Source organism: Lutjanus erythropterus, chromosome 11, assembly GCF_056507025.1.
Source record: "Lutjanus erythropterus isolate fLutEry1 chromosome 11, fLutEry1.hap2, whole genome shotgun sequence".
Taxonomy (NCBI): Eukaryota; Metazoa; Chordata; class Actinopteri; order Lutjaniformes; family Lutjanidae; genus Lutjanus; species Lutjanus erythropterus.
The window spans coordinates 13,386,608-13,458,696 of NC_139327.1; the positions used below are offsets into that span (position 1 = coordinate 13,386,608).

At 38.9% G+C, this 72,089-nt stretch overlaps 2 protein-coding genes across 2 annotated transcripts; both read right to left on the reverse strand.

Annotated features, from left to right (window-relative positions):
• Positions 1-5,897: 5,897 nt before the first annotated feature.
• LOC146318746 (uncharacterized) lies at positions 5,898-19,653 on the reverse strand. The gene is made up of 4 exons (XM_084730865.1): positions 19,207-19,653; positions 13,396-16,647; positions 10,704-10,778; positions 5,898-6,611 (listed from the first exon to the last, which is right to left on the reverse strand). The coding sequence occupies exons 2-4, from the start codon at positions 16,575-16,577 to the stop codon at positions 6,392-6,394; spliced, it is 3,477 nt and encodes a 1,158-aa protein (XP_084586991.1). The 5' UTR covers positions 16,578-16,647; positions 19,207-19,653; the 3' UTR covers positions 5,898-6,391.
• Positions 19,654-29,250: 9,597 nt separating this feature from the next.
• On the reverse strand, positions 29,251-58,114 carry LOC146318747 (protocadherin alpha-C2-like). The gene is made up of 4 exons (XM_084730866.1): positions 55,328-58,114; positions 50,211-50,269; positions 43,533-43,618; positions 29,251-33,812 (listed from the first exon to the last, which is right to left on the reverse strand). Exons 1-4 carry the CDS (start codon positions 57,866-57,868, stop codon positions 33,499-33,501), a joined length of 3,000 nt encoding a protein of 999 aa, XP_084586992.1. The 5' UTR covers positions 57,869-58,114; the 3' UTR covers positions 29,251-33,498.
• Positions 58,115-72,089: the final 13,975 nt, after the last annotated feature.

Below are 72,089 nucleotides of genomic sequence, written 5' to 3' on the forward strand. Positions count from 1 at the left end.
GTTGGCAATGTGGGTCTGCTGGCCAGTCCACCACTTTGGTCCAGACTGAAATATCTGAACAACAGACATGTCATGAAAAGCTCTGTGTGCCCCAGCTCTCATCTCTCCAGATCCTGCCTCAGCTCTCTTGTCTGTTGAGGCAGCAGTTTGAGCCTGAAGTAGGCTGATGTGCAAAGATTCCTCCACTTACATCTCAACATCATCTGGATTATAAGGTACTTTGGTCATCCCTTGACTTTTCCACCTTATGAGATTGATATTTCTGTTTTTGAATGAAAAGTCTCAACAAATATACAGATTTTCATGAAATTTGGTCCACACATTCATGTGCCCAAACATCAGCATGTTAGCATAGTCACAGTGAGCATGTTAGCTAAACATCAGCATGACACAATGAGCATGTTAGCTAAACATCAGCATGTTAGCATTGTTACAGTCAGCATGTTAGCTAAACATCAGCAAGTTAGCATTGTTACAATGAGCATGTTAGCTAAACATCAGCATGTTAGCATTGTCACAGTGAACATGTTAGCTAAACATCAGCATGTTAGCATAGTCACAGTCAGCATGTTAGCTAAACATCAGCATGTCACAGTCAGCATGTTAGCTAAACATCAGCATGTTAGCATTGTCACAGTGAGCATGTTAGCTAAACATCAGCAAGTTAGCATTGTTACAGTCAGCATGTTAGCTAAACATCAGCATGTCACAGTGAGCATGTTAGCTAAACATCAGCATGTTAGCATTGTCACAGTGAGCATGTTAGCTAAACGTCAGCATGTCACAGTGAGCATGTTAACTAAACATCAGCATGTTAGCATTGTCACAGTGAGCATGTTAGCTAAACATCAGCATGTTACAGTGAGCATGTTAGCTAAACATAAGCATGTTAGCATTGTCACAGTGAGCATGTTAGCTAAACATCAGCATGTTAGCATTGTTACAGTCAGCATGTTAGCTAAACATCAGCATGTTAGCATTGTTACAGTCAGCATGTTAGCTAAACATTAGCATGTCACAGTGAGCATATTAGTATGTTAACATTATAATGTTTTTTTTTAATTCAAAATAACATTTAGTCATGTGACCTTCATCTTGCACATGGTAGTGGTCTCTCACAAGTTTCCCCTGACCTTCTGCATTAACTTCTTGTGTCCTTATTGCAGTATGTAAGAGTTAGTGTACGTAGGAGAAACTGTGGTTTGTGGTTTGTCCCCTCTGGACTGCAGTAGAAAGGTGATGGTCTCTGTAGAAGAGAACCTGCTCCCTCTGTAGATATAAACAACTCATTTTCAGGCTATTTTCAGGTGAAAATGAAAATGAAAACATCCTGTTAATATTATTTACCATTCCTGCCATATTCTTCTAGTAAATCCCCATAAACTGTACACACCGGAGCTTTAAAGATGAGTCTCTTTGGCTTTCTATATGTTCAGAATTCTGCTTCTCATTTACCTCAGCATTCTGCCATTTTCTGTGCACAGGTAGTGTACAGCTTGTTTGAGCTTGTGAGCTGGCAGCAGCCCATGGCTTTTTATGCAGGGGCTGGTGAGAGCCATTGGACCTCAACCAGACGGACCAGTGAACCAAAATAATGAGCTGAAAGTGGCTGAGGGCTGCATAGAGCTGCAGACCAGGGTGTTAGTTTGCAGTAGTGTGTTGCTGGCAGTGATGGTAATCCTTTCACCTTACGGGGAGTCATTTGATTAAAAGTTAATATCAGCACTGTCACTTAATGGAGATTGAAGTTCTTTTGTTGTTGTTTGTTTGTTTTTGTTTTGTCTTAAACGTTTTGTCATGGAACAGCCATGAGGGACAGTCTTTGATTTGTCATTGTGCAGCAAATGGAAATAGTTTTACAAGACAAAAAGATATGAATGTGCTTTTTTATATGGTTATGCATACATGCATATTACATAGTGTCATTTATGACCAGAGGCACATTGGATACATATTTATAGAACTTTAAAATGCTGTTTTACTTACATACTGTCTGCCATCTTTACCACGTACGTGTGCGAGGAAAAGGCTACATTTCACACACGGCCAGAATATGGAGCTAGACTTTAAAGTCATCTGCAGAGCACACAAACAACATGGCAACATTGATCTTGTACACACTTTTGTTGAAGCCTTAGCACAAGCTATATTCACAGAGCCCTCATTTTGCTAAACAGCCTCGTCCTTCATAAACAAGTATGCAATTAAAGCAGCCAAAGAGCTGATAGAACAATGGCCTTTGAAGTACAGTGTATTAAAAAAATATATAAAAATGCATAATCCAGACAGAGAATTCAACAAAATGTTCCCACAAATATCAGGAAAACTGATCTGCTTATCATTATCATTCTGTACTGTTATTGTTATGCACTGAGTATAACTTTCAAAGCAGAACTTTCAAGCAGATTGGATCATATACACTGAAGTTACACAACATCCTATTTTGTGGCGCCATGACCACAGCATTCTGAACTTTTGATCGTGAAGTGGTCTAGATGGCACACTGATTTTGGCAAAGGCCCCCGAACCGATTAAATTTTCATAGTCAAAAGTCAAACTCACTGTGAGCCAGGGACGCAGCTCCGAGGCGGGCCCCTGCCATGGCTGCTACCTGTAGAAGACTTCTTCTTCTTCTTCTTCTTCTTCTTCTTCTTATATTCATTTACTTTGTAATGACCAACATTTTAACACCAGAAATAAACTGTAATTTATTTTTTTCACACTAATTGTAATGGATTACAATAAAAAGTATTTTGTTCTTCAATTACATGTAACTAGTCAAATGTAAGTAGTTACTCTCCAGGACTTACAGTATTATATTAAGCACTAGTGTGAAATTTTTATCATAATTAGCATATGAATTCATGAGTTTGAGGTCGCAGTGACCTTTGACTTTTATCCACCATCATTTATATTTATCCACCATCAGTTCATCCTCAAGTCTAAGTGGTCGTTTGAGGAATTTCCTTCTGTGTGTTCATAAGAATGGGATGACCTGGAAACATAATGCTTGTGGTCATGACTGTCACCAGCATGGAACCATAAAAGTTTTTGTCAGGGTTTTTCAAGAATTCTGAATCACAGATGTCCTTCAGCATACAGTCATCAATGTGCACAAAACATTAGGCTGACTGGTCGAGTAGTATTTGAGATTAGCTGTGGACAAGCCTCAGGTCTGTTGGTCACTCATGCCAGCATGCTCACAAATGATCGTTTATGGCTGGCGGAGGTAATTACGATCTCCTACAAAGATTCAGATATTTTCAGTTTAGTTTTTCCCCCATGGAGTAAATCACCTTCCCAACAAAGTTAATTGGACGTCTCTGGCCAGGTTTCAGTTGTTTTTCCACGCAGAGTCACAGATGGCCACATATACATCAAAAAGTTTCAGGTTGGGGCGCCCTGGTAGTTCAGTTGGCAGAGTGTGTGCCTCATGTTCTGAGGCTGTGAGTCCTCAGCAGCAGCCATAGGTTCAAGTTACAAATTACAAATACTTGCTCATCAAAATACAGACATGGGAAATGTCTGTACTTAAAATGCAAGTAATTTGTAATTTGAAAAATACATAAATACAATCGACATGTTCATTATTCATCATCTGACCTTATATTTTTCTGACTACACTTGAATTCTCTTTACATCTCCAATACTCTTTTTTTGTACATCTGGGCATGAAACATGTTCCCACCACTTTTCAGGCATGTAGGTTAAACCTACTGTGGAGGCTGCTGTTTAAGAGGTGAGGCAAAGCCATTTAACCACACCCATCACAAAAACCTATACCAGTTTCATTCTGCTCCAAGCATGTTTAGTCCCTCAAAAATGCAGTTCATTTCAGGAAAAAAAATCCTTCAGTTTCAATAGGGTCTTCACATCGAGATCGGTGCTTGGTCCCCAACTCTCTCCAGAATCAGTTACAGCACTGTGAGGGGCCACTGACCTGGATGCCCTCATAGCCCATCAGGCACATTCAGAGGCCACACTGCAGACTTTGTGAGAAAGCAAGTGAGGACAAATGCAGGTTAGAATAGATCGAACGTGTGGGTAAAGACAAACAACACTTAGAGGGAAAACGCTACTTAAAAAAACACTTAAGGTGTTTCTTTGTGCACATCTTATTTGCACCAACACAGCAATTCATGCCTGACTGGTGCTGAATCATCTCCTGAGGCACAACAGACAGTTTAGTATTGATTAGGTAATTTCCCCAATATCTGCCTCGGGTTACCACACTTCACAAGAAGCAATGCAATCATATTGTTGCTGTGATTACATAACTGAGACGCACTAAATTGTTCTGCTGTGCCACAATGTGGATTACACGGATACTTTTACAGCTATAAAGAGGGTTTGAACTGATATTGTAGAACCACTTGTCTTCGAAATTTAACACGTTAATGTTCACACAGCTGACAAGTTGTTTCATTCACTGTAAAAGATATTCTCTGATATGGAACATAATTGCAATATGTTGTCTGGCCTGTTTATGTTTTGTTTTATAGACCCATTTGTCTTTGGCTCTAGGACTTGGGGCATTGCTGGTGCTGCAATATTGTTTAGCAGCACCACTTTTCAAAATTGGCAAGTCCATTTGCAGAGAGCTGCACAACCTCAGCAGGACTCTTAAGTCAACAATTTAGAGCTCTCTGCATAAGCAAGCATGGCTGCAGCTTATCCTATTTTCTAAATTTCTCTGCTGTCTTCTCTGTGTTCTTTTCTGTAGCCTGTTTTTGTTCTGTTCAGTATTTTTCATGAAAATGTCCTTTTAAAAGTAATGATGCTGACTATGATATGATTTATATAAAATAGAACCTAGGAATCACAAATTAGGTCAGATTTTATATGACTTTTAAGTGGCTAAAATACCTATTCATCGCTGTCAAATACAAACCTCATATCTCCATATTTTGACATTTTTATGTTTTCTTCATAAATCAATGCTATTGGTCACCCTTTATGTCTGTCTATGAGTTTTACAAATATCTAACCAGTGAAAAGAAAAACAGGTACTAACTGTGACTAAGGAGCATTCAATTAGTTTAAGAATTCTGCCCATCAGTGATGCTTTGTTGCTCACTCCGTCCACGGCAGTTCATCACTCAGCTTCTGTTCTAGCGCTCCTCTCTGCTTCTTCTAACCGTGGGCGAGCTGACCAGCATCTACTGGAGGTAACACTGGTGCCTCATACAACCACACGTCAAATAATCCAAACTATCCCTTCAAATGTACCTTGATGGCAGACACGTGCTGCCTGATTGAGGCTGTAGGGCTGCTACAGTTGTTATGGATCCACATTTCCCTCTGGTACCATTGTTGCAAGAGTTTCATTTTCAGGTGGTATTATTTCTTCTTAGAGGCCCTTTAATTAAAGGATCTAAGTATCTCCTGCTCAAAAGGCAATATCACAGTTTTTGCTTGGCTCACTGCTCAAATACACTTTTTATAAGTTCTTTGCTGCTAAGCTTTTATCCAGAAATTCTCCAAATCTCACGCTCCCCTTGCATTGATAATTTATGAAACCATCCACAAGGTTTTGTTTCATGTTGCCGCATCCATGAGTGTGCTCATCATGGGTTTGTGCATGTGCACATGAACATTTTTAATGTGACTCACGCTTCATTGCAGCCTTTCGTCATGTCATTGTTTTACTCAGAAACCTTTTATGAAGTTCAGATTGTTTGGGGATTTGGAGACCATCAGCGCAATTGGCAAAGGCATAATGAATGTTTCTCTATTTTCCCCCACTCTCATAGCTACGTTAGGTTGCAGAAGTGAAAAGGTTTAGATGCACTGAAGCTGTACGTTTTAGCTGAAAAATGTTCTTCATGTCCTTCATGAAGTGTACAAAGGGAGGTTTAGCATTCAGATTTAACAGACACATTAACAGAAACAGTCAGTAAAGTCTGATTTATTTTTGCATTTCAAAATGATTCCATTCAAAAACTTTATATGCTGCACATTTAGTCTGAGGAGAAGCAGGTGAGGGGACACTTGAGGGAGAAATGTAACATCAACCAGAACTCAATAGTGCATTAATCATAATAGTGCAAACAGAGCAGAATGTTATATGAAATTCAATTTTAAAAAATCTGTTTTTTAAGCAAGCATGTCGACAGCAAAATAGCATTAACTTTCAAAAGTGAAATTAAGAATCCCTCATGGGTGATACTAGCTGAAGGTCACAGAGATCAGGGGCAAATTTGAGTACAAAATCCTGCCTATATGCTTTGACAATGTGCAGGAGAGTGGAACTCTACTGGGTAAAACTCTAATTCAAAGTAATCTCACTCTGGGAAGGAAGGGAATAAAGAGTCCTCTGCAAAGGCTTCTGCTGGTCACTTGTAACACAGGCTTATGGCTATTAGACAGCACACAGGTATTGTTGAGAGGTCTACACTTGCTGGATTTTCCTGGGCAGCCATTTGAACAGGGTCTTGCACAGCTTTTTGCTTTTCACCTTTGACTTTGTTAAATTTTTAATGATGACATTTCTGAGCAGGCTAAAGTTCAGGGGCTGGGACAGGTGCACGGAGAAAGCGTTAGTTCCTCTCGTTGAGTGATTCAGAACTTCCAGGAAGCGTCTTTCCTGCTGCCTGAAGTCGTACTCCACACTGGACGGACAGACAGACAGACAGGCAGCACAAAATTACAAAACGCCAAAAAGAAAATAAGAAAAAACATTCCCATGGTATTCATAAGTATAAGATAAAAAGTCATATTTTTATCTCACAATTTTATGATTATCATTATTATTTTTATCGCATAATTTAGATTTTATATGGCATAATTTAGATTTTTCCCCTCATAATTTAGATTTTTTTTAATCACATAAGTATCACTTTCTATCTCATAATTCTGACTTTTAATCTCATAATTCAAACTTTACATCTTAGAATGCTGACTCTTTTTTCAAACTCATAATGACTTTTATCCCATAATTATTACTTTTATCTCATAATTTAGACTTCTTATCTCATAAATTAACTTTTTGTCTCATAATTCAGACTTCTTTTTAATCTTATAATTTGTACTTTTTATTGTCATTATTATCACTTTTTATCACTATTATTACTTTTTATAATAATTTTAATAATAATTTTGACTGTTTAAAAACCTCATTATGAGTTTTTATCTCATACGTATAACTTTTTCAGTACAATTGTTTTATGCCATCATTATGATGTTTTTTCTCATTTGACTTTTTATTTTATCATGATTATCTGTGTTTTCTTTTGTTTTTTTCTTTTGCAGAAATAGACTTCCAGAGATGTGACACAACACACAATGTATCACATTCAGCTGTTGCCAGAGAATACAAATGAATGTTCAGGTGTTTCAGATCTGCATTTCAGCTGATTTTTCTATTATGCATCAAGCTTTTAGCTTCCGTTCACTTTGCTTTGTGTGATGCTCCTCATGTGGGAAGCTCTGTGCTTGTCAGATTTCAAAGTGGTTGATTGGTTTCGGCAGGAAGACATTCCCCCAGCAGGGTATCTTTTTTTTTTTTTGTCTGAAGGTGTCTTGTTTGAATATCCTTATCTTCCACTTGGCCTTTAAGGACCAGATGCCAACGCACACACTAGTCAGCAAATCAACTTACGCAACGTCTTTTTGTCATGCAAAGGGGTTTTGAAAATAAGCAGATCAAGAGGAATGTTTTGAATATTTCAAGATAAAGACCGTTTTAGGTTCTGCTTTGTAGAGCATGAGGCTTTTTTTTTTCCCAAAAGATGATGAGAAGAGTTTTAGATTTCTTAGCCTCGCTTAGCCTCGTTTTTCCATACAGGATTCTGGGACAGTTGTTTTTAAATCTTATTTTTTTCTGTTGCCTCCACCTGACGCAACATTTCGGCTAATGGGTGCAAAAAGTTGGAACATTGAGCGAACCACTATTGCATGATAAGTCTTCATACAGTACAGTACATCCTTACTAAAACAAAACTGGCAAGCTAAATGTATTAAAAGCTTTTCTCAGATCAAAGTCAAATAATATCTGTCATTATCTTCCTTTAATTAAATGCAAATTACACTTTCACTTTTGTGATAATGTACCATACATGCACAGATCCAACAACCCTCTTTATTGTTGTTGGCAAAAAATTATGTATTTCTTAAAATTGCTGTGCAAATATCAAAATGCAAATATCTCATTTTAGGGATAGTTCAAATTTGGGTTTTGTTTACTTCACTGAAGTTCCTGTTTGCATTGTTTATTTGCAGACTAGGTCATTTCATTTCATATAGAAATAAAATATTTTTGTAGATGAAGTAAGCTGTAATAAGCAGTAAAATTTATCTAAAGTGCTCTTATCTTAAAGGAATAGTTCAGATAATTTGATGTGTTTTTTTTTTTTGGTAAAACCTAAAAAAGTGTTGTCTGTTTATATGTACACTATATTTGGAATATTTTCACTGCTTTACTTTGCTATCAGACAGCCTTTTCTGATGGTGTTTTTTGTGATGGGACGCCGTCATTATATTTATGTCTCAAAGCAAACAGACTCCATAAGGTAAAATTATCAATTGAAGCTATTAAGCAGAGTTTCAGGAGCAGGACCACACCTCAGCCGTGCCCCTTCTGGCAAAAATATCCCACCCCACCCCCACTCTTTCCTCCTGTCTGTTTTTTTTTGTGTTATTGTATGACTTTGGTGAAAACACAGAAATAACACATCAAGGCAGTTATTACAAGATTGCTTATTTTGCCTATGGAGTCTGGTTACTGTGGAGATATTTAATTTTCCTGCCAGAAAAGGCTGAAAAATGGCAAAGTGGTGAAAATATGGCAAAGTGGTGAAAATATTCTTAATACAGCGTACACTTAAACTAATATTGATTTTTCTTTTTTTAATTGGCTAAAATACATTTTGTCCACAGCAGTAGATTGCTGAGCTTCTGTGCTGGTGTCCCTCTCTGCTTCTCCTAACCAGGGTCTCATCAACTGACATCTACTACAGGTGATACACTGACTATGGATAAGTACCTCATACCTACCCCACATCAGATAATCCAAACTATCCCTTTGAGATAAATTCTTGTCTCTTGTCTCTTACAGTTCACCTCATCTTTATTAGATGAGGTGAAATGTAACTCTTATGTCTATATAAAATTAAATTACCTTGTCTACAAATGAACAACTTCAACAACTAACAATAACTTAAGTTGAAAAAAACATTATAAACCATTATAAATCAATCATTCAGGCTGCTTGGGCACAACTTGTTCCTTCCTGAATTTTCGAGAATCTTAATCTCCATAAATCAGCTGTGTGAACAGATTGACTCACATACAATCAGTGCTTAAATTTGACAGTTGCTTCAAAAGATTTATGGCTCGCTCAGAGAGGATAATGTAATCTCCCTATGTATTGTGAGCGAGAAACAAATGAGCAGTACGGAGCTTTTCATTTGGTAAGCTGCCCATACAGTAGGTCATTAATTTTCAGTGAAGTGAAGTGAGCAGGCTGGCACAGAACTGCCTGGCAACTGAGATGGCAAATGGACTCAACCCCGTTGATTTGTGTGTCTCATACATAAAGGAAACTTCAAATGAAACCTAAATTCTGAAATTGTCCTTGAATAAAGTGATACATGGCCCTACCGCTGTGTTTGTCCAACTGTTTAATGAAGCCATGATGAATTTTGGATTTATTGAAATTCATGTCGCGTTACATTTATTTTCAGGGCCAGTCACTGGCATAAACAGTCACTGTGGTTGTTTAGGGACAGCATTCTTACAACTCATCCCTATGACAGCTGCAGAACTGTTTTTTTTTTTTCTGTGTGTTTTTTAAGCCTTACAATGCAAATTTAGAATCTCAAAATAATGACTTTGTACCTTAAAATAATGAGAAACATTCTCAAAATGACTTTGTATCTCAAAATAATGACTTAGTATCTCAAAATATTAAGAAATGTTCTAAAAATAATGACTTAGCGTCTCAAAATAATGAGACACTACACTTTAATGAGAGATAACACTAAAGGCCAAGTGACCCATAAAATTGATGAAGCTCTAGCTCTAGGCCTGTTCTTCACACTTTGTACGGTGTTAAGTTGACTTGCTCAATTGAATAACTCAGTATGTAGCCATGGTAACGGAGGTCAGCTAGCAAGCAAATAGCTAGAAATCAACTTCGTTCTAAAGGGAAAAAAAACACATTCATTACTTTCAAGCCAGCCTGCCAGGTTAAAATGATTGTGGCTATGTTCAGTTGAATTCATTCTAGATCAAAACACAACTTTACAACACACTGGTAAGCAATAAAGCTAACAAGCAAAGTGTGTGTGTTCATTCATGAACAGTGTGTGTGGTTTGGTGGTTGTGATGGGATTGTTTTGGGGCCACAAACAAAATCTTGCTTAGGGCCACCAAAATCCTAGAGCTGGCCCTGTTTTCGTTCAAGTCAAGTAAAAACCAGTGGTAGTATCACTGTAAAATACTTATTTTATTTTAGTTTCAGCTTTTTTAATATCCTTTTGAAAATATCTCACTAAGGAACATTTTAAGCCCAGATAACAGTATCTAAATGAAGGCTCCCTGCTGCAGCCTTTAATCATTCCCAAAGAGTAACACAAAGTAATTTCATACTATATATTCATGATATTATATTTGGGCAAAGGCTGAATTCTATAGCTGCTTTGATCACTTATCAGTTCAAGCACTGCATGCAGGCAAAATTGGCAATTTCACTATTATCTCACCTGTAGACAATACACGCAGTCTTCTGGCAGGTCGAGCAGTTTTTCAGATCCTGTCCAGTTTGGTAGCATCGCCGACTAGGGTAACAGAAAGTAAATTAAATTGCATACAGCAAATAAATAATTTAAATTTCCCAAACTCTCCTCCTTTCAGATTCGCAATTTAATATTCTCTCCACTCATGCTCTGTGTCTGATGTTCATTCAGACCGCTGTTGGCAGCGATGAGCTGTATAACATGCATTATGTCAGACATCAGTCGGTTATTAGGAGTTGGTTATTCTGAAACATGACCTCAGAGGCAGTCACAACTTATTAGCACACTACAGTGGATGAGAATGATTGACAGAGACACATTGCCAGGAGGCGGTTTTAATTCCTGTTATTTGTCCCAGAAGAGTTATATGGCTAAATAAATCTCTCGGAGACGTGCCCTCTTGAAATGCCCAAGTAGGTTTCTGTCACACTCAGGCACACATTCACAGGCCTGTTTGCAAACTTGTAACAATGTTAAAGCTTCACATTGTCACACTAAGATCCCTGATTTATAACACATTTATAGTGGCCACAGAGCCAGCTTAAGAACATTCAAAAGGTGCAACTTCTTGCATCATAGCCCTTGTAATTAATGGTACAAATCATGATTTGTTTCACTTGTTTGGGCTTTATTTACAACGTGGATACTGGTTCAATATCAGTGTAAGTCAATAAATAACAATTTACTGCATCTAAATGAACTCTAGAACATTTATCGTGTCTCTTTCAAATTATATTAATCTTTTTAAACTGTTTTGCATTCAGCAGTTTTATCTTAGAGGAAAAGAGTGTTGCACAGATTATATATATTATCTTCAATGCATCAGATATGATGATCATAGGGTATATGCAACCCAGTATCATGCCAAACTGTATAATAGGCCCACTGGTCTGTCGTGACAGTGTCAGATTTTGCCCTACCAAGGCATGAACAGGTCTCATTCAGTGGTGAAGTTAGCAATGACACATATGCAATGGCAGGTTAGACTTTCAAAATAAATTTACTGAGACTGTGATGGTCAGTTTGCTTCAGTTTAGGCAGCAGTATGTTTAGGAGAACATGATGGTTTGGGTTGCAATAGCTACTTCCCTAAAATAATCAACATGGATATCATACATCTCTACCCTGTTAAAAAAGGCTCAGACACGGCTGTATTTTTAAGGAAACTTTCGACCAAGAAACCAGACTACTGAGCACCAGTGAAGACAGCACCCTTCTCAGCCACAGCCTGTTCACCCTGCTGCAGTCTGTGAAGAGATACAGAAGTATACACTGCTGTGCCACAAGACTGTAGAGCAGTTTCATCCCTCAGGATGTGAGACTGCTTAATTCATGCTCAGAACTCCTCCATGTAAATGAATTTCTTCTATATTTTTTTTTCTTTTATTGCTTCAGCCAATTCAATCAATCAATCCAAGAGGGAACTGCATCAAAATCTCATTATACAATCTTGTTGTAAATGATAAATAAATCTCTTTATATCCTCGAAAACTTTGACGATTAGTCAAACACAGGAATCAAAACCCCAGTCTCCTGTGTAAAAGTGCTGTGTTTTAACCATCCATCCACCTTAGCCTTCTCCCTATACAGATTTTCTGGCTCTACATTTGTCCTTTTGTTCCTGTGATTATTGCTCCCTGCTGGTCCTGCACCTTCATACACGCATGCGCCTTTCACGCCCAGGCCAGCCAAAACATGACACAGACAGAGTATCCTCTAATGCAGTGGTTTTCAAACTTTTTGTGCCAAAGGCACACCAAAGCCCGAGCCAAAATCTCCAGGCACAACCTGTATTCCTCAAAAAATAGCCTCAATAACCACCTAACCAATGGAGGGATCGAGTACTAGCCAATCAGAGGCAGAGAGATTTACAGGCGTAAATCACCCTAATAAATAATCTAAAAAAAATTCACTCATAACTTTTTGTATATAACAACAAAATCCCACAATAGAACAGGACTTGCCTCAGGGCACACCATTAGGGAACTACTGCTGTAATGGATCGGTGGGTCTATTACAGGCTTTGGCATGAGACTGGGCTGATATATGTAACAAGCATGCACTGCTATAATTTATCACCTTATTTTACAACTTAATAGGGTTGTAAAATACAACTGATATCTGTGCTGTATTTTTTGATTAAAAAATATGTCTGCCCTGTACAGTATATCTTAAGGTGCAGACAAAAAGGTGTTTAATTACCCTGGAACCTGGTTTTCTCCTGCAAATTATATTTCCATCACAGTAACTAGTAGCCTCTCCACTAAACCACTGTATGGATGATTACTCAGATATAATTGCACAAACTCACCTACAACACATTTTAGATAAAAACACAATGCAGTCTGCCAGTGAATTACTCAGTCACTGAGAGACTGAGTAAATGCAAGTGATGACTCACTGGAAAGTCAAAGACCAGCACTGCAGGACAGCTTTTAAAGTAATTCCCTGGACCAAATTCAGCTACTGTATACCTGTGTTAATAAAACAAAACTCATATTTGGCCCTGCAGGTTTTGGGTAAACTGCATGTTAAATGTTTATTAAGCATCATGGAATAATTGTTGCATTTTTATATGTAACATATGTAAAACATGACTTGTGACAGAAGTTATTTCACCTGCCCTACTAAACATGCAGACACACGCACATCCTCTTACCCACTGGACGGAGTGTGGCACATCTCCAGGTCATGGATAATGTTAAGCAGAGTGGTGATCCTGTCCTTGTTGGCTGCCAGGCTGGCCTCCACAGTCTCCAGCCTCTGCTGTAGGGCTGCTGATTTGCAGCACTGTGGGGATGGAGGCAGCAACAAGGCTGCATCAGCTGGGTGGGAGTGAGCCAGGCCGGTGTCCTCTGGGCGCGACTGAGGGGGAGCAGGGCTAAACTTTGAATCCGGTCTGACGATTGCCTCTGCCTCGCAGGACTGGAGGCGGGGAAGGGACGCCAAGTGTATTGTTGATGATGGCAATATGGAATTACATTCAGGGCCTGTGTGCGTACTGTTAAATGCAGCTGGTGCAGTGAAGGAAGGCTGTGGACTTGTGTGTGCTTGTGGCTGCGCTAAAGTATCTGAATGAGAGTTTTGTTGGGCTGAAAATTCAGTGATGGGGTTTTCCAGTGTTGAGATACTGGGCTCAGACTTTGTTTGCGTTATGACAGAGGCTGTTGGGTTTTTGGAACATGACTGTTCATCTGCATTGGATTTAAGCTTAATATTTGCATGCCTGACTGATATACCCATGGCAAACTTTTCTGCATTTAGATCCGTCTCCTGGGCTGTTTTCACTGGTGGGCATGGAGCACAGTGTCCCTGGTGTTCTGTTTCTGTGTATCCTTGATAATGTGCAAGCCTTTGTTGTTCTGTGTTTATGCAACCCTGCAGACAAGAGCTGCTTGACTTAATTAGGGAAATGTTATTCTGAAGGCTAGTGACCTGTGATAGATTTGAATTTTCATGCTGTTTTGACTCATACACAACTAATTCATTGATTAGATTACCATTGAATTTGCTTTTATCAGTATACAGTTCAGTGTTGGGAATAATGGTTGATTTAGGGTTGCTGCCTCTGTTTTGATTTTTTGACACGTTGAGCGGCTCGGATAATGGCACCAGAGTTGTTGCGGAGTTCTTTTCCTGATTGGAAACAACAGATTCATTATTGGTTTGAGTTCTGCTGTCTGTTGCTCGCGTGTGATCAGGTTGATTTGCACGGGGCGCCTCATTCCGACTGAGCCCTCTGCTGTGTTGTGTTGTGTCTGCTGATTGAAGCGAAGTCGTACCTGATGCACAGACATTCCTTTGGTTTTCTGTCGATGCAGATGAAGAGGCGGTGGCGGTGGGTGGTGGATTTTTCAGATTGATTGAGGAGTTCCTGAGGGCTGCATTTTTGTATAGAGTGCTGCTAAATCTAGATGTGGGACTGGGAACTGTACTTGAAAGCATCCCAGCTCTTGAGTCGAGGGGTTTTGTTGCATTACAGGTTGCATTTAGAGACACTGTGGAAACATGAAGTGTGGGTTCAGATTTTGAGTACTTAGGTTGAATTTGTATAGCCGCAAATGTATGTTTACTGCAGGCAGGCATAATTTGATCCATATTAGAGCTATGATTTAAAGTGCGCTGTGGGACAACAGTGCTGAGAGGTGGATGTTGCGTAGTTCCAGTTGAATTCCTTACAGTGTCAATAAAAGATGCCTTGTCTGATGGTTTGCTGTCACTGTTTGAGGATTTTTTTTCTTGCGGTTTATGGCCGGGGTCGGGTAAGGAACATGGTGGACTTGCAGGTGTAAGTTGTGCAGTTGTCTGCAGTTTATGAATGGAGTCAAACGTATTGACTTCCAATAATTCGGTGGAGCATTTCAGGGTCACTCGTGGGCTTGAAGTTGTACTTGTTGCTATGTTCACTCGTGCTGTATGTGTTGAGTGCAGGGGTTCGTGTTGAGTGTCAGTAACTTTTGCAGGTATACTCTCAGTGGACATTAGAGCAGTGTTAAACGTTGCAGTTGTTTGGTGTGTGTTGGCTGTGGTGTACAAATGGGTAAGTGGAGTATTTTCAGGTGTAGCATGTACAGATACACATACATTTTGAGGCACATTATGTTGTGTGGAGTTGTGTTGTGGTATTTTGGGGTGTTTGGGATAAGTGTGTGAATATGGGATGTTTGGTTTGGTAGCCGTGGCCATCTGTGGAGTCAGTGTGAGACTTGTTGGTCGGGGTATCTGTGATTTTGAGGAAGGTTTTGTACTGGAAACATCTTGTCTCGTTTCAATGGTTGCTTTAGTGACTGTGATGCTTTTAGCATGTAGGATGGTTGTGGGTTGGGTGGATGTTGCATCACTGACAGCATGTGTCTGCGACAAAGCAACCAGATTGCTCCTAGAGTGTACTGGGCATGCTGGGTGTGGTATTTTCCGATACTTTAGTTCCTCACTAAGATAAAACAGTTGTGGATTAACTGTAAGGTGTGTCCTTTCATCTCTTTCAGAGATTTCATGATTGCTTGTCTGTTTTTTCTCAACATGGGGCATCTGGAAATGTGTTGTAGTTGACAGCGAGGTGAGGCAAGCATCAGCAGTGGAGCTTCTCTCCCCCAAAGTGACAACAGTTTGTCTCCCACCACAAAGGCTGCATATTTTTCGTGGCATCCCAAAAGGTCGGGCAGCAGATAACAGCTTCCCAGCCTGCTCTGCATAATGACCTTGCAGTCTCGTTTGGTTCCTTCCACGAGAGGTTGCGCTCTTTACTGGCTCTGCGTCATCGCTATCGATGCTAATTCCACCAATCGCCTCTGAGTCAACCACGCTGCCGTTGGCGTAGCGGGCAGCAGGTTTTAATTTGGGTCTGACACTAGTGACAGTCCCTGCAATGTGTGGGTTAGTCTTGATTGCCCTGGCATAGCAATAAGTCCCACTACTGTTCCTCTGACTGCAGGTCACATCCTTAGAGGCCTCACCTCCGAGTGCTTTGAAAGTCACTTCCTTTTTGGTCTTGGATTCCCCACTTTTCTGTTTTAAAATAGCCCTTTTCTCCTTGTCACTCTTTGTTAGCAGTAATATCTCCTTGTACTCGGTTTCCGTGGTAATACAGCTGCTGGGTGTTTGAGTAATGATATCTGATAGCGTGGAGGGTGTATCGGTTAGCTGCACACTGTGCTGGGTAGGTGGTCTGCTGCTTATCCCCGGGGACGTCTGAACACCAACGCTGCAATGAAGTCCCCACGTCTGCAGGAGGGCTCTGTCTCCTCCTCCGCCTGTTGTCCTCCAGCCACGGACTCCAACCAGGGCAGGCACACCTAAAACTGGAACTGGAGTTGTCAGGTCAGCCGCTCGTCGCCCCATCCTTTGTCTGACTGAGTCAAAAGTCTGATAGTGCAAGAGAGCAGGGGTGTTTCCACACCATTACATCCGTCTAAAAGTAAGAGAGGAACAAGTTTACAGTGAGAGGCATTTGAGACGGTGCTGTGAAAGAAACTCATGAGTAAGCAGGACAAGTCGAAACAATGCACAGAGCTAGAACTGAGACAAGGATGTGCTTCTGTGCTGCAGAAATGAGGGATAACTAGAGCTGTCAAAAATCTATTGCAAATTTCAGCTCTCTTTTAAACTTTCCTGACATGGTGTGACTAGAAAAACTAAAAAGTTTTAAAATGTCTTAAATTCACATTTACTAATAAAGGTCTTAACAAGGATTAAACAGTCTTAAATTCAGTTTTAGAAGGTCTTAAATATTTTTTATTTTAAATACTTTTTGAACGCTGTCTAAAAATCATACCAAGGGCAAAATTAGTGTATGTTTATCTCTGGAGAAATCAACAAGGGATGAATTAATTTCTTTGTTATCCTGTTAGTTTCCAGTTGTAGGTTTTTGCTATTTTAATCCCCTGGTGACCACCGTAGGGTCTGCCTGGATGCCATGGAGGGGCTAACATCCACCAATATTTGGGCAAAAGACAACTTGTAAAAGGTGAAGCAATTATCAGTCCAGTTTACACAAAGAAGTTGACTAGATTTGCTATGAAAACAGACTGTCTTAGGGCGAAATGAAACAGGATCACATTTATCTATTTTTTTAAAAGCCACATATTAACTATAAAATGGAGAGCTGAAATAGTAATATACAGGTCTAATTAACTTTCAGCATAGATATAATGGAAATTGTACCTTGATATAGCACCATATCAGAATCTGGGGCTTGTCAATAGTCAGTGCACTCTTATGATCAGCAGTGAAAGTACAAAATAAATGTTTTTAACTCAGAAGAGTATGCCTGTATTTCCACATTTGATATTAATTTTTTTGGCTGCACAATATGTTAAAGAAAAAAAAAACATATTGAGATTAGTTTGACTGGTTTTGCAATTACAATATGTTTTATGTGATTTATGAAATCATTGGTACATCACAATCTTCATTTTCACAGAAAAAAACTTCATTATGTTGTGACGTTTGTTTGTGTCTATACTGAACAAACATGGTTTCTTACATCTACAGAACAAGATTTGTGAGTCAGATTGAATCATTTTGAGTGGTCTCACAGCCTGAGGAACGGAGCTGCTCTGTCATCTGGTGGTGCAGCAGTGGATACTTCTGTATCTCTTGCCAGACAGCAGCAGGGTCGATGGGCTGTAGCTAGGGTGGCTATTGTCTTTTAGTATCCTCTCACTTCCTCTTTTTTGAGCTCCGCTGGGGTAGAATCAGACTGTACATCATGTCGTAGATGCAGTAAGATTACTGAATAGTCCAGGCTTTTTATGGGGCTCTCGGAGGCTTGGGGGTTTAAGGAAATTGCCCGAATGGTATGTCACCCTGCGAATACATCTCTGCAGCACTACAGTACTTCATTATAATGCCATTTTGTTAGACATTTTCCACTATCAAAAAAAGAAACAGCTTCTGTAATTTGGATATTGCACCAGGCCATATTGTGATTTTGATAATATTTCAATTAATTGTGCAGCCCTAGTTTTATTGCAAAATTGACCTTAAATTTAATTAGACAGTGACATAAAAGTCTTAAAAAGTCTAACATTTAACTTGCTGATACATGTAGAAACTCTGACTTAGAGACAGGACTGGCACTATCAACGCCAATAATAAGTGGAGGCAGCTGCTGTGAAAACATGTTGTTCTATATTGTATTAGCATTTCAAACATGCTGCACTGATCCCCTCTTTCAATGTCTGACAGCACAAAGAATAATTTATTGGTGCAATAAAATTCAAAACATTGCTCCTGTGGTGAACTCTCCCTCCTCTCTCAGTCACTGGAATGTTTGTCATAGCGAGCAGCTTCCACTCTGTTGTCCTCCACATTCAGCTCCTCACCTTGGAAAGAGGCCATAATGTATACACTCATGCTACAGTGTAGACTTCATTAAGCTTTGCGTGCATTTAAGTGGAACACCCTTTCACTGAGGTGGCATTTTGTGAGGGTGCGCGTGCGTCTGTCTGTGCCACCCATGAATTCACACATGCCAGTTTCCTTTTGTGCGTGCAGGAGGTCATCTTGATGATTTACGCCAAAATAGTTAGTCAATAATGTGCAGATTTTTTGCATATGGACATGTACTTAGTTATTACAAAAATGCACTGTGAATGTGTGTGTCGGTGCTTGCGAGCGTTGATTTATGACATAAATTTCAAGCAAACACATTCTGACAAGGCTCCCTCCATCCTCCCCTACAGCTTTCATCATCCAGGGATGTCAGAATTGCAAAAAGAACATTTAGTCACCTATTATTTTGGTTGTTGTGTCATCTCATGTTACTTGGGCTCAGTCAAGTGACCTATGTCTGTTGTCACCGTCTAACGCTAAGTGACAACTGTCCTGCCCCGTTAATACACCATTAAATCCCCTTTGCGGAGGCAAGAAAGACACACGTTCACTTTTTAAATTGTTAGCATTAAAGAAAATAGCTGTTTCTGGCTTCAGAGTGGTATGTGTTTGTGATTCTGTTGAGCAGGCATACCTGAGTGTTTGTTTGATCCTGCTGCAAGATGTCTTGTTTCTTGAGTCCAAATGTCAGGAGCTAGTTTTCCGCTTTGTGTTGTATGTCCTCGCAGGTCCTCAAGGTTTGGAGTGACTTTGGAGTGTCTTCATATCTTAAATCCCTTGGTGGTCGAATTCAAACTCAAAGGGAGTCTGCAAGCAGTCAGTTCTGCAAGGCAGAGCTGCTTAATGAGCCCTGTTTTCTAATGCTCAGATTCTCAACTAATCTACCTTTTATTGATTAGGCATGAAGGCATAAAGCCAAGCTGTGTCCTCATTGTATCCCCCCTTCTTTCCTCCTCTTGTTTTGGTCCTGCTGCTCCATGCTCACTCACATAATCACAACACAGCAGTATGCTACAGTATGCTGCCCTCCAACACACTCTGTCCTACTATGTCTTGCCTTTTTCCTCCTCCTCCTCTTCTCTCTCCCTGTGTCCCTCTCTCACCCCCTCTCCCTCTCTCTTATTGCTGCCACTACCCTCCTTCCCAGCATTCATGTATCCTGATCTACAGCTGGGTGGAGAAAGAGAGCAAGGCAGAGAGAGAGAGAGAGAGAGAGAGAGAGGCAGAGAGGAAGTGACTTGCATCAGTGGGGTAGGGACTGTGTGTAAATTACCATGCAAGTTAAAAGCAGGAACATGCACTGAAACCAAAGGTAAAGCAAGAGTAAGTGAAGAGAAAGCTGTAGTGTCCAAGAACACAGTAGAAAACAATTTTTAACTCTAGGCTGTATTTTAACACAGAAAGAATTAAAGTATCTCAAGTCTATCACAGTCATAAGGACATATTCGTTTCAGATGACTATGCACTGGAATCACTTTAAAGGCAGTGACTCAGCTGCTGAGATTTACATGCAAATAGCTTTCATTTGATCCGCGCTCAAACAAAATGCTTACGTTTGTACCAGTACCAAGAAAATCACATACTGTTTCACATTATCTGGACAGATATGAAGCTGGTTTCATTGTATACAGCATGGGTTCCAAAACTTTTTCATCTGAGGGGCTTCCACAATAGATCACGGGCCTCCAGTTTGGGAGGATTTTGTCTTAGAGAATCTGCCCTGAGTGTTTTTTTTAGGTTTAAAGATAAACAAGTATTCACTCAATCAATGATCAGACTAGGATCTCTATAAATTACAATCAATAAAAATTGCCAACCCTATTTTTTTCCTTGTTCCAACTTAGAAAAAATGTGATAAAAGTTCAAATATTTGGTAAAACCTTATTTGAAGGGGTGTGCATTGCAATGTTTATAACTGTTGTCATTAAGTGTCATTGAGTCAATGGTGTCATTTTTAATGCAAAGTCGACATTTGAACTGTCTTTATGACAACTTGACATTAATTATAATAATAATAAGTCACCTTGGTACTGTACTCTGTCATCAAACTAGCCTTATAACAGTTAATGACATTTTTATGTAGCATTTTACTTACACACCTGTAATGGTTTCATGACAGCCAGTGTCAAAACCAACTACATATGATATAAAGTTGTCACAACAAAGACGTCTCGAACAATGTCAGCTTTGTCTTAAAAATGACATCATTGAACAAATGGCATTTACTGACAACAGTCATAAAGATTCATAAAGACTCTAATGCTCTTATGTACACCCTTTCCAATATAGTGCTACAAAATATTATTTTCCTCCTTTTGCTGGGTAGATCCTGCAACACACTCAAGGACCCCTGTTGGTCCCCTGACCCTAGTTTGAAAACCATCTGTCTACATGACTAAATAAGTGTAGAATAATAAGCATTCAATTGTAGTTAATTCATCGTTACTGTAAATGTATTTTTATGTTGCAGGGTTCAGAATTAACAATGGTCCTGTGGCCCATGGTCAGAAAAAGTTACTTGGTGACCACTAAATATTTCATGTAGGTGGTCCCCTGTCGTTTGCCATACTAGCGAGCCTTCACCAACTTAATGAAGAGAAGTTGGAGTTCAAGTGGAGTGGTGAAGAGAAAGCGAGTTCAAGTATTAAGAATATGGTTTGTGTGTTAAGGACATAATGTACTGCGTGTGTGCCACCAGTGTCCTCAACTAGCCGAGTAGTCTAGCTCATTTTTCATCATGAACAATGCCTTCAGGAAACACCACATCACAATTCAGTGGAATAAAGGTCAACACAAGGATGTGCTAAGTTGAATTAAAGCTATAATATGTAACATTTCCACATTAAAATGCTAAACATATGTTATATATTATGTGAGGTTGTGTACTTACATTATCCCAAATATTTCCAAACATCTTCAAATGCAGAGAAATACATAATTAATTCAAGGTAACTAGTTGCTATAACTTCTGTGAAAATGTGATATATTAGATACCTCAGAGAGTGAGGAGGAGGGAGAGACTAGTTTGCTATAGGACTGACAACAAGGGCAGCAATTTTTATTTATTTATTTTTTTTTTGCTTTTACATTTCTCTGACCAACTTTGTTTTTGGAGATAAGTCTGTCACACATAGCATGCTCTGTTACATGTTATTGTTCATGAAGGACTTTCCAACAATGAGTAAAGTAAACAATGGTGCAACTTTGAATTAAGAGAAACAAATTAATTAAGCTACCTGTGTCGCATAAATATAATTATGATAAACATTTCAATCAAAAGTAATTATCAGCAGAGAGGATCTGATTTCTTTCCATCAAAAGTAAGTGTCCTGCAGCGTATTGAAAATTATACACTGTATGTAGAGGCTTGTCAGTAGTCACCGCACATTTGTGATCAGCAGTGAAAGTACAGCCCGACTAAATTGTCCCACGGTGAGCTCTGTCACATTAAACTTTTGTTCTGTGGTTTAACAGCAAACAAAAGTGAAGCCTGTTTGAGAACTTGAAAATTACAATCAGGACTAATTAACGCAAAGTCAGAGAAAGCCATTTCAAACTTGATGATCAAAAACTTTTTCTTATACTTGCTCATTTTGAAATCTCCCACCAAGCTGCTGTATGACAGCTATACATGACAGTATGTGGATTTATTGAACTCTCTGGAGTTGTTTTAGTTTAATTAGAGGCCTCAGTTGTTTGGTGCACTTTATTTGAAGGGATGTGACATACACTGTCATAACCATGACATGACTCCTGTCATAAACATGAGCCATTTCACCAGCTATGACATTTTTAAAACAAATTTGACATTGTTTAAGATGTATTTTTATGACATGAATCAAGACAACATGACCTGTTATAAACATGCCATAGCAGGCCTAATTATCAAACTTAAAGAAACTAATTAGCCTTTATGTTTTAACATTAAACTGTCATACAGTGTGTGGTTGGTTTTAACATCAGCTGTCATGAGACCATTATAAGAATAAATATCTTCCTTGACCTCAACTACACTGCTACATTTAGGACAAGTCATTAAATGGCATTAAGTGTTATTACACAAATGCTGTGTCATATAAAATTGATGTCAACTCCTGAAACAATTTGGATTTTTCATTGAGATGTGTGTTAATCTTAAAAGGTCAGTTTGACGACAGGGAATACAGTACTGAGGTGATTTACTGAGTTTTCTGATAGACAGACAACTTTGTTTGTTGCTAAAGTAACCGCTAACTATTGCTAACTGTAGCTGCCATTAGCTATGAATCCATCCACAGATTGGAATATCTGTTATTGAACCACTTACTTCTTATTCCTCACCCACTCTGGCAAAATTCACAAGAACTTTATGAGAATCACCTTTCACCAGCTTCACACAGTTGTAGCTCCATTTCATTTTCTTTTCTGGCAGTCTCCATCATCTTCCACCTAAATCTGCATAGCTTGTGACTTTATGATTACTCGCGAGTTTCCCCGTTGGGCATAGCCTACAGGCAACAAAGACGGTGACAGGTTAACCTGCACTTGAACCACACACTCGCACTTCTACATAAAATCAAACTACACTTTTGTGTATATGTTGGATAACAGTCAGATTTTTAGAAAGTGTCTTCGCTGAGGTGGTTTGACATTTGAAAACTAGAGCCAATCAAAATGTGGGACATGAATCTTAATATGTGGGATGTGGGACAAGGGATAAAAATGCTGCACAGTCCCACATATATGGGACACCTGGTTACCCAATGACACACTTACAATCAACCTTTACATCTATTGTGACATAAAGTTGGCAACATTTCCATTTCATAATTATCTGCGCAACTTTTCAGCAAATTGGCAATGTATACACTGTAAAAAGATTTGTGTTTGGACTTCCTTCAAATTTTAAGTTAAGCATATTTGACAAGAAAAGTTTAGTCAATTTTGTAATCATTCAAAACAAGTAAACTTTTTAGTCAAATACACTTGAACCAACAACTTGTTAGTCACGCCAACAAACTGTTTTTCCTTTTACATTTTCTCAGTTTTTTTCCTACAAGATAATGTACTGAGTCCTATAAACATAATCCCTTTAAATCATCACTTATGACCTCCTAGAAGTGTTTCTGGACCAACCCAGTACACTGGTATTTGACGGCATGGCATCTTTGTGGTGCATACACAAATAGACTGGACAAATCCTACCGATTGTACTTTAAGAGTCAGCTCTTCATTTCATACAGAGAACTTAATCTTCAGCTGCTCCTGTTGGAGCTACTTTGTTCCAGCCTTGGCACAAAGACAATATGTGAAACCGCTCCCAGTGAATTTATTCAATTTTAAGTGCAAGGGGACTGAATTCAATATAACTTTCATTACAGCTCTGTGTTTTCATTATTGTGAAACCAAGAAACCATGACTTGTCTTACAAAGTGTTAGAGACAAACAGCAAGTTGTCATCATATATGTTTTTGTTTTCAAACTATAAAAAGTAGGGTCACTGTAGAGTTTTAACTCTCAAACAATGCATGCTGGGAAGTCTTCTAATATGCTGATCATGTTTATTAATTTTTTTCACAGTGTACTCCAGTTGTCCATTCTAATATTACTCTAAATCCAGAAATCACAATCTGTTTTTTGGTCACAGTTTTAGTGGGGTATTTTCAGGTTACTTCACTGGAACACCGTGCCATTATCATTCATAAGACTCCTATCAAATTAAGCTGCAGACGACATTCAGTTTGTCTTGTAGTCCAATTTATTAGATAATATAAATGTTTATCACATTTTCATGTTATTTATAATATAATCTTCTAAAATAGCAGGTGGTTTACAAAATTTGACAGTACTTATCAGTAATTAATCATATTTACAGTTACAGCGTAAGAATAGGTTCATAATTCAGGATGTGTGTGTGTGCTGAGTGTTGTACTGTAGATTGCACTCATATTCCATCACTGCCGCCCTGGGGAACATGAGGCTGACTTTGTGAATAGGAAATAGTTCCATAGCCTGAAGGTGATTACACATTATTGTATCAGTGAAAATGCCTACTGTGCCTTAATAAAGTGCCACAACAGTTTTACTGCCACTGTGTGTATTGCATTTATTCATCCTAATAGTTTGTTCTTCTGTAGAGAAATGTGTAAATGTTTATTTCTCACTCATAGTGTGAGTCTTCTTCATTGGACCCCAGTCAATTTATTATCAGTCCAGTGGTGTAAATGGGCTGATACTGAGCCAAGAACACCAGATTATGGGTTAATGAAGGACCACCAGGGAGTTGTTGCAAATATGATCATCAAAAGGATGATGAGGAAGGTAGAAATTCTCTGTACATACATTAGAATGAGCTGTCCCATGTATGCACACTGATGCACGGTCTGATACATGCTCTGTCGCAGAGACTTTTGTATTATGAAGGTGAGCTGCAGTGTGTGTCACTGGTTTATGCAACATACTAACATTAAATAAACACGCTGGCTGCAGTTACTTGACATTTTAAGACAGCAAAGCCTCAGAAGAGGGATCAAGTGTGCACACATCCGGGCAAAAATATTCAGGTGCCAGACAAAAAAATATAACAGGAGGTACAAAAGAGAAACGTCTGCACACTGTTAGGCTCCAAATAAATATATTTGAATTCTCCTTTAGGACACTCACATAAAAGGCAGTGTTTCAATCTACAAGATCTTCCTCAGGCATCAGACTTTTCTCCTTTGTGCTTTAAATGAAGCCACCATAAAATATGTTCCATACCGAATCCTTGTTGAAGCAGCTTACATTTTCTTAATTTCTGCAATGGCAAGACTATGGAGCTCAGGAAAAGTAGCTACTGTAGTTTTGTAGCTGGTGGGGTTCCTAATAACCTACTCCTAACAAAACTAAGACATTCCTTTCATTCAACGTTAATATGTTTGCAATAAAACATCTAGTTTTTTTAAAAAAAGGCACTGAACATTTTCATTGTTAAGCTGAATATGTGTTTGCAGTCAAACTATTGTTGTAAGATTCAAAAACATTTCATCCAATTATTATATGGAATGTAAGAGCCGATGCAAAGGTTAGGATTTTAGATTTGTTTAAAGCTGCATTTTCAAAAATGTCCACTGAGGGGCAGATGAACATCAAATAGGTACTCTAACATAGGTTCTCAGTACAATTTATTTAAAGTTATTTTTGAAAATAGAGAAAAGTGGATAACAGCATTCTGTTTTCATATTTTGTTTGTCTTTTTTTGATGCCATGCTGCTGTTTTTAATAACTGAAAGTTTAAAACACTTGGAGTTGTGTGTTATGTATGAAATAAACCTTATTGTTATTTTCAAGACCCCCTGAAACATCTTATATTACTAAAGAAAACCTATAGGGTAAATAAAACAAAGAAGCTAAATAAGTTGTCTACATATCTTCAATTTCTGCCTTAAATGAGTGAAATGTTGAGTAGTTTACTCTCTATTGTCATTCACTGTCACATTTCTTGAACCATGTCAATATTGACTGTTAATGTTATAATTACCTTTTTATATATAACTGGGATAAACTGTGGAACATTTAAGTAATTTTACAGAGAATTGTGTTATAGAATATGAACTCTGGGTGATTTGCTGTCCTTAGCTTTCATCAGTAGGTGTCAGTATTGCTGGAGAGTTGGACTCTTGTGGGAGGGAGGGAGGTGTGGATGAAATGATTTCTCCAGTCTACAGGCAGATGGAGCCCATGAAACAGACATCTGTTTCCTCCTTCCCCCCTCTAGACAACATTAAGAATGAGAACTCTTTGTTCAAACGCAGGAAAAGATTAAATTCCCATGTTAAACAGTATCCAGCTCTCTATGGCTCCCTTGAGTCCCTGCTATGTTGAAATGTGCTGGTATGTTGCTGACTTGAGCTCATTTCCGAGCACATGAGGTTTTTTATAAATGATCTATGTCAGATGGCTGCATGTTTTTTGTTCTAGTGATTGTTTTCTCAGTCATAGGTCAATGGATGATTGTCCAGTTCCCTCATTACAATCTGTTCATCTCACTCTGTTTTTCATTTGGCAATTGAACATGTTCCAGTGTGTTTCAACAGTGTTTGCTCCTGCCAAGAAACAAGGATGTTTATGACTCTGCTGAACTGAACTTGAGTATGCAGGGAGGTGATTGAGTAATATTATCAGAGTGACTGAGAGTAAGAACAAATGTTTTAGTTTATGGTCAAATATTTGCAGGAAGATATTTAATATTGCCTAACAGGAAAAAGTCAAAAAGTTTATGGTTTACTCTCTGGGTTAATGGCAGCTGTGAGAAGTAATGAAGTACAAATGTTTCTGCTGTTATGTATAGATTTTTGTCATATATCTATGCTTTACATATACTTTATGTATTTTACTAACAACTTTTTTACTTTAACTCTACATTTTAACACAGGTACGTGTATTTTTCTCTCCTTACATTTTCAAAACAGGCTCATTACTTTAGTTTTAATGCTTTTGAGAGGGAATTAATGATATTTTTTAATCATTCATAATCACATCATAATCATTGCCTTCTGCCTTCCCAGCATAATCTATTTAAGCCTAAATGGATGGAAAAATAACGCACAGAAAAGAGGATTCCTGGATATCATGCACAACAGATGCAACAAGACCAAAAATAAAAAAAGATGTAACAAGACAATATAAGTAAATCAAATGCAGCTTGTTTCAGAGGAGAATAAATTACTCTAAAAAAAAGGCTCACAAAACTTCTAGCTCAGAATTCTACAATTTAAAAGAATACAGTTATTGACTATGTTAATGGAAAAAAGTAAGGCATTTAATACAGAGTTGGTTTGTTGAGATGTATGTTTACACAGGGGACTGCAATGATTGGTGGAAGATGATAACTGGTCATCAATTGGACTGTGGAAAAGCTGCTGTGATTGGACAAAATTGCACGCGGTGAACAGTAATCAGGTAAACTTGTGTTTCCTCTCCAAGTTTGATATCATGCATTCAGAGTGACGTTAAGTTGTCCCTCTGTCCAGACAACATATGGACATAATGTTACTCCTCCGTGGTGGAAATATTCAGATCCTTTACTGTAAAGATACTTCACTACAAGTACAAGTCCTGCATTCACAAAACCTTACTGAAGTAAAAGTATGGGAATATTATCAGATAAATATACTTGAAGTAAAAGTAGTCATATTGCAGTAAAATATTTCCTGTCAGTGTTATTATGTCTGATGTTTTAGGATTAATATTATTACTTTAATGTTACTGCTGTTTACTGGTGTAGATGTTTAAGGTTGAGCTCATTTTAACTACTTTTTTGGCCACTGTTGGCTGGTTTAATCTACAGCAATGCATCATGGGCTATAAGACCATGAAATGTCTGTAGCATCACTGTCCTGTGAGAACCATGTATCAGCCTTTTTTCAACTTTGTGTTAAAAAGTGCAGTATTTGCCTCTGGGATTTAGTGTAGAAGCATAAATTTGGATAACAAAATAAACCCGACTCTCAACCGGCATGAGGGTGAGTAGATAATGACGGGATTTTCATTTTTGGGTGAACTATCCCTTTAACATTGATCTATCAAGAGTTTGGCAAATCACCTCGGGACATGATCAGGAGGACAGGATCGCTGCAGCAGAGGGAGGTCAGTGGTAATGAGTTTCTGTGGTTACAGTGAAACTTTCTGTGGGTTGGATCTTCTCAAACTATGAGTGAGTTTCTCTCACTGTCAGGATCTCCAGATCGAGACGTTCATAAAAAAATATGTAAACAGTTTGAGCTCCTCTCTCACTCTCTCCCCTGATCTCTGGCTAGATAGATATAAATCTGTAAAACAAAATGTGGAAATCTAAATAGACTTCCGCTGCATGTCTATATTGGTATCAACATACATTAGCTAAAGCATTTATTTGACTTTTTTTGGGGGAAAAGCTTTTTCGTAGCTAAAAAGCTATTAAAGCTAAAGTATGTTTCTGAAGTTTTATGATGAGCTTTAAGAGAAAAACCACCAAGACTGGAGTGAATCTTGAAAACAACAGCAGAGGCAGAAAGAATTTGTTCAAAAAACTTTAGTGAGAATGAAAAACACTTCTAAAACAAATTGCCTCAAACCATCCAGTTATTGAAAGTAAAAAACAGACTCATCTGGCCTCTGTAGAGCCTGTTGGTCTTTATTTAGATCAGGGCTGCACAAAGTGGGGTGCTCGGACCAAAGTTGGCCCACCATAATGTTTGATTCGGCCCACCAGATGTTTCTAGCTTTAATTAAAAATTATATATATATACATTTATAGTTTTTTATGCTGTTTTATTTTGGTTTGTTGTCTCCTTTGTCTCTCTCACCTTTACTGTCTGCCTTCATCTGTCCAATAGAGGCAAAAGCAATATAATCTGAAAAACTCTTTAAATAGGATCCCTAATTATTAATAGCTTTTCATAATCTGAACAGATAGACAGACAGAGCAACTCTGTGCAGGAAGTTAATGGAACTTGGGATCGTAGTATTGTTTTGCATCCTAACTATACAATACATTAAGTGCAAGAAAATCAAATTATCTCAACAAAAGGTTATTACTTGGCAAAACTAAATAATCTGAGTCAGGCTCAAAACTCACAAATCTGTTGAAGTAGGTTGCCTTGAAATTTTGAGTTTTTTTTTTTTTTACAGTGTAACCACCACTGTTAGCTGAAATCAAGTCAAAACACAACTTCGATAATAAGATATTTAAGAAAAACTTTATTTGTGACTTATTAACAAAACACAATACCAGATTGATGAAATCATAAGAATCACTATCACCTTTACAATGATGAAGCAGGTGTACAAAAAAAGTTATTAACAGATCTGCACTGTCACAGTCCACTGGTATGTGCCACTCACTGCCACACCCAGTGACTGAGGAACATTCACTATACACAAGCAGAGAATACATCAACTTTATTTTTTTTTTGTACCATTTTTATTTGTTTTGACTTTTTTTCCTTCTTTTTCTTTTTTCTCTACTGGGCAAGGGATAGATATGGAGGGTGAGTAAATGATTTGATTTCACAATAGTGTTTGTTTGATCATCATTTAGAAGCTTAACACAACTTTAAGGGTTGATTTTCTTATCTATGAAAATCATAATGGTAAAAACAGGAAAAAAAAAACATTTCATAGCATAACACAATAGCATTATGTATATCTAGAAGATTAAATTCATTTTCAACAGGATAAAAAATGTGATTCTTTTAGGTTTTTCCACAAGTTACTGTTCGCAATAGCGTATCATGTATGTCTGTGTGTTTGTCAGTGTGGATGAGTGTGGGTCTTTCAATGTGTGTGAATTGTCTTTGAGAATGTGTATCAGAGGTATATGTATTCCAATACGCATTTCCCAGTGGAAAAACATATTCTATGTATATATAGTATCTATATAGTATCTGTTTCCTTTGCTTATAACATGCAAACAGCCACTTGGTGATCTGACAGCACAGAAGTACACCTGAAGGACGGGGCAGGGGGGGAGGGAAACGTGTGCATGGGAGGGTTTGAGCCTGATAGCAGCACCTATATACCCCTACTGTGACTGGTAAGACGATGGTCTAAAAAAGGAACACTGAGGTGGGATTTTATGACATTTTCCATCATGTATCTACTGCTCACAATACCTTTTCTCTACTATACTAATCCTGGGTTTCACAATATCAGGTCCAATTTAAACTGATCATTTCATACACCTGGATCACTGCAATTTCTAAGTTTCTCCCAGCAGCATTATTTCTGATGTTGATGCGCAGCAGTTGACCCTTCCTATGTCTCGCCCGTCTTTTGACCATTTTCAAAATTTAGTTTCTTTTTCAACATGGATTAGTACAGGTGATAGGAGAAAATTACTGCTGATGGAGCACAGAGCAAAAAGGGGCAGGATTTAGGAAGGGTCAGTTAAGCAAAAAATTCATAATTTTAAGGTGTTTCCCTCTGCTGGTATGATCTTCCCTTCTCCCGCCATCTATCATGTTGTTACCTCTCACTAGTGCACAATAAACAATGTCAAAAGCGTGCTTCACCTCCATTACTCCCTAAGTGGAATTGCCCCCCCTTCCAACCACCAACCTCTCTCCACTGCTGCTGAACTGCACTTCACTTATTTAGTAAGTGGATTTAGCCAACCCCAGTTGATCAGCTGTCAATAATGGCTGACACACAGGAAAACCTGCAATATACCTCTGCTTGTGCAAAGGAGGAATAACTTGCCCAATTAACTCTTAGTTTCTGTATCTACACAATACTCTACAGTGACTGCTATGTTCTTCTTTTGCCTCTCCATCTCTTCACATTATATCCAGCACAGCATAATCTCAATTTTTTGCTAACCTGTCAGGCGTCCTTACGGCGCAACGCGAGAACCAATGCGAGATATGACAGAGCCATCAACAATGAGCTATCAGAGGAGACACTCTGGCTGAAGCGCCTAAGCACAGTTGAAGTTGAACTTAACAAAAGATGTATGTGTGTGTAGTATATGTGTCTACGTGTGTAAATATGCAAATACACAAATGTTGCTGTGTTACAGCTGCACAGTTCATTGAAGGAGAGTGACTTGAAAGATGTCGTCCCAACCATGTTGATTCGAAGAAACAGGAGTAGAGGGAGGAAACAGGCAGCGGGCAAGCAAATCCTACAAGCACTGAAGCAGTTGAGGCAGTGGTGCAGGGCTTGAAGAACAACTACTTAACATTCAAAGACAGAAGTAGAGGGATCGGGCTTGAACAGAAATGAAGCAACAAGCAACGTTCCTGCGTCCCAGCCATATAATACACTCCCATGTTAAGGATGGCACTGGCCTTCAGTCTTGGAGTTTCCAGAAAGGGGTGTGTATATTCTGTTAGTATATTTTTGTGTTCATATGTATGCATGTGTGTTTGCTTTTGTGTAAGAGGCAGAGAGAGTCAGTGTTTGTGTATAATAATGTGTGTGTGTCAGACTGGGTGTGCTGATACACAGTGGGATTAAGACCCCATTGACCTGTGCCGTATTCTGAGAGAAGAGGCAAGGTCAGGGGGGGGGGGGGGTGGTTGCATCAGCTGCACGTAGGTTCCCTTAGTTATTATCCGAAGTAGCCACTAATCCCAATTCACGCATTGCTAAAACACAAGCGGTAGCACCACAAAAACCTGTTAAGTAACAACTAAATAGTTAAGCAAGCAATAAAGCAGGTGCAAATGATACAAAGTCACACAACTGCACTCACTAACAGTAAAGCAGGATGTTTTTTTTTTTTTTAGTTTTTTTTTTTGCACACGTATTTTTTTGTTTTGAGTAATTCCATGCCATTTTGTAACTTAAAGGACTGTAGCAGTGATTTTGGATGTTTCCAACCATTATCTACAAATTACTGGTGGCTGTTAATCAATTTAGTATTTATATTTTTCAGTGTGTCTATTTTTTCAATCTGGTTCCCATCTGATTCCATACATTATCAAAATCAACATGCTGAGGCTTGCCTGCGATCAATTATGGCGGTTTAATTTAGCCAAAGTTACGCTACTGTGATAATACAATGCAGTTTTCAAATGAACTTGCCCTTCAGCTACATTACAATGTGATGAAAATGTAATTTAACCACCAAGGAAACTTTTTTGCATTTTGTTGGATTTATTAATGCACAAAGTTTCTCATTTATTTTTGTGTAAAACTACCTGAAAGCTAGCTACCTGAAAGTTGCTACAGTATGTGTTTTTGTCTGTATCTATGCTTGTTTTTTTCACAGTATTACTATAAAGGCAGCTTTATCTGTGAAGCATCTGACTCCACAACAAACTTCCCTGCGGGAACAGAGTGTATCATATCATATTGTATTGTATCTGATCACAAGTTGGAAAAAAATATAATTTTCCTCAAACACAGTGGTCTGCAAAGTGTACAAGATTTATAGAGAATGGACTAAAACATGCCAAAACTAATATTGTCCTTTAAGCGTCAAATATGGATTCTATTTACCAATCGTAATTTTTATGCCAATCTCGTCAACTACAAATCCATGTGGTTTGCCACCCGTGAGATGATGCTATTACTGATTGGCTACTCATCTGTAGAATTCCACTCTTACTACATATGGTACAATTTAATTTAGTAACTTGCTAATTGCAAATTAACCAGCAGTTATGAAGCCACTACTTTTTACCCTAACCTGGGAACAAACTTGCGCATAGTTGGTGCAACCCAGTCCAGGTCCTCAGCCTCTGTGATGTGCCATGTTACACTGAAACAGAGCTATTTATTCGAGTGTGGTCCTGCGTGTCTCAGCAACCTCGTTCTCTTAAAGGTGCTAATCTCATGGTACATATACTGTATATTGTTGCTTTTTCATTTTTCATTTGTTTTGTTTTTTTACAAAAGACCACATTTTCTGAATTTCTACAAGGCCTCTGTAATATTGAAGACAAAAGCCTCTGTTTCATTTTCTTTGTTTGGCCTCCACTTCACCTCCAACCAGGTGAGCCAAAAAGGAAGGGGGCTGCATAAAGACAGAGATGCCAACACAGGCAGCCTCCGCTGACAATGGTCAGATACAAATAGTACACCTCTTCAGGTGTTTTTGTTTTTATCATACAAACTTGGTAGGGCAGGGGTGGGGGGAGTTTGGGGCAGAAAGTTACAGAAAGGTTAATCTACTCCAATAAAATCCTTTCTGTTTCAATTTGGTCCAGCCTTTAGATCAAGTCTGTCTACTAAGAACATTTGTTTACCATAAACCTCAGGCTTTTATAGGCCAAAGTTATGGGCCAAATGAGCCAAGAAACATTTGTTTAGCAAGTTCACATTGTGTGGGGAGCCAGGGTTTGGCCACTGTACAATGTCTATGCAAATATGGTGCAAGGAGGCTCCCTCAGTTCTGCAATATGCATTTGGCTTTTTTTCTGGCTCTGTGATTGGGATGGTAGTTTGTTGGTAGCTCTGTTTTCAAGTCACCCCTTCTCCTCTAGTCGTCCCCCCCGTCATCCTTTCCTTTCTCCTTCTTGTCCTTCTTGTCCTTCTTCTTCTTTTTCTTCTTCTTGGCCTCCTCCTTCTTGCCGAAGCTTATGAAATCGCCTTTGTCGTCCACAGGGCCGGCGTCATGGCGGATAGAAATGATGGCTGGGGATCCAGGGATGATGAAGGCTTCAGGAGGAATCTCTCCAGGCTTCAGGGGCTGAGGAGGGCCGTAGCCTTGTGCGGCGCCGTATCTGAAGTGCCAGCTGTTGCTGTTGACTCCAGCGCCCACTGGGGGTGAAAGCTCTCCACCGCCTTCACCATCTACACAGGTATGATGAAAAAAAAAATCACGTCAAAACCAGGTTATTTATGGTTATTTGTATGGTTTATTCAATTCTCCAACCCAAGTAACCCCTTTACTATAGTAATAGTTCTATATTCATGGAAACAGGTTTATTAGCTTTCTTGACAAGAATTTTAGATGATGAAATCTACACCATTCTTAACAGTGTATGGTAGAATATGAAGCTACAGTCTGTAGCCGGTTAGCTTAGCTTTTAACAAAAAGTGGAGGCACAGGGAAAAACCTAGCAAATCTCTGTTCAAAGGTAACAAAATCCATTTACCAATATGCTCACAAGTATTTTATATCTTTTTTTTTTGTTTGTTTAACTGACCCTTCCTAAGTCCTGTCCGTTGTCACTCTGTGCTCCAATAACAGTTGAGCAAGCTTGATTCCTCTCCTGTTTCCTGCTGTGTGCTGGTCTCGCTTATGTTGAAAAGAAGACCAAACATTTTGAAAATGGTTACAAAATGGGGGACCTGTAAAAATTACATAAAAGAATCAATCCATTCAAAAACCTAAATGTGCAAACAATAATATGCCATTTTACAGGGGGTTATGTATCATACTACTTGGCTAGGCAACCATCGGGGATTCCAGTAAAGTACTGGTCCCAGCTGATAAACACTCTGATACAACCGAGATGTAACATGTTAGTTACTGAGCTTTATATGTGCTGCTAGGCAGATTTTGTTAGCTTTGGACTAGCTAGGTAGCTGTTCTCCCATGTTTCCAGTCTTTATGCTAACCTAAACTAACTGGCTGCTGGCACCAGCTGCTATTATTACCCTTATACTTTTAGCTATGTTTACTATACAGATATGAGTGTTGCATTAATTTTCTCATCAAACTTTTGGCAAGAAAGCAAAAAAGCAATTTTCCAAGAATGTCAAAAACAATACCTTAAACTATCAACTCCACAGTAGCTCTTGACATATATTTGTAGTGTTTTGATTGCTAAATCCCCCTCTACTATTAGTTCTTCCTTTGTCAATTATTTTTGTGTAAACTATGTTTGTCCTGCATTGTTCCTTACTTAGGGCAAAAATACATGAGACACGAACACGGTGCGACACGTCTGCCGCAGCATGCCCACAGCAGAGCTCATCTCTATTTTTATGCGGCTGGTCTGGTTTTCTCTCTTAATGCAGTCCACCAACAGGTAAAAACTGCATATTTATGTATAAAAAAAGGAGTGCAATCTGTTTAAAAAATATTAAAATAAATTCCTCATTGTACCAGTGACTATGCATAGTAGCAGAGAGGCCTTGTGGGCATTTTTGCATTGCACATTAAAATAATTCAATCAAATCAATGTGTATCCATGATCCTGTAGTTATATTATCAAGTTAATTAATTCAGTACCAGTACCACCAGGCTCTGCCCCATCTATGTGACATGTCATGTCTGTGTCCCATGTATTTCGGCCGATAGACTACAGCACTTTGTCTCTGAGATGTTCATAAAATCTGACATATAAGGAATAGCTGAAATCGAGCAAAAGCGAGCAGAGCCACAGCCTGACAATGGAGCAATAGCCACAGGGAGCGGACATTTTCAGGACAGCTATTCAGTAGAGACCACAGGAGGGAACACTGTAGGGGACCACCCTTTAAACCACAGGGATGTTTAACTTGGCAGTGTGATTTCTATTTGTAATTTTGGAGGATGGTAGCAGATTAATCCTGACTTCATAGGAAGCCAGAGACAGGGATTCAACCTTTAGTGCTCAAGCACCGATGTGACAGAGAAAAGGAACGCAGATTGCAATTTGGAAAAAAAAAAGGTACTGAAAAAAAAATGTCTATATATAGAAAAATCATTATGTAAAGTGAAAGCAAGACATAGCTATTAAGGTCAAAAGGTTAAAGATGCCAGGATGAAAAGGAACGAGGATGGTAGATGAGATAAGGAGAGAGAGGGAGGGAGGCAGTAAGGAGGATGGGGGGTGGGCGGGTTTTGCAGACACGGTGCTCTCAGGCCCACACCAGTTCCCTCTGCACTGACCTACTTTCAGTCTGGATTTTATTTAGATCAAACACAGGCCCTTGCAAAAAGATTCTGTTTGATTTTTCTTTGTAGGCTATTTATGACATTGCTGGAGTGCTGAAATGGTTTCAACAACCATCCCATTGGGAAGTACACTATTTTGAAAATACACGTTGTCCATACACACAGTGTCCCACTGAGTCCTTAAAATGAGCTTATGGAGTATGAGAATAAATTACATGTATATATTGTATTGCATAGAATATAAGAACATTTTGTATAGAATATAGGAAAGAGCAGATATTATGGACACTAGCACACGGCTCAATAGACAGCTCTGCACTGCTGCTCTGTTTAACCACTCCTGTGAGGAGAATACAAAGAGTACTGGACACCTTTCAGACAGAGCCATTATATATGATGGAACCATGACTCACTGAAAATTGATCATGTATTAACTCATATAAATATGATGCTGTAAAGAATGGATGTTTTGAATGTAGCAGGAGAGGGAAGATAGTGTGGCTTTTAGTGAAATGCAGTAGCAGCTAGAGCCTGACTGATTGGTCGACCAGTTTTATCAGTACAATGTTGGCGTATCACGGCTTAATCAGTATCAATGTACATGTTGTCTTCTATGCACTGATATGAAAAGGTTTTTTTTAAAGAAAATAATGATATTTTTCACTTGTTAGCTTGATATGTAGTATTTTATGGATATTTGATAAGGGTGGGAACCTCTTGGCACCTCACGATTCGATTTGATTTAGATTCACAGGACTATGATGTGATTATAAAACAATTATCAATGCATCTTTATGCATCAGAGTTTAAGCTTCTATGCCAGTGGGTGCTGGTCGGATTGTATTCATTTCACCCTCACCCATCATCACCAAAATTTAAGCAGTAGCCCAGTTTAGAATGTAAACACGGCACACGTGTTTACGTCCGTGACATTTCACCATCCAATTGGTTCAGCCGGAAGTAACAAACAGCCCGTCATATAAAATTTTTAGAGGTAATCAATGTGGAGACTCGGATTTTAAATATCTGATTATTGACTTTTATGCATTAATTCATAATCTTGCAAGAAAGAATCTCAATGCATCTAATAACTGATTATTTCTCCCACCCTCAAAATCTGATCCTTTTTATCAATTCAGGTTTAACATATTTTACTCTATTATGCTCTATTATACTTCATGTTATTTATAATTACTAAAAATATCAGTGAAAGTTTACTGTTTCTGTGCCCCGATATCATTTTAAACAATAGTGTTTGTCGTTAAACTGTAAAATATCCTGCCTCCATTACATATCTTTGTCAAGTATTACCCACTTTTTAGCAATTAAAACAAAAAAGTGTGAGCTTATACTCCCTAATATTGGTAGCATCAGCCCCAAAAATCTAGTACTGGTCAGGCCCTAATAGTAGCAACATACCAGGAATATGAAAACACAGGCAGACATAAAAACATAGAAGGATATTCATTTTTAAGTTACATTAAATAATTAGCATGTGAAGGACTAGGATAAATTAAAGATACATTTTAAGCCATGACTGCTGAGGAAAGTCCAGATTTGGCTTTGCTTTTTTAATAATTCTGTCTCATGTTACGTAATTTTTACATATCATTTTTAAATAAGCCAAGTGCAGCTAATTGACCTGTGTAATTTAGCTTGTTTAATGATTAGTCAGTGTCAGATGTTATCATCTTATCTTACCATTAGTGGAGTTAGTGCTTTAATACCGTAATGCTCGTCTGTTTCTGAGGATTATGACATTTGATGGTATGGTCTGTCTGTTTGTATTTAATCTGGGTATTAAAACCTGGAAGAGGATCTGGTGTTTTAAATAAGTCCCATTCAATGGTTCGGCAAAGAAGACGGCTTCTTGTGTGGAGGAGGACAGCCATGCTTAAAATAAACTGAAAAAGACAGCCAGCGAGTTAAAGGAAATGTGCAAAATACTGTGAGGCAGGATGTGGATGAGCTTATTGAGCCAGTAATGCAGTGCATTGCACTGCTGTACACAATGCACCTCCATTTTATATAACCGACACACCATTTCCTGTTACTTGATGCTGCTATTTAAAGGAAGGTGATTTGATGCTCTGTCAGAAGAGTTTGGGAATACATTATTTAGAAAGTCTTGTAGTGGCAGACTACTTAAGATCTACAAATGGTCTTTCTTTCCACACTTCAAATTTCCTTTTTACAGGTTACTGATTGTAACGCCACGACAATATGCCTGTTAGATTTGAGAATATTTTGTGTGTAAGTGAAACAGAAAGGGCTGATCCTGTGGAAAGTATGAATATGTTCAGTAAATTTCAATTGATAAAGCCTGATGGAGCGGCCAGAGGAAAGGCGAGGGATTCACTGAACCGTTAGCAGATGCTACGTGCTAGGCTCGTCTATGTTGAAGGGAAAAAACAAATTTTGAAGACAGTTAAAAGATATTGTTGTGGGACCTTTAAAATAGGGATGTCCCGATACAACTTTTTCACTTCTGATACGATACCGATATTGCAGCCTTGAGTATTGGCCGATACCAATATCGATCCGACACGATATCAGCATGAATCATACATACTTTTATTACTTATTTTGTAGTGTGGAATGTTAGAAAAGGCTTGATCAAGTGATGTTACTCAAACAGAGAACAATAGTCAGCAACCAGAGTCACCTATGGATAGAAGTGCTGGAGCAGAAAATGGACTGATTATCGGAGCGCTTATATCGGAGATTTTAGATGCAGTCCGATAAAATCCGCTACTCGTTTTTTGGCTGATATCAGACCGAGATCCGATATCAATGTCGGATCGGGACACCCCTACTTTAAAAGCAACTTAAATATAGTCACATCTTAAGTTGGCTGGTAGAAAAGACTAACTAGCAAGCTCATCTACATCAATTGTTGGCTCACTAGTTACATCTGATAGCTGATGTCAGCAAGCTAATCTACATACATTCTTGGCTATATAGTTAGCTAGTGTTTTCCTAACATTAGCTCAATTAAACCTACAAATACAAGAAGCTTTTCCATTTTGTGGACCCTGTGGACAAAAGCTGTAATTTCTCCACTGCTTTAACTGCAAAATATAACATCAAAAATAAAGGTATCTGAATGAAAATGTCCTGCTCCTTTTTAATTGGCTGAAATACTCCTCACTGTAACGTTCACTGTGAAAATGTAAACACATATCTGATCTGATTTCAAGGAGAATGGCAGGCATAATGAATAACTAGAACTGCTTATGTAGGTCATATACTGGCATCAGTATTAAACTGAGACTGTTTCATAATCAGTAATTAACTACTTGTAGTATATATGTCACTTTACAGGTCCCACAGGAAGATCTTTTAAACATCTTCAAGATTTGGTCTTTTTTTTCAACACAGATGAGCCCAGCACATAGCATGTCCCCGTTCCACCGGGTACCAAGTTTGCTCAACTGTTTTTGGAGCACAAGACAAAGGGGCTGGTCAGTTGAGTAGTAAACAATTTATCTTGGTAGAAGAAACAAGACCCGAGATATGGTTAAACCTTATGTGATTGTAAACCCAAAGCTTGCTAAGAGAGTAAGAAATGTGTGCAAGATCACTGGACTGATAGTAAATCTGCAAACTGTAATGTAATTCCTGTGTTCCTACAGTGAAATAAATTGTAGGCTTCAGTGCCAAAACAGTACAGTGTTTTTCTTTTGCACCTGATGGGGGTTAGAGCAGTTCATTTCCCTATGCATGACCAACTGAGCTAAAATGTCAAGTGGCTGTGTAGCGTCTAATCAAGTGAATATTGTCTGGGCGTCTTGGGACATCCCAGGGCTCTCTGCACCGGCTGTGACAAATCCAAACCTCTGACATTGTTAATTAGAATCCTGGCCCAGGTATTAAACTGAGTGTATATGTCTATGTGTGTGTGCATGTGAAAAAACTAATTCATTAGGAGCAGGTCACCTCATTGCTTGGAGGAGTCTGTACAACTCTGAGGAGCTTTTGCTTCCTCTGTGCTGCTGTTTCTCTAACATGAAGGATTATTTGTAACTCTGCCATTGCTTCATATTAGCCCATATTTCACAGGAAACGGATTATCGTGTAACTGCTGGTAAGCAGGTCAGCACAGCTCCTTGTGAGGAGGTTGCCATGACACCTGATGTAGATATGTGGGTGTATGAAGCCTCATTTCATGTAACCTGATGTCCTACATTTAGAATAGACTGTGTTATTTCCTGTCTAGTCCAGGATACACTTCCATCTAAAATGAATCCCTCTGGTGGTTTGTAGCACATGCACAAATCTGACAGTCGTGCAGCGCGTTGTGTAAATATATGCAGTACACATCGCATGTATTCTGCATGAGACACATCCACCTAAACCAGTCTCCCCTACGTTATTCCCCCACAATTACTGCTTGCCCTCTTTTTCCTCTTAATACCTGCCCTTGCCAAGTCCCCTTCCCTTTCCCGCTCCCTGCTCCTTCTTCCTTTTTTCTGTCTCTAAATCTTCCATTCAGAGATATGACCCGTTGCCATGGAAACTGCCTTCGCCCACTCCCTGCTGATGGAGGGTGCGGCTGCTGCAGCAATCTCTCAGTTAGACAGTGTTGCCAGGCAACAGGTCACATGGCGTTCCCTAGCAACAACACTACTGCAGGAACCTGCCAATCCTCTTAACCTTTCTCTTTCTCCATCCCCCCACACCTCGGCTTTTTTTTTTTCCTCCTCCATCCCCCCCGTACGTCTCCTCTGCTGTTCCTCTCCAAAATTGCTTTTAATGTTACAGGATCTCCTTTTTTCATGCTACTCTCTTCTTACTGATAATAGCATCTCTCCCCCCTCTGGCATTAGACAAATGTCTCCTCATCTGCGCCATGGGTCACTTACATAAACACAGTTTTTTGAGGGTGCCGCATTTAGATGCACCGCAGCGTATCAGACAACTTCATCATGATAACAATTCACTGCAGACATGGAAATGTGTCACAGAGGAAGGCTCCACCTCTTTATGCATAGTAAAGAGGATCAACCTGCAATCCAGTGCATGCCTATGTCTGAGCAATGAGTCCCAACAAATCATTCCCTAATGCAACAATGCATGCCTGATAGGTCTGTGGTATGCAGTGCACTCTGCTGAAAGACATTATTTGAGTCTTTACAGGACCAGAGAGGTAGGTAAAAATTCACAGTTCTCTGCAGCAAACTGGCACAGAGATACTTAGAACTGGTACAGCTTGTATTTCGAGCAATTCCCCAGCTCTCTATTCCACCGAGAGCAAAGCTGACAGACAGTAAGACATATTCTGTCACTGACTCTCTGAGTGATAGACTGTGATGCTATCCTTCACCCTCAGGTCTCTACCTATGTTTTAATTTCTGCAGCTAGACAGAAAATCAATGGGAGCCTGGCCAAAGAGGAAGCAGCTCGCAATGTTCCAAACATGGTTTCAAATTCTTAGTTAGTTTTAACAGTCTTCCAGTAAACTGGCAAAAGCTGTTAGTCATTAGCTGTGAGCCAGTGTGTCTGTGAATGATGAAGCACATGTCATTTCTAAGGCCAGCTCTACTTATTGTGGTGCAACACATTTTCAGTGTTGCAACCCACTCGGGACAGTGTGTTTATCATTAAATAGCAGTTGCCTTTTTCAGTCTGTGGCTCTCATTGCTGCCAGATGCTTTTACGGCAGGATACAGTTGTTTATCTGTGGCTCTGCATGACGGCCTCAGGCTTTTGGCACCTCAGCTAAGCTCTGTACACAATATCACACTGGAATTCAAGATCCTGTAGATATTCAAAGGACAGTTCTCTTAAAACCCCAATAAAATCAAAGGTGAATTCAATGTGTTAAATAGAATTTGATGCAGTGGATAAATTGTAATGCATAATGTGTGATTGAAATGGACATTTAGGTTTGGTGACCTTTGTTTTTAAAAGAACTGACACTTCGGTTAAAGCCATTAACTGTATAAAGATGAACAACACATCTCCACTTTCTCCCACTGGACAAAAATGAAGCCATATAACCTGGTTACAAGTGCTGCCATGCGCTGGTGATGTCATCTGGAGTTAAGAGTCTGTGCAGCAGTAATCAGGGTTGGAGCAACGGTATTGAGATCCTGCCACACACCCACACACCCTATCAATCATGAGTAGAGCTCAGCTGTCAATTATGATGTGACCCCCCCCCCCCTTTTAAAACCAAACTGATCAGAAAAATGAACACTTGACATACATCAGTATGATTAGAACAACCTAAAATGACAGAAACCATCTTTGAGAAAACATTTTTTGACGTATACTTTGATGTTTTTAGTTGGCCCATGTCCCATCTGCTAACATGAGCGGATGAGGTTCATGATCTGTACTGCAGCCTACCACCAGAGGGCGGTCAAGATGTTTTGGCTTCACTTTTGGGGAGCTTCATGTAATGCATCTTTATATATGGTCAATAGCTGAAACTAAAATGTTTAATCTCTGCGATTGTCTCATCACTTGTGGTGCTTTCCCTGTGGGAATCTACCAATATGTATAGTATCAGCAATTGATGGAATAGTTTAATATTTTGGGAGATAGTCTTATTTTCTTTCTTACCACTCTCATGTCTGTGCTGTAAATATGAAGCTTGAGCAAGGAGATGGTTAGCTTCACTTAGCATAAAGACTAAAAGTAGGGAGATCCAGCTCCCCTGAGTCTGAGTGTTCCAGATGTTAAAAATAAAAATAAGAATCTGCCTGCATTTTTACACTTTGGCTGTTGTATTAAACAAATGAGATATAGCATGGCATGTTGATTAGTGAACTTTAGAGATGCTGTTTGGCAAATTTTCTTTACCTTTAAACAAAAAGGTTAGCTATTTCTCCCTAATTCCAGTATTCATGCTAAGCTAAGCAAACTGTCTCCTGGCTCTAGCTTTATACAACTGTATTTAGAGTACAGGCATGACAGCTATAGCGATCTTCTCATCTAATCCCCAGAAAGTACACAAACAAGTGTATTTCCCAAAATGTTAAATTATTCCTATTAAGTTGCCATAACTAGTAAGAATGAGAGACAAATTCTTAAAAATGGAATAAAAATGTAAAAATTCTTGGTTTTGATAAACCATAGTTACTTTACTGTAGTCATATTCTCTTTTTTCTCTCACCTCAGTCATTGTTGCCATTGTTAAGCTCTATGCTTACTTAAATAGCTAGCATATCCCCCAGTTTATGAACCGCTGTGTTGAATATCTTCACCTGCCAGGCACTCAGCTTAATTGGGAAGGACAACATGAATAAGTGCAGTGGCAGGGATATGAACACTTGCTGGCCTGCCATCCATTATATTTCTGAAAGACATAACCTATGTTCCACAGGTTTTATTCCCAGGTGCCTGTGGTGATGGTGGTGGGCATGAACTTTGCACCAAGACCACCTTAACTTTGATCACTATATTTGAAAGAATACATTCTTCTGCAATACAGCAAATAGCTTGGTGCTGTATATATTGCATAAAGATGGTTCAGTAGACCTGACTTACACATCTTCTTCTTTTGATGCATTTTGAAGTGATCTTGCTCAGTTTAAATCTGTTCAAATGTAAATGTAAATGTACAGGTATAGTGGAAAAATCTGTTAAGTTTTAATTATATCAGTTGTGACTATTGCCCCAAAGAAGATGTTGCTCCATCTTTTTCACTCCATCCTGACTGCTACACTTCCACTCACCTGCAGCGCTGGACACCGTGGGCCAGTTCTGGACCAGCATCCCCTGTGCTCCCTGCATCACAGAGGATTCCTCCATGTGGACCGAACTGGAAGACAGAACACGTGTAAGTGTAAGTTTGTTTTCCTTGATGGCATAGACAGTTTAAAAACCTCAACTGAAATGGCAATCCAACACAGAAAACTTGATTACACTGTCAAGGTTTCAAGCAGCATTTGTCACTGTTTCGGACCTCGACAGCAACCAGTTTTGGACTAGTGTCTTCCATTTCTTGTGGTCGTGTCGCCCATAGCAACCACTTTCCACTTTTTGAAAACTAAGAAAAAAAAAGAAAACATCCCACCCTTTATATAGAATCTTCTGCCGTAAAACAATATGATAAAAGACATTTTATCAAAATAACAAAGCAGCTAAATAGAATTACACCAACATAAATGTAATTATTTATATCTGTGTTTTCCGCCTGTGACATGTTAAACTGTCTTTCTGGAAAAGGCCTGTGTCATATTTCAGAATAAGAAGAAAAGATTACTCATGGTTGTGGTCAACTTTGAATACTGGTATTGGGGGACTGGTTCTGAGATGCAGTGTGTAACATTTGTATTTGCATTTTTTTCTACATCCTTACTACATGAGGTTATCATCCTGGCTGCCATGTTAACAGTCCCCAGCCTCAGTGGAGATTTCTCAACGTCACTGTAAAGTGAATGGGTCAATAGAAAATATATGGACATGCAGGCAACTAATGAGAATAAGCCAATTTTTTTAAAGTATCATTACTGTAAGTTTAGTATCTTCAGTGTGTTTCAGTAGTTTTATAGCTTGTAAGTAACATAAGACTTGAGTAACATAGACTATTGTCACTCTTTGATCCTTATTTTTCTTTCATCCAATACATATAAACCTCAGTTTGTTAGGGTCCATCAGCCTTTACTGTGCAGTTATGAGTGCTCTTCTGTTAATGCTGACTGCAGCTGCTTCACACTGAAAGCTTTCAACAGGAAAACCACTTGAAGGCCTTTGAGTACGTCAATATCCACCTTTTCTGTACATTGTTTGGCAGTGGAACAGTTTTAAATATTGCAGGGAGTAAGCTAAAAAATAAAGACACAGACATATAATAAAGATGAATGACATACATGTTGATGTGCCATTGTTGTTATATAGAAACATGGGTTGTGCTGCATCACCATTACTGTTTTTTATTATGGTCTCCTTATGCAACTCCACCATTAGTGCTGCATAATTATTTTGGATGAGGCTACATTTATATATACAGTGTTACATCTGTTGTGATCCACCACAGTTTTTATGAACAGCTAAGTCAGGTTTCATCTGTCACATTCATACATGGCAACCAACAAATACAATTAGGCTTAATTTCTGGGACTATAGGACATATTTAATGGCGTTGTTGGCATGCTGTAAATATTGTCAGCTGATCTTGTTACATAGTTATGTTTTAGTATGCGTATAAAGTAGGACACTCACTACATGACAGTTATAATTACATTACAAGATTGGCGCTTAGCACATCACCAAAGTTACCAGATTTTTTTTTTTTCAATAGATGTAATTAACCAGATTGTACTTTTTATGCTTTACTTTTTCAGAGGTGGCACTGACACCATATGCTTATCATTAAGCTGAAAAGAAATATATTTTATTTTCAAAAGATACATATAAATATATAAGGCTGGTGCTGCCTCTGTGCTCTGCTTGGTGCCAGACTTCGGTGCCAGTTCTACTGAAGTTTATGGGAGATTCATAGAAAGCAGACTAAAACCCAGCATAACTACACTGTGGGTTCTTTGATGAATAAATGCCTCTAAAAAAGAACACACTTCAGAGAAAAACATACTGACTGAAGTGTGTATTAGTTTATTTGCTGTTTCTCTCCAAATAGCGTGATTGACACTGCATCTCCCATGAGCTTCACTAGAACTGGCACCAAAGTCTGGAACATAGAATGTTCCTTAGAGATGTAATGACCCTTCCTTCTTTTGTAGTTTCCTTGATGTCTTGCTGTTCCAGTGAAGTTGCTTGGCAACTAGCAGAGACTCCAGAAAATCACTACACCCAGCTAAGAAATAGTCCCATGCATAACAAAACAGATATAACATGTTAAGAGGTGTTGGAAGTTTGTTAATTTTGGACTGAGCCATACTAGTTGTTTCCTGATGTAATGCTAACTTGTAACCAGTAGGCAATTTGACTTGGGATTAGGGGGATACAATCCACCCCCTTTATTATCCTGCTATCCCCCCTCTCCATCCCCTTGTTGCAGAGAGAGTTCAGGGCCAGAGAGGAATATGTTAGTGTTGTCTTCATTACTCATTGATTGTTGATGTTTATCTGAGGTTAGAAGTGAGAATCTATGGCCCCGACCATGGCTCTGAAATATCAGTAGCCTAACTGTGCTGTGTATTGGTAAATCCATGGCACTGTTCATGGTTCTGAAGTAGCAGAGAAATTTGTAATTTAGCGTTGTTCTCTTAGTCCTGTCCCTCTGTCACCTTCATCTGGGATCTATAACATTCTTTACACCATATAGAACTGGTCTTCACATCACTAGGGTGCTCCCAGCTGGCCATCCCCCTTGTTAAAAATTAACAAATTGCCTACTGCTTGTAACAGACAGACAAGAGAGCTGTATAAATCTTCATAAGCATATATATTTTTTTGTAAATTGTCTTACAAGAAGTAAAGCAAAGTGAAACCCATGTTGTAGGATGGTTGTTTGAATCAGAGCTGTCAGGAATCACAGTAATCTTAGCAAATACCAGTGAAGCTGAAGAGAAACATCCCAAGATTTCCTTCAAAACATAATAACACAGAGCAAATATGACCGCACAGACTCACGAAAAAGTCATCTCTAAATTTAGAAACTCTCACAATGTTGTAATAAACACAGACAGCCTGGTGCATGTATGCAGGTTCCAACCTCGCCTGAGAATTTTCCCTCCATACATTCATAATGAATACAGAGCTCACTGTATAGGAGGACCTACCCTGACTGTGGGGCCTCTGCAATGCAGCACATCCAGCATCTATCCCAAACTGCAACACACTCCTTATGTTGAATAGGGATTTGTCATGAATATAAAATGGCCATGTACATTCTGAGAAGGTTTTCATGCTTTTACATAAGTGAAGGTGGTGGTTTAATGTGTGAGACTATGACACAGATAGCAGGACTGGTGTTTTCTACACTGACTGACTACACCAGGAATGTGGGTCAGTAATGTTTGTGCTACATGCTGTGTGTAGTGTGATACATTACAGTCTGTGTGTGTCTGGGCTAAAGCGTTAATACGAGCCTCTCTGTGTCTATGTGTGTTACAGGCACTGCCATTTCAGATAAGGGAGAGATGGCAGCGGCAAATTGCACTGATGATTTATGTTAATCCACGTCATGTTACAGTGACTTGATGACATGATGCACATTATGATACCCTCTGCACCATAAAAATTAACACTAATATCCAATTAAATCAAACTTAGACGGAGCAGAAGACTGAGCAGTAACCATTGTTAGCATGAAATTATGAAAATTCACAAATGAGAGACATGTAGAGGTAAAACTCATTAGTGCTGGATGTTCCAGCTGTCCTCATAGCAAATTAGCAAAACTCATCATTACATATTTTAATGCAGCTTTTCTGACACAATCGTTTCAACATTTGAGTGACAGAAGTACATGCAAAAAACATTTATTTTGTTGTAATTGTTGCCATATACTAATTTCAACCCGTAATTTCAGCATTTTCTGGTTTGCAGTAGTACTTCATGACTCAGGCTAATATGGGAATACTTAAAAACACAGCTATATTATAAGAACAAAGGCATTAGGTAGTGCATGAGAGCACTTCGAGCTGAGACTCCAATCTTTGCTATGATATGGAATATCTGTAGAAATATTGGTTGATTTATGTTTTGCAAGTACCGAATTTCCCAGATGGTTTGTGTTATCAACAAACACTGAATGTAAAGCTGTTGGTACAAGGTAGAGCAGGCAAGGAAACATCTTGATGGGTACTTTTCATTTGGATCAAGAACTGAAGCTGGACGACAGTTCAAGAAATACAAGCAGGATGTTTGTGGTAAGCTATTTTTTCCTGCCCCTCCTCCACTGTGGCTTGACAGCTGGGTAACAAGTGACACTGATGAGTGCAGTGTTTTATCTGAAAAATTTTCAACTCTTGGCAACCAGAAAAAAAAAAGCCACACGATCAGCGCCTCGTCATACTGTGGCCGTTTGTAGTAGAGTTTAAATATGTTTCCTGCTGACCTCAGGAAAAAATACTTTGGTGGACATAGCCCTTAATTGTCTTGTATATTGAGAAATCCATGGCGCTGTCCATGGTTCTGAAGTAGCAGATTAATTCGTAATTGCCTTGGTTATTTTGGTGCATAGCGGTAAACATAGTAAATAGAAAAAAGTCATTAAATGTCAATAGAAAATTGTCAAAATATGGAAATTATATTATTATATAATATTTAAAAAATCTATATCTATTAAAAAGAACTAATATAATTATTCACACAATAAGGCCCTATGCAGCCATATGAGGAAAACCAGAGTGTATGCAAACACACCCACTGAATTAACAAGTCTGACTTGAGTCCAAAGTGTCCTCTGCTGTCTGCATGTACAACTTCTGCCTTCATCGCTGGATAAAAATATATAAATACACACAGAAATGCACACATGTGCGCATGCCGGGCAGTTGTCCATGCAGACACTGATGCATGTGTGCATCTGATAATCTAAGAAAGGTCATAGTCAGCTCATTTGTCCTTCATGCTTCCTGCTTAAAGACTGTAACTGGGGGGAGCGACACTCAGAATGTAGATGACCTATATAGTATTACACTGCAGTGGAGAGGAGTAGTGCTATACATCCACTGATGGGAGCCGCACATGGCTTTTTTTTTCCCAAAGGAGGAGGACGGGGGGTTGACGTTCAAACAGATGCTGAGCGGCCACTAGCAGTCGTCTCTGATTATGGCAGATAGGGATTTGCAGTATTATGTTGCAGAGTCTTTTTTTATGGTTTTGAACAGAGGTCATTTTGAGGTGCAGGTATCTGTGGCTAATCTGATGTGTCAATAAACAGTTTGCTTAGAGATAGGGGAGACAGGGACCAAGTGTAACATTTTTTTACATGTTCCTTCATAACTCACAGACTACTTGATGCACGCTAGTCAGGTTTTGATATAAGGAACATATGCGTCCACTAATTAATAATACACTTAATTTATTTTTATTAACAAGGACAAGACTATAATATTAAATTTAATGCAAGAGGTCAGAGTGTTAAAGTGCCTTGGTGAGGCAGTTGTAACTTGAAGAAATAAGTAAAGTAAATGCACATGTTAAAATAATCACATTACTATTGTAGTATCTAATAATGTTCTTTTGTATATGGTTTAAATTTTTTAGGTATCGTATGTATTCAAAGCAAAAAGTGTATTTCTATTTTTGCAGAGAACTTGACAGCTATTCTAGTGGTAATGCCATTTTAATTATTTGAATTAAGTTTAAGTAATTTTAGTAAAATATCTTAGTATGTCCAAAATTGTGGTCATGATAGCTACAACATATATATTAGCATAATTTGTTCATATTAAACTACAAGAAGTTTTAATTTGTCATGAAACAGCCAAAAATGGAATTTAATATTCATAAGTGTGTTTTCATTAGTGTATAATCACCTGACAACAGGAACCATTGTTTGTTGTTACCTTACAATGAGCCTTTTAAATTCATTAAAGGTGCGGATCCTCTTCCACAGAGTGTGACATGTTGCACTGCCATGTTTCTACAGTAGCCCAAAATGGACAAACAAAATACTGACAGTCGATACAACCTTTGGGTTTTTTGGCAAGTCTTGCTTCCACTGTAGGTTCTCATAGATACTTGGAACTGAAGCATGACATATCGTGTCTGCAATTTGCAAGCTCACCTGTAGATGCCACTACACCCTACACACTGGTCCTTTAATACTGCTTCGATATGACTTACATAAGTTAACAAGACCATCTGCAAGAAAATCAGCTATTAATATAGTTACTCTTAATGCCTGGCACTGGGTCAGATTCTCCTTGAATTCAGATCAAAGTCTGTGTTTACATTTTCCCCAGAAAAATAACAGTGAGTAGTATGCTAGCCAGTTAAAGAGAATCAGGAGGAACATTTTATTTAAGTATTTGTATTTGTTCATTATATTTTGTGGTTTTTAGGGGGAAACATTGACAGTTTTGTCCGTAGGGGCCTCTAAAATCAACCACATATGAAAGTTCTTGAAGTATCTTTATTTTTCAACCGATAATCTAGAAATAAAATTCATGAAAGCTGAAATTCAGTCATCTAAACTTAAGATTCAAAAAGTACCTCAGCATCTATTTTGCTGAAAACTACTGAGCATGTGCAGAGTAAGAGTCATCATTCTAATTTGTTTCGATGGTATGAACTGAGTGTGTTACAGCTGCCCACTCTTGCAGTTTCCCCTAGTCTCCCCTATCACACATTTCAGCTGTGGTAAAGAGGAACACGAGGAGGTTCACTGTAGTCATAACAGTACATACTGAGTGTAGACAGTGTGAGAAGGATGACTAGGTGTAACTTTTTCATGATGATCAAAAGTTGCAAAAGAGTTAAAGATGGAAAGTGCTTACCTCTGCACCCCTGCCCTCAAAGATGCAGAATATCGCCAGTCAGCATTCGGGGCTTTTGGCTGAGCGAGCAAGAGGTAAAGAGAGGGAGAGGAGAGGTGGAAAAAAAAGAGAGGAGAGAGAGTGAGAGAGGGGGGGGGGAGGTGGGAGAGAAAGAGTTTAGTTTGATCTTATACAGTGCAGAGCCAGGCTGGGCCATGGTCTCATCAATTAATCATGATACACATCCCAGCTCTGGACGTGATAGGAACACTGCAGTCGTGTCCCCCATTCCAAGCACACACACACACTTGCATACAAATTGATATCCACACAGACACAAGAGGACTTTAAAAAGGGCAGTGACTGAAAGCCATATTGACGAGTTTTTGGACAGTCTCTCGCTCCATGGCTCTATAAATGTGAGAGCTGGGAGAGCTTATGTCCTTTTTCTGAGCGCCGGGGTGTTTGTGCAGAGCCACCATGTGTACGTGTTTGTGTGTGACTTCAGTAAATCTGTCTGCTCCTGATGAACCTGGGCTGAGTGCTGGAAACTCCCAGTAGCCTTCTGGTAAATTATTGCCTTTAAAAACCAATAAGGAAGCACTATCATTGTGAGGGCAGCCACATCCTAAACCTCTGGTCTGCATTAGTTGAGTTAAAGGGCAGTCATACAAATATAGCATTGCAAATATGTAGGAGTAAATATTTAGTGTAAGACAATGTGTGGGATAAATTATCAATGATATTTTACATATTATCAGTGTATAGTCTTGTATTAACTGATTTTATTATTATCATAAAACTAAAACGACTGTGGAAACCTTTTTGGTAGTACCTGTTTGCACTAAAAAACTGATGTATAATATGGCATTTGAACAGTTTTAGCTTGAAAGATCACAGAATTTTTTAAATATTGGAAATTAAAATACACTGCTTAGACACATCCTAAATGGTCATGAGAATTTTACAGGGACAGTTCATCCCAAAATCAAATATACATATTTTTCCTCAAACTTGCACAGTTTTGGAGATATCGGTCCTAGAGACGTCTGTCTTCTCTTGAATATAATGGAACAAAATAGCACTGGGCTTGTGATCCTCAAAGCACCAAAACCAAACATTTGAAAATAGATTTCAACTCAACAGCAATGTATCTTTCCAGCAATCATAACCTTTTTACTCAAGATAATCGACAAAATTTATTAGGGCCAATTCTTCCTGGTGAACAACATTCACCAACGGTAAGAAGGAAGTGTGCGTTTACTTATGGATGGGAGCCTTATGCTCTTGACAGCATGGGATGTAAATATTACTGTTGTCCTCCTCAGCTAAGATGTAACGTTAACATTACTGAGCTAGCTTGTTATGGCTGTGCACCGAGAATAATCTTTTACAAAATTATGATTTCAAAGGAATTAAGAAATTTTCATTTCAATTCTGCTTATCAATTTCTACCCAAATTTCACTTGTGCTAGTTTCAAATTAAATCACATACCACAAACATCTACCATATACTGACCTGGTTATTTGTCTGCACCTATGGATATGCAGATTGACTGTATGCATGTCTTCTTGTCTCCTAATGCATTTCTTAAATCATTATTCTAGCATTATTCTCAGTTACTCAGCCGTTGTTAAGTTGCTTGATGAGCAGATGAGCACAAATTGTAGGAATCTTGTAACAACCACCTCAAGTTAGCAAATGCTACGCTATAAAATGCCTTACAAGGACAGGATACTCCTCTATCAATAAAGTAAAGTAGCCTAAATAAACCCCAAAATATTGAAGAAACCAGAAAAGAGACCACTGTCATAACAGTTATCTAGCTGCTGTTAATTTTACTCAGTGTTTACACTGGTAACATTTAACCGTGGTTATAAGCATTTCATTCAATGAATTGGAAACAAGAATCAGTAAGGACCAAAATTGATGAGAAGAATCTGAATCTGAATATGAATTGTTAAAAACCAGATGATACCCAATCCTAATCCAAATATAGTACGGGGATATAGTTGGCAGGTATAGTTCAGTAGAAAGAAAACAGTTCTTTAAACTACTCACAACAAAGTATGTGGATAATCTTCAATAAACGGCTCATGCTTTGTGGAAAGAGACATTGCTATTCAAATGTAGTTTTTGAGCACCACAAGCAGAGCGCCATCTAATTCCATCATATTCAAAAGAAGACAGACATCTCCATGGCTGATATCTCCAAAACTCTGCCAGGACTCTCATTCATTTGCATGTGACAGCAGCCAAATTTTGCTGATGGTTATGCCTTTAAGTTCAAAGAAGCATATGAATTTCATCAGGTGAAAAGTCATATTTTAATGAGCCAATCTTACATGGACATTAATCATTTTCCTCATGAATAGGTACTGCACACATGCACCGCATGAAACGATTGTGAACATCTGTATTATAGCTAGTGCTAAATTCTGTCAGCATCATGTGGGTTGCAGCCTTTGACGTCAGGAGCACTGAATAAGAAAAGCTGTGTTTGAGACACAAACCTGCTCAGGCTGCAGCAAGTGTCCCAGATAAAGATGGCACATTATGTTCTTCAGTTCAATTCAGAGGGGAGTATTTTGTGCTGGTAGACCAAGCCTCTTTGAGTAAATCTAATTTGCATGGGCTGAGGAACAAAGGCTGGAGGTTAATTTAATTTACACTGCTGCACTTGTCTTGGTAAGAGAATTTCTTATAGCTAATGTACCAGTGACTGGCACCTGATAATCAAGATGATGCATCCAGAGATACTCTATTAATCCTAGGAGATTTTTCCTCAACAATCTGGAATTAAAAATGAAATTATTGCAATAGTTGAAACACCAATAACTTCTTGACTTCTCAAGCATAAAAACAGAATATATCTACCCAGAAATCTCTGCTCTGAGTCAAACCTTCTTAAATCAATGACTAATAAGCATGAAGATTTCAACATTTAGGAGGATAAGGAGACCATCAGTGCATTACCTACAGTAAATTCCAGTCAGCGTGTCACCAGTGTGGAGAAGTAAAGTGAAGCACCAGGTCAAGAGCCAAGCAATGATCTGCTGTGGACAGGGTCTTCAGAAAAAAATATTTTAGTCAGGTCCACTTCAAAAAATAATTATCAGTTTAAATGTACACTATGTTTAGAATATTTTTTTAGCACTTTACTTTGTCATCGGACAGCCTTTTCTTTTTTTATGAGACAAATATTGTGCTATCAAAACCAACCAGACTCCAGAGGCGAAATCAGTCATTTTACCTTGCAAAAAGTGGGAGCTGCTGGTCTCCATCTGTTAGTTTCTTGGTGTTATTGTGTGGCTCTGAGTTTAGATTATTCAAAGTCACACAATAACACCAACAAACTAACAAATCGAGGCAGAGGTAGACCAGCAGCTCCTGTGTTCTGTGAGGTAAAACTACTGATTTTGCCTGCAGAATTTGGTTGGTTTTTGGAGAGATATTTGGCTGTCTGACACCAAAGTAAAGTGGTGAAAATATAAATATAGCGTACGCTTAAACTGATATTGATTTCTTTGGGTGGACCTTTTTTTAAGAGGCTAAAATACATTATGCTGCTGACCCTGTCCAAAGCAGCACATTGCTTAGGTTAAACTGGGGGTGTACCCACCACCATCTCATGCACTGATTATCAATAAGTACCTTATACTCCACACAACTTAACTCCACATAAAATAATCTGAACTATCCCTTTAGTGACTACACAAATGGTGCATGTATGGCTGGTGAAGGAGGTATGAAAGTCTTGCTTTCGATGATGCCAAACAGCAATATATTTGAATTGTAACCTCTATACTAATAGGATTTTAGGTGTGATTTTATCTAAATCGGAGATTGTTGATACATAGTCTGAGAAATTACACCATTAATAATATATGTATGACCTAGCAGATAAAGACTGTTTTACTCATCTAGAGTACTCTAGGAGATTGTATCACTAAGCATGATGCAGCTTTTATACCAAGAAAATAAAGCATTTAAGCTGTATCATGATAACATCTCAAACAAGTCTCATCACTAGGTAAATGCATGTTTCTCCTATAGTCTGCGGCAACCACAACTAGTCTTGCAGGGCCTTTGATTGAGTCAATTAACCCCAACTGCTCCAGTGCCACAGTTTTACTCACACACCCACACACACAAGTCAAACCCACTGTGCACAGAGAATGAGCAAGTAGTGAATTATATACGTGACCTGTTCTCAGTGTAGATGTGATGACAACCTCAAACTGAAACACAAATCTCTGAATCATCAGAAATAACACAGGGACCCTGAAAAGCATCAGGCCTGACACTAATGCAGTGTGAGTGCTGAGCTGGGCTGGGCTGAGCGGCTGCACAGCACAAGTGGGAACTGAACAAAGAGAATAAGGCCTGCAAGGATTCAATTCATAGTAGACATGCAGGGATATTATTACCCTGCAGCGACAAAATTAAGCTGACAAAAAGTACAACAACAATGCATTCCACAGTGACAACCTCAGTGAAAAATCATGTTGAGCATGTACAGTGTACATACATATTTATCCTTTTTTGTGGTCCCATTTTATCCATCTGGATTGTTTTGGTGTGAGTTGCTGAGTTTTGGTGATATTGGCTGTAGAAATGTCTATCAGCTCTCCATAATAAAGAAACTAGATGACACTCATACTGCTCAAAGCGCCAAAAAAATATGTTTAAAAAATTCAACAGCACTGTCTCTTTGCAGAAATCATGACCCGGTTACTCAAGGCAATCCACAGACCTTGTTGTGAACTGTTTCACATTGGAGCTAGTTTTTTTTCTAGTAGAAAGAGACTAGTTCAGGTAGAAACTACTGCAGAAAGAAAGTAGTTCTTGTAGATTCTAATGCAAGAAAGTAGTTCCTACATGAAACTGCTCACAATAAGGCCTGTGGATTATCTTGAATAACCAGGTCATGATTACTGGAAAGAGACACTGTTGTTGAATTTTTCAAATGTATTTTTTTGTGGTTTGAGTACCACAAACTGAGGTAAGAGTATAAATATGTATGTATTGTTTTGAACTAACTAAAACTTCTTTAAAGCTGCTAATGTCTAAACATGATGATTCATGACCTTCCAGTTATGCGGGCAAAGGTAAACATAAAAAATTAAAGACACACCTCTGGGCAGATCTGCAGCGAGGCATCAGGCATGCTCAGTCTGCGTACAAATCCACTTCCACTGGTGAAGAAGCGGTCGGCACCGCTGCCCCAGGTGCCACTGATGGGACGTCCTGTGTTGTAGAACATGAAAGTGTCACTGCCAGAGGTGGCTGTCAGGCAGGTCTTGTAGCAGTAAGTCTTTGTGAGGGAGCCGTTCCCACGCACTTCGATGTAGTGAGGCTCCACTTTAAGGTCCCTCCGAAGCACCACATTGTTATTAGGTTGCGCCCCGGCTGCACCAGGGGCTGCCCCACCAGCACTCACGCTGCTGCTCCCACCGTCTGGAGGGGGTTTCTGTGACACACAGCACGGGGAGCAGGAGCCAGGCTGGGTGCAGTAGGCGTGACAGCGTACGATGGCCAGCACCACCACAGTGACCAGGAACACAAAGGTGGTGGCACTCAAAGCTACGATCAGGTAGAGGGTCACGTTGGAGAAAAGCAGCGTGCTGTGAGGTCGGATGATCCTCTTGGGGTCAGGGGCCACTTTGGGTGGCACCTCCATGACGGCCACGTTGATGGTGGCGGTAGAGGAGAGACTGGGCTGCCCATGGTCCTTCACTACAACAGTCAGAGCAAAGGAGGTGAAGTTGTCCTCCAAGATTCTGCGAGTGGTCCTGATCTCACCGGTGTGTTCGTGCACCTTGAACAGGTCCAGGTCGGTGGCTGTCTCCAGTAGATACACCAGCCAGGCATTCGGACCAGCGTCCGCATCATAGGCCACCACTTTGGTCACCAAGGCACCAGGCTCTGCATTCTTTTGTACCGTTTCCAAGGAGCGTGTGCCATTGCCGGGAGGGTTGACTATCAACGGTGAATGGTCATTCTGATCCATTATGTAGATGTAGACGGTGGCAACGCGGCTGAGCGGAGGAATGCCCCCATCTTGGGCTTTGACCTGGAAGTGAAACTCTCTCAGTGACTCATAGTCGAAGGCTCGCAGGGCATAAGCCTCGCCTGTATCGGCCTTCACAGACACATACGAGGTGACAGGGATGCCATGGTTGTTGTCATTGAGCACTGTGTAGGTGATGCGTGCGTTCTCCTTAATGTCTGCGTCTTGAGCTTTCACGGTACACAAGGAGGCCCCGGGGGCATTGTTCTCCGCCACATAAACGGTATACGAAGTCTGCTCAAATCGCGGTGGGTTGTCGTTAACATCAGCCACATCCACCTGTATAGTCTTCTGGGAGGAAAGCGGAGGGTTTCCTCCATCTGTGGCACTCAGAGTGACATTGTAGGCATCGGTGGTCTCGCGGTCCAGGAAAGCTGAGGTAACCAGAGTGTAGTAATTTCTGAATGACTTGATCTTGAAAGGAAGGCCTGCGGGGATCTCTAAGCTCACCTGCTTGTTGGCGCCAGAGTCTCGATCAGTGACACTAATGAGGGCCACGACCGTGTCTGCACGGGCATCTTCCCTCACAGGGCTGGACAGAGATGACAGCACTATCTGAGGGACATTGTCGTTCACATCCACCACCTCCACCACTACCTTACAGTGTGAAGCCACGGCCCCGGGGCCTTTATCCATGGCCTGGATGTACATCTCATAGGAGTTGGTCTCCTCATAGTCAACATTGCTCCTCACTCTGATGTCCCCCGTGTTAGTGTCCATGCTGAACATCTGCCTCACTCTCTCTGGAGTGTAGCTGCTGAAAGAGTAATAAACCTCTCCATTTGTGCCCTCATCCAGATCTGTTGCATTCAGTTTAATTACCAGGGTGTCTTTGGGCGAATTTTCCAGCAGTTTCACCTTGTACACTGAGCTGTCGAACGTGGGAATATTGTCATTTGAGTCCAGGACGCGGACATTGATTTTAGCCGTGCCTGTCTTCTCTGGCGTCCCACCGTCCACAGCACTTAGAATTAACTGGTGATAAGGCGTCTGTTCACGATCAAGGGGCTTTTTGAGCACAAGCTCGATGTGCTTTGTGTTGAGGGAGGGTTTGTTGGAAACCAGCGCGAAATGGTCGTTTGTGCTGAGCTGATACATACGAACAGAATTGGACCCAATGTCTGGATCTTGAGCATTTTCAATCGGGTATCGAGACCCCGGTAGAGCAGATTCAATTATTTCCAGTTGGTACTCGTCTCTGGGGAACTGCGGCGCATTATCATTGGCATCCACAATCTCCACCTCGACATGATGCACCTCAGTGGGGTTTTCGACCAGCACCTCTAGATTAATGAGACAGGTGTTGGATAAATCACACAGAGCCTCCCTGTCGATCCTCTCATTGACGAGTAATTTCCCATTTTTGGGGTTGACAATCACGTAGCGCTTACCGCTGTTGGAGGTTACCTTAATCTTTCGGGTGGCGAGCTTTCGAATATCCAGCCCCAAGTCATGCGCCAGATCACCGACCAGTGCCCCATTTTCCAGTTCTTCTGTAATCGAATATCGCAACTGTCCGAACGAAAGGCCACAAAATAAGGAAAATATCACAAAATAAAAAGGCACATTATTCCCTATCCAGTTGCATATCCCCGCCACAGCCATTGCAAGCTCATAGGATCCGCAGACGGATTAAACGCAGCCTTCCGCCTTTTTAGCTTGCAGTATCTTGCATCCCAGCACCTCATTAAGGTGGGCTAATTGGTCTCCGGGTAAATGAAACAGAAGCGGCTCATCCATTGTGTGACCCGGCTTTGGTGGATCCTCTCCAGCGCACCCATATTTCCTTTGTCCGTGATGCGCTTTTTTTTGTCTCCAGTGCGCGCTGCTGACGGGTGTGTTTCCCTGCCGCTGGAGCTGTGAGATCCGTCAAGACTGACGAAATGTGTCCCGATGAAACCGGGAAAGAAGCTTGTGCCTTTCAAAATAAAACGATTCAAAGTGTTTTTCTCTAGTTCTACTAGAGGGAAGGAAAGGATAAGGAAGCCCAGAACTGTAAAGCCCCTCTACATTTTCAATTAAATGTTGAAATAAAGGACAGAAAGTTACAGATTGTCAAGGCTTTCATCAGTTCCTAACTTCATAAATTAGCTTTGAGATGTTTTGCACCAAATATAGGCAACAAATAAAAGCAGCATTGAAAGTTAAAGGTACGTGTTAGTAAATCATCTAATCATCAACTAGACGATATTCTTGGTGTACAGTGTTCCTGCTTTGGTTGACATTGCTGTCATTTATCATTTTTAATTGTTTTCTTCTACATTTTACTGTTTTTGTTGTTGTTGTTTATCCTTCTTGGCACTTGTTTGTTATTTATCTGTTGTTAGTTGCCTTTTGGGACATTTTTTATTGCCATATCATTCCTGCCAGACATATTTCTGCAAGGTATTTGTTTTAGTTTTCATCATTTATCGCTTTTATTATTGATGCTATCATCATTTATTATGCATCCTGCTAGGTTTCAGCTTTTAACAAGTTTTCCTTTATGCATAGCAAACAAACCCTGGACAAACACTTTTGCTTCTGTGCTTCTGCCAAAATTAGTTTGGTTTATATTGCCATGAACCATAAGGGTCCCTTTGTGTGTGTTTCATTAAAAATTCAGCAGCACAGTATGCAGGTTCAGCCATACAGATTTTATTTTGAAATGTGTAACAGGAAGTTGTGTAATTTAATGTATCTGACTTGACCTTGGAGGGACAGTATCCCACCCTAGCGCGCACTCAGACTCCAGCTCTCCTCTCTCCTCTCCACTGTGGCGCAGCTCCCCTCCTCCCTCCCCACCCATTTCTCTCCTCTCATCCCTCCATTACGATGTCGGTGTAGGGTCTGGGAGCTAATAGACGACCCACACATTAAAGCACCTCCACAATAAAGAATGGCGGCCACACAAAACATATAAATGTATTTGCACTCCGCGACACCAGTCATTCACCCCGTAAATCAGAATTTCTGTGCAACACATGAATGGAAAAACCTGTAGTGGGGTTTACTGAAATGGAAAACATAACCCGGACATGTGGCTGAAACGTTTAATTTACCGATGTTAAACGTGTCTGCACTCACTGTTGCTCTTTAACGCAAGGTCAAAGCAAATCTGCAGAATATTCAACATCACCTCCTCCCCCCAAAATGGAAGATCCACGCAGGGGGGAAAAAAAACGTGGTCACACACTAACACAGACACATGTTTAAAGACTGGCTTCTGTTTGTCTCCCTTTGTCTGAGGATGATGGTTAATTTGCCCGTAGCGATTCTGCGGCGCATGCAGCCTACCGCATGGAGAGCGTTTGGGCACGGCGCAGCAGAAAGAAAGCATTGCACTGACAATCACAACCTTCCCTCCACATGGATCACTGTCAGTGGTAGCCCTCAGACTGTCAGGTCACATAATCGTATTTAAGATGCCCGTGGTGGACCCCACAAAGCACAAGTCTCATTTCCTGTCTATAGTGGATATCCCGCAGAGAAACATGATACTATAGGGTTATATATGGGGCATAGAGGCTGAGTGCTGAATATAAAGCCTAATATAAAATAAATGAATACTTAAGCTGTGTTGATCAATATACATGGACTATTTATATGCAGGAAGATCCAGCACACAGTTCGAAGTGTTTTCTGGTTTCAAGGTTCAGTCTTACAGACTGTTTCGACTCTTCTGTGTGCAACATTTCCCTCTTTTCACTTAGTTTGTTAACTGAATTTCTAGGAATTAGGCCTAGATTTACAGTGGGTGGTCAAAACTCAAGGAAACACATGATAAAATAAGGGATACACAAGTCAGTGCCACACTTCTTGTCTGTTGTCCCAGATTTCGCATGTCTTTCAGGTGGACTTAAAGATTTCGATGTAAACTTGGTTGTCTATGTCTGTTACATAGCAACTTGATCAGGGTGTTCATTGATAGTGATAGGCAGATGAAGCCTTATGAAGCTTTGGGGCTTTATTTCTATTTCTGCAAAAAAAAAAAAAAAAAAAGAGCAAGCACATCTGGTGTACATCATCCTTTAAGACTGGAGCTAAAGAACTGTAACAATTCCCTGACTTTAATTGTTCATGTGGGTGCAGTCAAATCCAAGAAGCCTGTGTGTTATTATGAAATCTGTATGGATTTTGTTAAGAAGTGCTGCATTAAATGTAGATGTTGTTGTATATTCTTGTGGTATATGTTACAGTAAAATTGTTGATGAATGCATTGTCCAAAAGCCACAATATTAGGGATGCATGATATTGGATTTTTGCTAAGGCCAGACTGATACTGGATTTTTGGGGCCAATGCTGAGACTCATATTAGGCAGTAAAAACATTCCAATATCGATATATTTGCCAATATTCTTTATGCAGAATATAATATACAGAATATAGAATATGCATAACACACATTTATTTGCAATGATCCCTCAAAATTAGTTAACACTTGTGACAACTGGTTGTAAATCATTAAAAATATTTTAGAAAGAAAAAACACTCATGACAAAGATGTCTAATGGAGGCAGGCAGTGTATTTATATGGCCCAAAATTATATTAGGGAACTGAAACAGTAAAATTCACCTGTGTTTTTAATAATTTTATATACATGTTAAACCTGAATTAAGAAAAAACATTATGATGATATACAGAGAATGCTGCCCATAAAGCTAATAAATAAAAACAGTCTGCGTTATATTGTGTACAGGTGCATATCGGACAACATGTATCATGATGATAGACCGATACAGCTGTGATAGGCCAATATCGGATCAATAATATTGATCGACTGATATTTTGGTTTTTGTCAATTTCCACTATGACAAGTGTCCAACTCATTTTGGCTGATAGCTAATACAGATAACAATACAAGCACAGATCTTTTCCACCTAATGGAAGACAATATCAAGTTCATTTCATACTCTTATCATGATGATCCACTGGCAGATGCAGACATAAAATACATTGCTTTTCACAATGTGCACATTCACTGGTCAAATTCAGAAAACAGCTGCTGACAGTTTTTTTTTCCACTGGTGTCTGTTTCTCTTCGTCACAGTTTCATTGTAATGATTGGGATAACAACTTTTAAGGAATGCAATTAAATTTGTAGTACTGAAGGAATGCAATCCCAGCATGACATACTCTGAGCAATCATTGCAAATAGGAAGACACTCAGAAAAAAACTCCACATCACAGATATGCTGGTGTCATATCAGTAGAAATCTTCAGTTTGAGTCAGTGCCAATTATCAGTTATTTGCAGATATTATCATGCATCCCTAAAAGATAGAATGTTTTTGCCAACATTAAATATGAGTGTACTTTTTTGGTGTAGTTTGGGCCCAGTGTCTCTGTGGACTGAGTTTTCATTTTATGGGTGATATTTATATAATATTTCATATGAGTCTGCATTTGATGTGACAGGAGAATGATATTCATTAAATTGCCCTGTTCCTTTTATTACATTACAGCTTGGCATCAGGTGAAAATATTCTCATACTGATGATTAGTGCTGAGTCCTTCACCACCATATTTCCAAATTACTCTCCTCTCTCCTTATCTCACTAATGAGCCTGTGACATAGCCCAGATTAACTGCAAAACTTTCCAACTGTCAAACTGGATGAAGCTGTTTTATGAAGCTGTGGGTGAGTTTGAAGCTTCTCTTAGTATTCCTCATTTGACACAGGCTTGACACAATGTGCTGAAAAGTGAACGTCCCAAAAGTGAAACAGGCTTCACTGTATCTCACCCAGTGCATGCTGAGACCTTGTCTAATTTAAGTGGTCACAGGCAGTGGGTGTGTGGTAGGGTTAGCTTGTCCACCTTAAATATTATTAGACATAATACTGTATATACCAGGCAGATTTTCAAGCTGTAAAAGATGCTGCTCCTCATCACCTGTTCTCATGTTGAGAATTAATCTGAGGTATTTATTCGAGCTACTTCTTTTTATGCATTGGGGATCCGCCTTTAGATGACTGACTCAGTTTAATGTTTGTAGGCCAGGTCCTCCCTTGACTACCAGCACATTCCCTCGGTTGTTTGTGACTGATGACACATTTTTATAGCATACACTACATTTTGGTAACAGAGCTGCTTCGGTGACCTGTTTCTTTATGACTGTTCCTTCCCTTTGTGAGAGCTTTTTGAACACACTGGGCTAAAACATGTAAGATCACATGTATTTATATGCATTCTACATCAGTGCAGCGTTTTAAGAGGCTTCTTGTTAAACTGAGTACACTTACCATCTGCCCACACTGATGTGTGTCTTCTCTCTTTGTCCCAGGCCAGAGCTTAATCCAGTAGAGGGGTGATGTGTCTGCTCAAGGCGGGGCCTAGTAGGGCAATGAGATCACTCCTTTCACTGCATGGTTGAATGCTGCTTTTTGTTGTTGGTGGTTTTTTTTTTTTTTTTTTTTTTTTGCTGTGTTTGCACCCTACCACTCATTTTTTTTGCATCAGCTTTCGGTCTTCCACCATATTTTTTCCTGGCTTGGTAGACTGTAACCTTTATCCAGGCTCCTAATAGAGAGCCACATTGTCTGTGTATCTGACCCATGGCTGCAGCTGTTTTTAACATTTATTGTTGCTGAATAGATTGTGTTATTATTCACTTTTTATCAGCTTAATATTTTAATCATAATATACTTAATCTAAGTTATTGTTTTACCCTAGGAAACTCTCAACCCCTGATCACAGCTGAATATCTGGAAAAGTGGGTCAGGTGTTGAATATTACTGTTCACTTATTGTTTATAGACATGAAAGATTCTGATGACTCTGTTTTGGTCGAGGGTACCATTTCATAACATGGTTGATCTCCAGTTGATCCTGCAGAGAGAAAGTAAAACCATGCAGTATGAAGCAGTTCTGCAGCATTAGACGTGTATCTTATGCTTAAGCATTAATGGGAGTGAAGTTCTCAAAGATGTTGTCATCCACAGGCTCTAAGTGCACTTAATGGTTGCACATGCACACTGTTGCCGTCTGTCTACCAACCAACATCTAATTTAGGGCATTTTAGAGCACAGCATTTTCCACTGCTTTCATTAAAATGCAACGTGCCGTTCTTCTACTGTGAGTATGGAGTTGTATCGTGAAAACTCATTACCAAGGTGGGAAACTGTTGCAGCTACTTGTAGTAGCACAACACAGTTTTTAGTACACATCTCACCATTTTCTGACAAAACAAGAATGGGGGTGATAAAGTAAATAAACAAGAGCTGGATATCAAAGACCAATGAATATTCAATAAATACATTTTGTTTGTGTTTATTAGAATTTTGTATTGAAAAGGATGCGACCTCAAGTGACATTCTGCTTTTTGGCTTTGATCGAAGATGTTTATTTCTATAAATATAAACCTACCTGTCATAAAGTTCATTAAAATTCTGTTTGACTATATTTATATTCTTGTGTTTATACACTTTGTTGCTCAGACAAATCAGGTATGTGTGGCATAGCAAAGGAAGTATGAGCTAAAGAATCGCCTGGGTGACAGGCAAGGAGAACTGACCTTGGTACTGAAAGCATTAATCTAGGCACTGCTGGATAATTACTGGCTATGATTACAAGAAAAAATGTTTTTTCATTATGCAATTAACCTGGTTTGGAATGTCTTGATGTAAAATTATAATCCAGTTCAGATCATAATCTAATTAGGATGGATCTGATGAAGATGATTTAGTCCATTAATTGTAATTTACTTATGTTAAATCCAGACGCTGAGGTCATTTTGGATCACAATCTCTACTTATTTAGATTATAATATAATCTATATCTGGCTGTATGAGGAAAATCACATTAATGCAGTTATGTACACAGTAAATAATTTGACAGGGTCAAACACAATGAGATGTAAAGCAAAAGCAAAGTATATGTAGGAATGTTTGTGAACATCATCATGGATGATGTAGAAAACTGAAAAATGCTTAAAACTGTGTAAATGCTTTAGAATTGCCTGATTTATTTTCCGACTTTACCGTTCAATAAGCCAAATATGCCACATAGAGTTTTGGAAAATATCCGTTTGTCATTATGTGCGTCTATAAAACAGGAATTGTTATGGAAAAATATTGAAGGAGCGAGTGAGTCACAAAAAATGAGACTAAAGAGGGATTGCTCGGTCAGTAACCATGACTCCCTTGTGTAAAATTTGGGGTAGAGCCTAGAGATAACAACAATCAGGCAGTGAATGAATTAGCAGCCCCTGCCTGATGTACCAAAAAGGAAAGTGGAAGGATGCCTCTGAATATGGAGCACACATATTGTAGCTTTTAGTTGAAAAAGAAGGAGCAGATAGCTGCAAAGATAAAGAATCAGCACCAGCATTTCTCTCTGAGGGTGAAGGGACATTATTTTTGGCTTGAGCCGAGGGAGTCTGGGAAATCCGTCCAAAACAGAAACGCAAAGTCGGTCACAACATCTGGCAGGGCAAGGCTGTCCTGATAGCCTTGAGCAGAATAGATCACTGGGTGAATGCGTCAAATGGAGGAGAGCCATAATGGCTCCTTTGAATAATCTATCCAGAGTCAGCTGCACTACTATAAAATGTTGTTATGGTAAAAATTAATTAATACATTTGATAAATGATTTCCCTCACAATACATCTATTAATACATACAGAATGTTACAGAAGAAAGAAGATATCTATGGTATCAGCAAAAATCAATCAGAAAAACAAAAAAAAAGAATAAAAAAAAAACAGGTAAAACCTAAATATAAATCAATTTTTAAAAAGCACTTTAAAATTAATTGAAAAGATCCCACTGATTTGTCCATCTCTTAAAGCTGCCCAGAGACTTATATGTCTTTCACCTTGAGGTCATACAAGCCAATAAATTTCAGCCCCATGAATCTTTGACTGCCAGCAGCAGGGAGATTAAATGTCATGGCAGTAATATGATCCTGAGCTGATATGTGTTGAATATGGCAGAATTCTGCTGTGTGAAACTCTGGGTTGATGGGAACAGAAAAGACTCATATTAATGATGGCAAATATGCCTCGGTTACATAAGTATTTGAATGGACACTCCACCCCTAAATCAAGTATACTGTACATATTTTCCTCTTACCTACAGTGCTATTTAAGTAGATCTAGAGTATTTTAAGACATTTTTAGTAATCACTATGCTTTGTTTGGCGTGAATTGCTGAGTTTTGGAGATATTGGCCGTAGACACGTTCTCTCTAATCTAATGGATCTAGATGGCACTTGGCTTGAAATCATGACCTAGTTACCAGAGGTGCACAGAGATGTCATCATCTGTATCTGTATCTGTTTAACCAACAAAATGATCTGTCTCTATACTTGTATTCGGATATAAGACAAGAAGTGAGTGTATTATGTTGTATTATATAACCTAACATTCATTGGCAATACAACTGTTGTGCCTTCAAAGCATCAAATTGATTTGATATCGGGATATACAGTAATTAATTATGAGCTATATTATACATCCTTTTTCCATTTTGTCTTTCTTGCTCCTGCACATGATGCCTCCTTCATCCCTGTAAGAGTTTAGCCAGAAACAGTCAGCTCTCCTCTGCAGTGGTCAATAACGTGAAGTATGAAATGAATGCAATTGATTTCAGATTTTGGAGTGAACTGTCCCTTTAAGTGTGAGGGGGGAAAAACGGCCACTGACCTCTTAGTGACTTCTACAAATGGCCAGTCACACACTCTCTCACACACACACACACACTCACTGACTGTAGAACAGATATGCAAAGATTCTGCATTTCATTCAAGGAATCTTTACAAACTGATCTTTGTTCCCATTTGAATACACACTGCTGATTGTTCACCTGCGCAGCTATAGGAACCATTTTGGGTTTGTTGCATAAGGCTCGGAAAATTGTGTTTCCATAGCAACAGCAATTTGATGAATGTTTCAGTGCCAGCTGCCATCAACATTTTAAATGTGATGTACTGTCCCCACACAAAGCTATGCTTATTTACATGCCAACATAATGAAGAGTCTAATGAAAGCCATATTAGACGTACCAGAAGAGAAACACTGAGATATTCCATTGCAGTTTACATTCTTTATTCAAATATGCATTTTAATAAAAGAGAGGGTACTTGGCAGCAGCATGGAGTTGTGACTGTAAAGACAGCTGCAGTGTCCTTGAGCAAGTCTGTGTCTCTCTGTCCATCTGTCCATTGCATTGTCTGAAAAATTCGAGTTCACAGACATGACATTTGCAGTATTAAAGGTTATAATGACAGTTTCTGTAAGTTGTTACATACTCATATATAGAAAAATCCAGAATTTATGCTGTATTCGAGCTTGTGTGTAGTCGTCTAAAACAACTTACCCAGAACGGCTGACACAAACTAGTGCAGCACGACCCCATGGCAAGGGCAGCCACACATAAAAAAAACCTGCCACAGGCGTCACTCAAGATGGAGCCCAAATTTCACTGCACTTAGCTCCATCATAGTACTCAGCCTGGCCACCGGATCAGCATAGACGACTTAAGTTCCCCTGTGAATGTGAAGTCTGTTCTTTATTCATTTATACACTTCTATATATAAATATTACAATAATTCAGACATAAATTCTCTCTAATCCACAGCAGCGTTTGCCTCATCAAAACAAGATCTTACAGATGTAATATAAAGGCAACAAGACAGATTTTGTCAGTGCAGATCTAGTGTGTAAAATCACATACTTTACAGATGCAGTAATAGATTTGTATTCCTGTCTTGTCTGGTGCGTGTCTCTAAATCACAGTGACAGCCTGTTCATATCCATTTCCACTACAGTGCAATAACTGTTTTATCTTCTCACACGGCCCCGTCACAAAATAAAACAAATGACACATCAGTCCTCCATCTGTTGGAGCGGCACATCACTGGACACTTGATTCAGTCCTCCTCACTTCATCCTCCCAGCTGTGGTGGAAGCCAAGGCTCTAGGTGTTAACACTCATGACCCCATTGTGCATGGGCTCCTGCCAGAGTGTCCTCTGTCCTCATCTGACTCACGCATACAAATGGGTCAAGCACCAACAGTCTGTCTCACACTTTGACTGATATTGTTCACTGTAAAAATAAACTAGTTGCTTTAACCTATAAAGTTTAGTGCCTGGGGTGCCTTAACATTTTAAGTTGACTGAATTTGAAAAGATAAGATAAGGTAGTGTTGTGATTATTCAAAACAAATAAGCTCTTTTAGTTAAATGGCTTTGATATTAATTCAGTTGTATTGAGACAGCATGTTCAATAAGCTCAAGATATTAAGTTGAACCAACAATTCTTTGGTCACACCAGTGAACTTGTAATGAACTAATGAACTTACAGCTGCTCCCATTGTAGCTACAGAGTGACTGGAGTTACTCTGAGGCACTGCTGCCTCTGAATTTTTTCTCATTATTCAGAAAACAAACATCTTAAAATATATTAGAGACACAGCAAGTTTCCATTATATGTTTTCTTCAAATTAAACTATCCATAACTCTCACATACTGCATGCTGGGAAGTCTAACATGTTGATCATGTTTCTTTAGAAACTTAATTCAGTCAGTTGACTGAACTCTTCACTCATTCATTCAACTCATCAATTCAAATTCTTCAAGTCAGAAGAGCTAATGTTTATCTTCTGAAAATAGATAGCGGAAATTTTAAGTTTGAGTGACTTACATAAATAAAACTCATATTTCACTACCAAGGATCATGCCACAAAAATATGTAGTTAAGAATTTTAATGTATGTTCTGAGGGATAGGATGTTTATGATGAATGAATGTTAAGGGGAGGTGTGGAGGTGGATGGATGATGTCATCTGGTGCAGAGGGTGTACTGAAGACTGAAGACAGCCCGAGCTGATTATAGAGCCCCAGACTGCACCTAGAATGAGACGTGGGAGAGGTATGCACTAGATTGAATCAGGGGAGATGAGAGGAGAAGGGGATATGATGAAGAAAAGGGAAAAGGGTGGGTGGAGAGATCTGAGACAAACAGGGCTGGATGGGTTAACCAGGTATAAGTAGGCTTGTCAGGTGATTAGAGGTGTGGTTGAGGTGTGACCCTGCTCCTGAACCTAAGTTAAATAATTAACTTAATTTATGTAAAGTTATTGAGAAAAGATTAGTGGATTCCACTTAAACTATTTGATTTTTTACAGTGTTGCAATTGTAAGTGCATTAACAGGGATTTATTGATTCAAAATCACATGAAAATGACAAATGTTATAATAGCTGTGATTTGTTGGTTATGATAGCAGCCAAATCTCCTCCCACACAGGATGACACCCCACTGACCCTCACATTCTCCACACACTCCAGGCATCCAAGCACAGACAGAGGGCACTAGAGGACACCCTCTGCTAAAAATGCCACCACATGCCAAAGTTTGCATTGACTGTTGCTATCTACAGCCTTAAGCACAGAACTGGCCTCCAAAAACTACTATTACAGACTAAGTCAACACCACATGGATGAATATAAAAGGAGATGAGTTTGAAGTTTAAGATTTATGATGGAAAGTCTGTACAAACTGATTTAAAATGGACTTTTATACCAACCAAATCTAGACAGGATTGAGCAAATCCACATAATCTGGTTAAAATATGCTTAAGCGGCTTGTCCCCATCTCTGAAAACCTCCATTTTTAATATTCTAATCCGGTGCTCGATAGTGAAACAGACAGTACTCAATAGTGAAACACACTTATTGGATCAATACACAGCGCTCTGCTTGTCTAAATATATGCAAACAAAAGCACTTCTCTGATTGTGAAGATTTTAAAGTGATACATAATGATGCACAAAGACAAGAAATAAAAGCACTACTCTACTGCACAAAGAAGTTCTGATGATGTACATATATATAGTGCTTAATTGCATACCTCCTCCAAACAATAAAACATCTTCTCATAGACCTAAAGCTTTTACTACTTTACTGTGGAGAAGAGAAAGTTTCTGAGTGCAACTGCTTTTCTGTGATTGATATACTGTATATATATAAGTATATATATATATTTTGGAAACACTCAAAGGCTGCAGAGGTTTGTTTTTTCTGTAAACTCCTTATCCCCTCCCAAGCCTCGGTTTTTAAGGTTGTCTAAAATTATTGATTATTAGTAATTATTGATGCCTCTAGAGGGTTTTTAATTCTCCTTCACGTTCCACATTTTTATATTTTGTATTTTAAAACATGTATGTGTAAATAAAGACATGAACAAACACCTTAATATACATACATAGATAATATTAACCCTCTATTTGTGAATTATTATTGAAACATCACCTCCTTATTAGCATATGATTGCAACAAATTCATTTAGCATTTTGCAAAGAAATTGTCATCTAAACTGGTTTCAGTTATAAAAACTAAAAGCTGGGAAGGAATTTTGCCTAAATATTGAAGAGTTAGTCAATTTTGGGTGTCTCCATGATGAAAGGTAGTGCAAACAGGATTTTTGTGTTATGTGACGTGATTAGTTATATGCATTTCAAATTAAAAGTCCTCTTTTCACAGCTTAATAGTAAAACAGTTAAGTCGAGGTAAAGTAATTGGCAGCACAATGCAATAAAAGCATGCAGTGCATTCATTGATTTTTTTTTTTTTTGACTGACCTGATTTTGTTCAGGGTCATTTTGGAACTAGATTCTATCCACACAGAACAAAGAAAAACACCTTTCATAGGTCACTAGTCCATCACATGACCAACACCTGGAGGTTTCAGGATATTAAACCTTAGTCTGAAAATGAAACTGGATTGGAATTAAATTTAACACCATTCATAATATTTGAATTCCTGAACAATTCAGAAATGTGGGTGGCTATAGTGACAGCTGCCCAACATACTAATAGTCTTACTTAAGATATTCTGTAGAGAAATATGACATAAATGATGTATGAAAACATTTGGCAGAGCCAATAAAACAAACAAACAAAAAAACAGCTGTGTAAAAAAAATTTAAAAAAAAACAGTGCACACAGGATCCCAGCAGGATTGCAAAGCACTTTCAACACCATGGACATCACCAGGTCTGAAAAGTGCCGACCACTGGGAGGTGGATTGATGGCAAATATTCCAGAGATACTCAGCACACATGAATGTAGCCACAGGTGCACAGTGCTCATTTCCTCCGACCTACTTCCAATCCTTTTAAAGCACAAGTAAACAGAAATAACCTTAAGGCCATTAATGTAGTCGTGACAGTGTTGCAAAGTGCTGCTGAGATGAGTAGTAACCATTGGTTCACCAGCGAACATGTGACATAAGTATTTTGAACTTCCCCTCCCAGTTTTAGTTTTTTACCTCTTTATTAATTGTTAATGGCATTTCTCATTCAATCATCATCCTGCCAACATATTTTACAAGAGCTACCAACCTGGGACCCCAAAATAAATTATTGTAAGAAGCAACCATCATTGCAAAAGTTTTGTAATTTAAGACATCTGAAAAAACACAGATTATTATTATTGTTGTTTTAGGAAAATTACAGTTAATTTGCATATTGAGTAACTGAAAGCAAAAATAGAAACTTTTAATATTTTATACTGCACAAATTGCAGTTTTTATCTATAGTATATGTACTGATATTTTTAAAAAAAAATCAGTCAGTTAAAGAGAAACAGAAAACAACTGTATGAAATCATCAGGAACATTCGATTAATAAAGTCATGAAAAAATTGTAATAATAGAAAAAAAGCACTGGTGAGATATGATAAAAAGAATACATCTGTCAGTCATCTGTCAGTCCAGTCAAGTCAGTATTCTGTCATTTTTATTTTTCATCCTTTTTATTATTTGTTGTACTTCGATGTTTTTTATTCTACTTGTTTACCAGCACAATATTCCTTATTATAAGGACCATAAAATGAGTACTGAATGTGCAGGTGAAATGTATGTAGAATATAAATGCTCATTAAAAATATGTTCATAAATACACTTACATTGCAGTAATTACTAAAAATAGATGAATCCATTTCAAACAGAGTTATTACTAAAATAAACTGGATGCAATATAAATATATCATACAAACTGATGTGGCCCTCACACATCAGTCTCCTGTGGGACTGTGGACTGATAGCCTGTGTGGTCACAGTGAAGAGCAGACTATGCAATTTGGCTCTGGGCTTTTGCTAATCCTGACAAAGCTATTATTTGTCTGCTTCTGCGATTTGAACTGCAGGCACATCCCCTTTATTTAGTTTTCAATTTCCAAGAATTAGTGCAGAGCGTTATACAGAGAAACTGGGTCAAAATGCGTGTATGCGAGGGAATTTCAGCTAGAGAGGGAACGCGCGTGTGTCACATTCCAGAAGTGACTTTTGATAACTTTGTTTCATTTTTCATCACACACAGACACAACAACAGAAAGACAGATTAAAAAGCTTTATTCAAACCAGTATGATCAGGCAGAACATTTAAGCCAAATAAGCAACATCAAAATCCGACAATTAACCAGACTTGAAAATAAAGCAAGACCATTCTCTCCCATACTGTCTTTGATCCACTAAGTGGAATGGAACCGGATTAGGTTTGATGCGACTCTCGAAGCATACTGTACAATCTGACTGGCAAATTAGCAAGAGGAAAAAACTGAGCTGCGTTACACAAATGAGAAATAACACACGTTTTACTATGCCAAGCACAAGCACCTCCTGTGCCATTCGATCACAGTGAATACAGAAGATATCAAAAAAGTCTACTGTATAAAAAACACAAAGTATAAAGCAGTTCAATTTACAGTAAATGCATCTACTGGTTCTTCATAGAACATCTGCTCTGACACCAAAAGGCTGAGCCCCTTTTCAACAACGCCATAGCAATTCAAGGTATTTTATCACTGGGGTAATTTGTAATACTGTATGACATGCCGTTATTTCATTC

Excerpts from the sequence above, each read along its gene's own strand:
- LOC146318747 (XM_084730866.1), bottom strand. The coding sequence starts at position 57,868 with ATGGCTGTGGCGGGGATATGCAACTGGATAGGGAATAATGTGCCTTTT. Across the intron at positions 43,619-50,210 it reads TTGAGGGCAGGGGTGCAGAG|TTCGGTCCACATGGAGGAAT; the intron begins GTAAGCACTTTC and ends TCTGTCTTCCAG. Across the intron at positions 33,813-43,532 it reads CACGGTGTCCAGCGCTGCAG|ATGGTGAAGGCGGTGGAGAG; the intron begins GTGAGTGGAAGT and ends ATACCTGTGTAG.
- LOC146318746 (XM_084730865.1), bottom strand. The coding sequence starts at position 16,577 with ATGGGGCGACGAGCGGCTGACCTGACAACTCCAGTTCCAGTTTTAGGT. Across the intron at positions 10,779-13,395 it reads TGCCACACTCCGTCCAGTGG|TCGGCGATGCTACCAAACTG; the intron begins GTAAGAGGATGT and ends CTGTTACCCTAG. Across the intron at positions 6,612-10,703 it reads ACTGCGTGTATTGTCTACAG|TGTGGAGTACGACTTCAGGC; the intron begins GTGAGATAATAG and ends CTGTCCGTCCAG.